Raw genomic sequence first — 66,811 nt, 5'->3', positions numbered from 1 at the left:
AGAGTGATTATCAGACCTTACGCTTGTGCAGTGGGCCCTGGGCTCCTCCTGGTACAGGACAACGCCCGACCTCATGAGGCCAGAGTGTTTAGGCAGTTCCTGGATGACGAAGGCATTGATGCCATTGACTGGCCCTCATCTTCCCCTGACCTAAATCCAATTGAGCACCTATGGGATGTTATGTATCGTTGCATCTGACGTTGCCACATACTGCCACAGACTGTCCAGGAGCTCACTGATGCTCTGATCCAGGTCTGGTAGGAGATTCCCCAGGACACCATCCACCGACTCATCAGGAGCATGTCCAGACGTTGTCGGGAGTGCATACAGCCACGCTGTATATAAACACCTCAGTTAGTTAAAGTGAGTTGTGTGTTTGGTTTTTCTGGTATAGGACAGACTGGGACCTCAGAGTGATCTGTGATATATACATTAAATGAACTGGACAGAGACTCAGCTGTCTGACTGCAGAAAGGAACAGTGAGTTTCTGATGCTGTTAAAAGTTTTACTGTCTCAAGGAAGAAGTGTGTTCTGCTGCATAAGAAAATCAAACTTCGATATAATAAAGATTCAGTCAGAAACATGATGACATTGAATGTAATGATTTGTTTAATAAAAGGTAAAAGCAGAGTGTCTGTGACCACAACAGATAAGCAGGCCTGTTGAATAAACTGTTGATGACCCGGACAGAGGTCCAGTTATTTAGTTCTGTGGAAATTATATTTGTGATTTATTAAAGTTTGCATCAGAGAAACTTTCATAAATAGGTTTGAGCATGTTCACAGTTCATTTTTGATCTTCTGATGAACTAACAGGTGAACTGAAGTCAAAGTAAATTCGGTGATGTTGCTTCACTGATGTGGTAAAAGACTACAGAGCTTCCCAGGTGCATGCTGGGAGGATTTCTCTACCAACAACAGAATTCCTTCCTGTCATTTCATTATAAATAAATTAGAATGTTAATCATTATTCCTGCAGATTTAAAGACTTTTAAACTGTTTAAAATATAAACAAATAATTTACAGGAGTCTTGAATATCTCTGATTGATTTTTGAGTCTCTGATTAGTCATGTGATCAGCTGATAGGTGTCTGTGAGCAGGAGGAAGTCACTGAGTTTCTGTTCTGTTCCATTAGTTAACTGTGAGAAAACAGCTCCTCCTGCTGGTCACAGAGACTCATTACACATCCACGTCATAAACTCGTTTCAGAAAGTACAGCGAGGAGTTACTGCTGTTTCTGTGTGAATTTGTTCAGTAAAACCAGAACTTGTGAGCTCAGGTTCAGGTCATATGACCTTCTCTCACTCTGATTTAAACATGTGTCAGCCTCTGACCTCATAGCAGCACTGAGGACTGATTTATTCATGTTTTCTAATTATTTATAAATTATTGCAAACAACAGAGAGGTTGTCTGACCTCTGAATGAAACTTTCCCACTGATAAAGCAAAGCAGGCGGACTAATTAATTATCAGTTTAATTATCAGATCATCCATGTCTTTACTGTTCAGAGGACCTGAGCTGAGACCCTGATCCTGTTCTCTCTCGTGTCAAGACTATCTCTCCACCCTACATATTCCATATGTATGGGGACTGACCCCACGGGAGCAGCTGACCTGGATACTCTTTAAGACACATCATGGAGTGATTAGCAATACGTGGTTATATAAGCACCATGTATCAGTATGGTCCACTTACCTTGTGAGTAGGAGAGCTGGTCTACAGGCCCCTTTCTGGATTGCTGCATTGTCTGGCAAACACAGGCTGGTGAAAGCGTGGTAGCTTGTTGCACCGGGTTTTTCTGGTATGCTGCTTGCTTGCCATTTCCCATGTGAGATCTGACCTGGTCAGAGGAATCGGCGGGCGCACTTTTCAGCCGATCGCCCTTACACCGTGGCTGAAGGGTGGCTCGTGTGTATTGGTGGCGGCGCCATCTAACGCTCACAGCCATTGTTCCTCTTCTGACCTCGGACGCCACGAGCAAACATACTTAAGCCACGTGTGTTTTCAAGAAGTAAACAAGGGAAAAGCGAGGTCACGGGCACGCCTCCATGTTCCGTTCCGTGTTAGAGTGTCAGATGTATGAGGGGTAAATAGTGCTACCGGTGGCACACATAAGCATTCACATACATTCAAACTTATAGAGGCAAACCTGGTAGCCCACACCTATCTGGGTTGTAGGATAAAAATGCCAATGGAGGATGGTCACGATCAATGTGTTCATTGCTTAGGGCTGGACCATGCCCGCATGGCCAGCCAGAACCCAGCATCCTGCATGAACTATTTTATTCTGCCAGCTAGAGTGAGGGAGGCTAGGGCTCTAGTTTTCGCTCACAAGTGTCCTGTCTCATTCATTGAGCAGCTGCAGCAGGTGAAGCAGCCAAGAGTGGTGCTTTGGAATGACCAAGTGGGGGTGAAGCCTCAATTGGTCAATATCCTGGGTGCGGCTATCGGGGAAGGGTTGGCAATGCCCTCCCCTGTGTCAGCACCATTTACTATACAGCACCCTCCTCTGCCCATGTGAGGCAGCGGGAACTTGATCTAGTGTGTTCCACATCTGATGCATCGCATTAAAGGGAGATTGACATCATGGGGAGTCAGAGGTTGAAGACCTCCCCCCTGGTCAGATGTGTGTGGAGAGAAGGCAGGTAGAGGAGGCACAGAGGCATCCACTTCTCCTCTATTGCCAACTCATTACTTTGGCCGCTCAAGCATTGGGAATTGGCTGTGGACCACTACCTCCCGTGGATAAGGCCTTAGGGGCCTTGGTTTCCCCCACCAAATCTGTCTTGGGGAAGCCAAGTTGCCCCAGCAGCAACACGAAAATGATGGATGCCAAGCTTGCCAGAGTGCATGGATCTATAGCAATCCAGGGACAGCTAGTTAATATAAGGGCTAATTTGGCCTTGCATCAGCGCCAGCTGGCACAACAGTTGGAGGAGGAAGGTTCTTACCTGGTTGCTGAGGTACAGCAGGTGTCCTCACTCCTGGCTTAGCTAATGAAAGAGCAGGCGGTAGCAACGGGCAGGACCATGGCCTCCCTCTGGATGGTGAGGCATCATCTCTGGCTGTCTCAATCACAGCTGCAGGGGTAAGGCCCTGCCTGTTTGCTTAGTATGCCTGCCGTTGTGCTAGGGAGATGTCAGGAATGCTCCAACAGTGCCGTGAACATCAGGTCCCGACAGATCCACGGCCTGGGCCACCCCAGCTGGACTCTGTGGCTTCAGGTGACCTACGGGTCCGTTTGAGGCCAACTGGCGTGTTAGAGCTAAACGTGATCAGCGGAGGGGGCAGGGCCATGGCCAGGGATGCCCCAAAGCCCCCCCCCCAGTCCTGATAGCTCTGGGAACCTGGCCTCCCCTTGCTGCCTCTCAGGACAGCTCCTGTGCTGGGAGACACTTGGGGTGGATCCCTGGGTAGTTTCTACCATGACTCAGGGTTATCGCTTGCAGTTTCTGCATCCACCCCCACTGATGAGGTCAGCCACCTTTTCCGTAGTGGCAGACCCTCAGTGCAGGAGGGTTGTGCCTGCAGAGATTGACACTCTCTTGGCGAAGAAGGCCATCAGAGAGGTGACACAGGACAATCTGCAGGCTGGGTTCTATTCCCGTTATTTTTCATTCCCAAAGAAGATGGGAGGCTGAGACCAATATTGGATTTGAGAGGGCTCAACAAGTTTTTGAGACCCCTACGATGCAAGATGTAGACTGTACCGAGGGTCTGACAGGCTATCCTCCAAGGCGACTGGTTTGCCACGATCGACCTACAGGATGCATATTTTCAGATCCCAATATCGGAGGGATACAGATGCTACCTCAGGTTTGCCATCGAAGGCAAACCTGAGGTAGCATCTGTATCCCTCCTGCACTGAGGGTCTGCCACTACGGAAAAGGTGGCTGACCTCATCAGTGGGGGTGGATGCAGAAACTGCAAGCGATAACCCTGAGTCATGGTAGAAACTACCCAGGGATCCACCCCAAGTGTCTCCCAGCACAGGAGCTGTCCTGAGAGGCAGCAAGGGGAGGCCAGGTTCCCAGAGCTATCAGGACTGGGGGGGGGGCTTTGGGGCATCCCTGGCCATGGCCCTGCCCCCTCCGCTGATCACGTTTAGCTCTAACACGCCAGTTGGCCTCAAACGGACCCGTAGGTCACCTGAAGCCACAGAGTCCAGCTGGGGTGGCCCAGGCCGTGGATCTGTCGGGACCTGATGTTCACGGCACTGTTGGAGCATTCCTGACATCTCCCTAGCACAACGGCAGGCATACTAAGCAAACAGGCAGGGCCTTACCCCTGCAGCTGTGATTGAGACAGCCAGAGATGATGCCTCACCATCCAGAGGGAGGCCATGGTCCTGCCCGTTGCTACCGCCTGCTCTTTCATTAGCTAAGCCAGGAGTGAGGACACCTGCTGTACCTCAGCAACCAGGTAAGAACCTTCCTCCTCCAACTGTTGTGCCAGCTGGCGCTGATGCAAGGCCAAATTAGCCCTTATATTAACTAGCTGTCCCTGGATTGCTATAGATCCATGCACTCTGGCAAGCTTGGCATCCATCATTTTCGTGTTGCTGCTGGGGCAACTTGGCTTCCCCAAGACAGATTTGGTGGGGGAAACCAAGGCCCCTAAGGCCTTATCCACGGGAGGTAGTGGTCCACAGCCAATTCCCAATGCTTGAGCGGCCAAAGTAATGAGTTGGCAATAGAGGAGAAGTGGATGCCTCTGTGCCTCCTCTACCTGCCTTCTCTCCACACACATCTGACCAGGGGGGAGGTCTTCAACCTCTGACTCCCCATGATGTCAATCTCCCTTTAATGCGATGCATCAGATGAGTTCTGTGTCCTCCCATTCGGGATATCACTGGCCCCTTGCACATTCACAAGGTGCATGGATGCAGGTCTTCGCATCCTCAAGTACCTGGATGACTGGCTGGTGTGTGCTCACTTGGAGGAGCACTGTCACAACAACGTGGCCTGGCTCCTGCAGCACTTAGAGTACCTGGGCCTGCTCCTCAAGGAGGAAAAGCAGGCTCCAGCCCTCACAGACTATGGAATTCCTGGGCATGTGTTTGGATGCCAAAGCAGGAACTCTAACTCCTGGAAGACACGCCGCCCTCAGAGCTTGCTTTTTGCAGTTCCGTTTGGGAGTGAAGGTAACTTGGAGGTTATGCCTCCGCCTTCTGAGGTTGATGGCAGCCACGGTCCACATTCTGCCCCTAGCTCTCCTGAACATGCGCCCAGTGCAGCACTGCTTCCTGCGCCCTGGACTTGGCCCACAGAGGGATGCAAGCCACAGTATGGGTGACACACAGACTCCATGTAGCTATCTGGTGGTGGGAGCAGCTAGCCAACTTGGCACGGGGCAATGCACTAGAGCCAGTGTTGTGTCGCCAGGTGGTGTCATCCGACGCCTCTATAGTAGGCTGGGGAGCTGTCCACGAGGGCAGAGGCATCAGCGGCGGGTAGCACGGATCCTGGCACAGCACGTCAATCTTCTGGAGCTACAGGCTATCTACTAGCTTTTCTGCACTTCCAGCCAGAACTGAGGGATCGCCACGTGCTGGTGAGGACCGACAGTACAGTGGCAGCAGCCTATGTAAACAGACAGGGGGGTCTGGGCTCCCCTTGCCTTTGCAGATTGGCTCAGACAATATGGGAGTGGTCATACTCACATTTTGACTGTTTATATAACTCACCTGTTTACATTTTATTAAGGCTTAAAGTTATGGACAATTGAGGGCGTGGTTTCTTTGAGTGACAGGTGGATGAATGTATTCTTGCCACAAACCCACATGAACCGAAGTCTCTACTCCCCACACACCCCTTGACCATTTTTGGAATAGCTGGGAGTTAGGGATGGAGTCAGACACTGCCAAGATGGTGACGGTGGGGCAGCTCACTCTGAGTTTCAAAACCACTCTTCAGAAACCTGTGGGTGACGTCACAGAGGCCATCTTTATTTAATGTATAGGATTAAGACCAGGTCAATTAAAAAAAAAAGTCAACAGGACACGGTCAGGCCCATGAAAAATGATTGAAACACTGAGAAGCATCTGCTGCTAATCAAGCTAGCTTCACAGACCTGCTGCCACCACAAGAGTACAGTAAATTACATGATGGTTGCCAACAGGCATCAGATCCTTTATGGGACAGAACACTGTTCTGAGATCAGATGTAAGGAGAGAGATCACTTCACTTATGTGTCACTTTGACTATTTGTAGCTTTAACTGGCAGGAGATTCCATTCAGCATGCTCCAAGTTAGGAAAGCTGACCGGCAGCACCCGGAAGAGTGTCAGAGTTCAGTGCTGCTGTGCACAGGGACACCACAAAAAACGTGTTTTAGACACTTTAAAAAATGCCAACAGAAACAATCCAATATCTATTTAAATAAACACTTCATATAGAATATTTTCAGTGATTTATCTTCCCATGAAAACAGCAATTTCCTTTCACACTACATTTTTCAATGGCTGAATTACCATATTACTCAGCTGACCTGCGGCTGCGGTGTAATACAGTGCACTCAGTAGGCGCATGCATATGTTCCTACCATCCGTATGCAAACCTATGCCCATGGTCTGTCGTGATTTTATCTAAAGAATAAGTAAAAGTTAGTTGTTGTTATAAGTTTTTTGTTTTCTTTAGTTTGATGAACCTCTATAGTGTAGAGATGTCTTTACTGATTGACATGTGTTATTATCTGAGGTTGTGCTGAATCTGTAACATTTGATGAAACAAAGAAATAAAAAACTGAATAGTCTTGATGTAGGTAACAGAAATCTGAAGTTTTTATTCATAAACAGAGAGATACAGTGGTGGTCTGGTGGCCTGGTGGCCTGATGGTCTGGGTCTGTCCTTTCACCTTTGACCTCAACAATGAACTACAGTAAATTAATGTGGTCTCTGACCTGAGACTCAGACTCTTTAAAAACATACTGATCATGAGAATCCAGAGCCAGAAACTTTAAACGGAGTCTGTCCACATCACGTTGCCGACTGGAGCAGGTTTTACTCTGAGAGTGGGACATCAGGTCCTCTCCAGTCCTGTCAGACAGGCTGTTGTGGCACAGTGAAATCTTCAGGAATCAGGAGACCAGCTCCTGATCCTGCAGGACCTGAATGTCCTCACTTTGTCCTCAGTGACTGAGACCTTCAACTGAATCTATTCTACATCTGCAGGCCTGTGACGTCCCCTCAGACCAACTGGACTGGATTAGACTGGACTCTGCTGCTCCATCGTCTCTTCTTCATGTCATTTTTTTAACAGCAAGCCAAAGTAGATTCAGTGTTCACATGTAGACAAACTCCACAGCTACACGCTAACATTGGCCTAAATGCAGGACGCTCAAATCTCCTCCATCTGTGTCTCTTCATCATTGTCCTTCTCTTTGTCCTAGTCCTGGTCTACCTCTCAGCATTGATCTTGTAGCGCAGGATAAAGTAAGCGATGAGCCTCAGAGAGAAGAAGAAGATGGCGAGCACAATGAAGTCCAGGTAGAGTTTTGCATCCAGCATGTCCAGCTCCTTCAGGATGGCCTCGGATTTCTGGAAGTGACATGTGTCGTCTTCGTCACAGTGAAGATCCTCTCGATCCAGACCATAGATGGACAAGATGACACCCTCGAAACCATATCTGAACCACAACCAGAGGCAGGAGGAAACACTGTTAGAGTGAGGTCACCAATGTTTAGACAGGTGTCAGGTGTCAATGAAAAAATACAGCTGCAGTGTTTTAACAGAACAGCACCCCCACCTGACATAGGAGATGTAGGACATCCACTGCAGGTACCAGGGGATGGTGTCGAAGCTGACGAAGAACCCGGAGAACAGCAGGACCGGGATCGCTGTGACCGGTCCCACAAATGTCGCCACCTGCAGACAGAACAGACACACCTGAGTGAGGTCAGCAAGTAAGCACACCTGTCTGTGAGGTCTGACAGGTGAGCTCAGACAAAGGTGACCTGCAGCGAAGTGGAAGCGGCTCCGATCAGCAGACCAAGACTCTGAGCCACTAGAGAGGTCAGGACCCCCAGAGACAGGAAGAGGAAGAAACGTCCGGCGTCCGGAGGCTGAGCCGTCATCCAGTACACAATACTGCAGTAGACCACCGGGAAGACCACCTGTACGGCAGAGGACACAGGACAAGTCTGTCATACACCTAGGCTTCATGTCTGTAAACTCAAATGTTCAGGTTCTGGTTCAGGAGGTGCAGGAGGAGGAGGGGGGGAGGAGGAGGAGGGAGGAGGGAGGAGGGAGGAATAGCAGAGGAGTGACAGGAGGAGGAGGGAGAGGAGGAGGAGGAGGAACAAGAGGAGAAGGAGGGAGGAGGAGGAGGGAGAGGAGGGAGAAACAGCAGTGGAGTGACAGGAGAAGGAGGAGGAGGAGGAAGGAGAGGATGGAGGAGCAGCAGAGAAGTGACAGGAGGAGGGAGGAGGGAGAGAGGAGGAACAAGAGGAGAAGAAGGAGGAGGAGGAGGAGGGAGGAGGGTGGAACAGCAGAGGAGTGACAGGAGGAGGAGGGAGAGGAGGGAGGAGGAGGGAGAGGAGGGAGGAACAGCAGAGGAGTGACAGGAGGAGGAGGAGGAGGAGGAGGAAGGAGAGGATGGAGGAGCAGCAGAGAAGTGACAGGAGGAGGGAGAGGAGGGAGGAGGGAGAGGAGGTGGAACAAGAGGAGAAGAAGGAGGAGGAGGAGGAGGGAGGAACAGCAGGGGAGTGACAGGAGGAGGAGGAGGAACAAGAGGAGAAGGAGGGAGGAGGAGGAGGGAGAGGAGGGAGGAACAGCAGAGGAGTGACAGGAGGAGGAACAAGAGAAGAAGGAGGAAGAGGAGGAGCAGGAGGAGGAGACCATAGACCAGCTGCTCTGTGAGGATCACCTGAAAGGGGACGTCAGCCATGGTTTTGGCCAGGTAGTACGCCTTCAGGCTGTACCAGTAGTTCAGGTGTTCCCTCAGGAAAACTCCCATCTCCAGGGGAACTGAAACACACACACACACACACACACACACACACACACACACACACCCCAACACACACACACACACACACACACACACACACACACAGGTGTCAGGTGATGGGATGTAACAGGTCTGACCAAAGTGACTTTAGTGTCCAGTGTTTGTTCATAGATTAGATGTGGATGAGTTTCCTGCAGCTGTTCCAGATGTTTAATGACACTGTTGGTTGTGTTGGTGCAGAGACTCACATGTGAGCACAGTGGGCATCAGTGCAGCAAACATGAGGAACAACATGGAGAAGAACAGGAACCCTGAGTTACTCAGAACCTTCTTGGCCTCGTTTCCAATTCCCAGGTAGAGCAGACCAATCAGAACGCCGATTCCAATGTGAGACGAGATCCTCAGGTGGGTCAGCACCTACTCAACCAATGACAACATTTCTTACTACAGCTGTTTTTCCTGCGGTGGCTGTAACTGTCCACCGGGTGTTGCTGTGTGCTCTCACCGAGTCTCTGAGGATGCTGAGGAAGGTTCTCCTGAACAGGATGGAGAACTGGGTCATGCAGCTGGCTGAGAAGCTGTGACAACCTTCAGATGACGAGGACTCCTGAGAGGGAGGGAAACACAGAGTCAAGTCTTCATGAAGTGTTCTATGAAACTGGGACATGAAGAACAGATGTAGTAGATACAGACAGATGTTTAAGCTTTCAGAAAAATACTATACCTTACATTTTGTTGAACCTAAACAGAGTGATGCAGATAGAAGCCTCTATCAGAGTGTGGGTCATTTTATATTGATAGGAAGCAGATCAGGGTCGGGGGCCAGGGGTTGAGGATTTAGGGAGTGAGTACCAGGCACTGGGCAAGGCAGTGAGTTAGAGGCTTGTCCAGACCCAATATACAGATATACAGATATATAGATATACATAAATATACTGCTCAAAAAAATTAAGGTAACACTTACATCACGTCAGACCTTGATGAACGAATTATTCAAGTTGAAAATCTTTACTGATGTACATTGTATAATCAACCCACTGAGGACTGGATTCACAATCACACCCAAAATCAAAGTACAAAATTGAAATCACAGGCTGAGCCAACCTGCGTGAATTTCATCACAGCAACTCATAATGTGACTCAGTAGTGTATGGCCACGCATGCCAGCACTCCCGACAACGTCTGGTTATGCTCTTGATGAGTCGGCAGATGGTGTCCTGGGGGATTTCCTCCCAGACCTGGATCAGGGCATCAGTGAGCTCCTGGACTGTCTGTGGCAGTACTTGGTGGTGTCAGATGTTCTTGAGACTGTGCTGGGAGACACAGCAAACCTTCTTGCGACTGCACATATGGATGTGCCATCCTGGAGGAGCTGGACTACCTGTGCAACCTGATTGGGCTGCAGGTACCGCCTCATGCTACCAGTAGTGACAAGGACACTAGCAAAACACAAAACTACAGCAATTGTCTGTGGCCACCACATGCAAAACCATTCCATTTTTGGGGGCTGTCGTGCTTTTGCCTCTCCATTGCACCTGTTGTCACTTTCATTTGCACCAAAGCAGGTGAAACTGATTCACAATCACTTGTGCTTCCTAAATGGACAGATTGATATCCCTGAAGTTTAACTTACTTGGTGTTATACAGTGATGATTAAGTGTTCCCTTAATTTTTTTTGAGCAGTGTATATACATATATACATATATACATATATACAGATATACAGATACAGATTCAAATAGATGTTCTGGACTAAATTGATAAAATAAAACAGAATAAAATCAAATAGACAGAAATGAAAAATATGTCAAAGATCACATTCGTCTGCAGTGGTCTGATCCACTCAGAGATCATACAGGCAGACATGTCTCAGTATGAACAGTACAGGAAAATCTCAGTGTATATTACATGCTTCATCACATGCTGCTACATGCTACATGCTACATACAGTTACAGCCCCACAGTGGAGGATTTGAAAATAATCCGGGAACCATCCTCATCATCTACAGCTGATTTCATCACATTAAACTGTAGCTACAGCAGCAACATTTCTCGCAGCTTTTATTTTGGTAGGAACTCTGTCACTAGTGTAAAATGTTGGGGTGGGCTTGTTTCTCACTTCCTCTGTGCGCTGCCACAGGAACAGGTGGTGGTTTGTGTCTCCGTTCAACTCCGTCTGATAGTCCTTCTCACACTTCCTGTCCTGAATGGCCTTCACCAATCTGACCGTCTGGTCGCCGTACTCTCCAGACGCCAACTCCATCACTGTGGAAGAGGAGCAGCAGTGAGTCGCAGAACCTCAGGGATGACCAGCTTCAGTTAGTCTGGGTCTTACCGAAGTCAGCAGGGTTGTGGTAGGTGGGGCAGTTGAGTCCGAGGTCTCTCAGGTAGGGAACCAGACTGGAGACCCTCCCTCTGTAGATACACTGACCCTGACTCAGGACGTACAGCTGCAACACACACACACACACACGCACGCACGCACACACACACACACACACTGTCACATCCATTGTTGGCCAGAACAGATCCAGTTCTGCTGATCCAGCTCTGCTCCTTGTCTGTAATGTGGTGTAGTGAGGGGACTGTGCAGTGTGTGTGTTGTGTCGTATTGTGTTGTGTGTGTTGTATTGTGTTGTGCTGTGTTGTGTTGTGTTGTGTTGTGTTGTGTTGTGTTGTGTTGTGTTGTGTTGTGTGTGTTGTGTTGTGTGTGTTGTGTCGTGTCATGTGTCATGTGTGTTGTGTCATGTCGTGTTGTGTCATATTGTATTGTGTCGTGTTGTGTCGTGTTGTGTTCTGTCGTGTGTGTCCTGTTGTGTGTGTTGTGTTGTGTTATGTGTGTTATGTTGTGTCATGTCGTGTGTTGTGTTGTGTCATGTTGTGTGTGTTGTGTCGTGTCGTGTGTCATGTGTGTTGTGTCGTGTCGTGTTGTGTTGTGTTGTGTTGCGTCGTGCGTGTTGTGTTATGTTGTGTCATGTCATGTCGTGTTGTGTTGTGTCATATTGTATTGTGTTTAGTTGTGTCGTGTCGTGTCGTGTTTTGTTCTGTCGTGTGTGTTTTGTCGTGTTGTGTGTGTTGTGTTGTGTCATGTCGTGTGTTGTGTCATGTTGTGTGTGTTGTGTCGTGTGTTGTGTCATGTGTGTGTTGTGTCGTGTTGTGTGTGTTTTGTCGTGTTGTGTGTGTTGTGTTGTGTCGTGTTGTGTGGTTTGTGTTGTGTGTGTTGTGTTGTGTTATGTGTGTCGTGTTGTGTCGAGTGTTGTGTTGTGTTGTGTCATGTTGTGCGTGTTGTGTTGTGTTTTGTTGTGTCGTGTCATGTGTTGTGTGTTGTGTTGTGTCCTGTTGTGTGTGTTGTGTCCTGTTGTGCTGTGTGTGTTGTGTGGTGTGTTGTGTCGTGTTGTGTCGCGTGTTGTGTTGTGTTGTGTCGAGTGTTGTGTTGTGTTGTGTCGAGTGTTGTGTTGTGTTGTGTCGAGTGTTGTGTTGTGTTGTGTCGAGTGTTGTGTTGTGTTGTGTCGAGTGTTGTGTTGTGTTGTGTCGAGTGTTGTGTTGTGTTGTGTCGAGTGTTGTGTTGTGTTGTGTCGAGTGTTGTGTTGTGTTGTGTCGAGTGTTGTGTTGTGTTGTGTCGAGTGTTGTGTTGTGTTGTGTCGAGTGTTGTGTTGTGTTGTGTCGAGTGTTGTGTTGTGTTGTGTCGAGTGTTGTGTTGTGTTGTGTCTTGTTGTGCTGTGTGTGTTGTGTTGTTTTGTGTCGTGTTATGTGCGTTGTGTTGTGTTGTGTCATGTTGTGCTGTGTGTGTTGTGTTGTGTCTTGTTGTGCTGTGTGTGTTGTGTTGTTTTGTGTCGTTTTATGTGCGTTGTGTTGTGTTGTGTCATGTTGTGTTATGTCGTGTTGTGTTGTGTCGTGTTGTGTTGTGTGTGTTGTGTTGTTTTGTGTCGTGTTGTGTTGTGTGTGTTGTGTTGTGTCCTGTTGTGTGTGTTGTGTTCTGTTGTGTGTGTCGTGTTGTGTCGTGTTGTGTCGTGTGTTGTGTGTTGTGTTGTGTCATGTTGTGCGTGTTGTGTTGTATCCTGTTGTGTGTGTTGTGTTGTGTCGTGTTGTGTCGTGTCGTGTGTTGTGTGTTGTGTTGTGTTGTGTCATGTTGTGCGTATTGTGTTGTGTCTTGTTGTGCTGTGTGTGTTGCGTTGTGTGTGTTGTGTCGTGTCGTGTATTGTGTCTTGTTATGCTGTGTGTGTTGTGTTGTGTCGTGTTGTGTTGTGTGTGTTGTGTTGTTTTGTGTCGTGTTGTGTGCGTTGTGTTGTGTCATGTTGTGTTGTGTCTTGTGTAGTGTTGTGTTATGTTGTGTCGTGCTGTGTCGTGTTGTGTGCGTTGTGTCGTGTTGTGTCGTGTCTTGTTGTGTGTGTTGTGTTGTGTTGTGTTGTGTTGTGTTGTGTTGTGTTGTGTTGTGTTGTGTTGTGTTTTGGTGTTTGTGTTGTGTTGTTTGTGTTGTGTTGTGTTGTGTTGTGTTTTGTTGTGTGTGTTGTGTTGTGTTGTGTTGTGTTGTGTTGTGTTGTGTGTGTTGTGTTGTGTTGTGTGTGTTGTGTCGTGCTGTTGTGTTGAGACCGTTCACCTTGTCGAACAGTTCGAACAGTTTGGCGCTCGGCTGGTGGATGGTGCAGATGACAGTTCGTCCTCCCTGAGCCAGAGCTTTCAACAGAGACACCACCTGGAAACAGGACGAGCTGTCCAAACCGCTGTGACATGCAGACACAGAGAGACAAAGAGAGAGAGAGACAAAAAGGCAGACAGAAAGACAGAAACATAGAGAGACAGAGAGAACAAAGAGACAGAAAGAAAGAAGCATAGAGAGACACAGAGACAAATAGACAGACATAGACACAGGAGGACAGTCAGTTTCTCAGTCGTGTAGTTGTTTTCAGTTTTTCTGACACAGGTCTTTGTGTCTTTGAAATTGACAGTACAGAACCAGGACCTGTGACCTGTAAACACCTGGTCCTGGTTCCTGATTAATCACCTCTCTGCAGGTGTGTCACCTCAGGTTAAGTGGTAGTTAAACGAAGTGTCTGACTTCAGTGATGGAGCAGGTGACTCAGGTGAATCCAGCTCAGAGTTCAGAGAGGTGGGAACCAAAGTCCCTGTAAGAGTCTGAGAGACTGAGGGATCAGGACTACTCAAGATCCATGTCAACATCACATCCTGGCTAAGATCAGAACCACTAATATGTAGGTAAACACCCTGGTTGTTCTGGTCTGAGCCTCTGCCTTGGTCTGCAGTAACCTCAGTCTTAGGTGACAACACCCACTCAGACAGGAGAACCATGTCTGACCTCAGACCAGAAGTCGGTCCAGGTCCAGGACCTGTTTTATGTGAGGACAGGTAAAGAGCTCCAACCTCAGGGACAATTTTATAATCTGTACAACACACAACGTCCTCTGTCCTCACACCCTTGATTCAGACCAGGAAAACACAAAACCCTGTCTGTCCTCCACCCCATCCACCCAGAGGACTCTGTCCTGGTCCAGCATAACCCGGTTTCCTCTGAAGGTGGTGAAAGTCATTAAATCCAGTATCTTCTGCACCAGCTAGTTCCAGCTCTTCACTGATCCTCGATCATGTTAAAACAGTCAAACCCAAACACTACCTCACGCACTTGTTCCAGAGCTCTCAACTATATCACATGGTCTTCATCATGAGGATGGAGGTTGCTCAGTTTTCATTGAATGTTAAAACAAACTTTTTTCTTAGCTTATGAAGACCATTTCATACGGCTGAAAGCACAGGAACACACTTGTGCTGGAGCTGAAAGTTTTGTCAAACTGCTTGCGTCCCAGCTCTTATGTCTGCATCATGCCATTAAATGAAAATATTCTTAATGTTGTCCCCAAACTTCAGCATGATATAACCGCTGTTTACTACATTATATCCCACTGCAGAGTCAGCCTGGTTTAGCACTGCCCAGGGGCCCCCAGCAGAGTTAGGGTTGTCTAATTTAGACTAACTGTTTTCCACAACATAAAAAGAAAAACAAGACTGAAACTATATAAAAGGAAACATTAGAAACCACAAACTGAACAAAAAGTACAAAACAAGAAAAAAAAAAACTGAAAAACTGAAAATACAAAGACAGTAATGAGACAGTGATATCACTGACCAACACTAGACACCAAGGTCTTTAGTTATTGTTGAATCAAATAATTAAATTTTGTCTAAAACGAATTAATATTTGTGTCAGGAGACTAAATCTAGATCAGAATCAGGCCCCAAACTGAACCTGTCCTCAACCCTCTAAAGTCCCTGACCCAGCTGTAATTCTGGTTCTGACCTGGTGGGCTCGTCGAAGAACATGACCGGTGGATTGTTGACGAGCTCCAGAGCAATGGCCAGTCTCTTCCTCTGACCCCCCGACAGGTGAGACGTCCTGGTTTTAGCACAGTCCAGTAAACCCAGAGCCATCAGAATCTCCCGGACCTGAACACACACACAGACCATGGACCATAGACCAGACCTGCTGTTAAACCTCTGTGATCACTAACATGACCAGGAATTATCCAGGGGTGGAACTCACCATCTCTCTGCGAGCCTCCACCTTCTCCTGCAACTTCAGGTTGGCTGAGACCTGCAGATACAAGAGGACGTCTCACTGTAGCATCTGAAACCCACCACACTAATAAAGGACTAGATCACAGAGACCAGACTCCAGTGTCCTCTGTGGTAAAACACTGAACCAGGACATACAACACTAGACACTGCTACACTACAGCAAATGGAGTGGGTGTTGGAGGCAGCATGAGTCTGAGCAGAGATGGTACAAACTGAACCAGCAAAATTTTTACACTGGACTCTGCAATTCTCACCTCTGATTGGCTGGATGTGGATCAATGTTTAGTAACCACACAGTACAACCAGAGTTCTCTGACTCTGTGAATGAATGTGTCAGTATTAAACTGTAAAGACAGCAGCAGTGAGGGAGAGCCGATGAGCCCAGAGCAGATTATCTGTGTAACCACCAACAACAACCCAAACAAAGATAAACATTGTCTCCATGACAACCACAGAAGTTTAATTTTAAATGTGTTTGATGTGTACATGAATCTGAAGTGAGTTACTTTTCAGTAACTGAATCAGTGGAGAAACAGATTCTCTGTCCTCATGTATGAACACAGGAGGTTGAATTTCAGCAGCTCTGACTGGTGGTGAGTTGATGTATATGATTGGAGCACAAACATGTTTTCTGAGGGTCACCATCATCATCATCATCATCATCATTTGTACCATCATTGCCTCCTGCACAGTGAGGTGCGGCAGCAGCATGTCATCCTGCATGATGTAACAGGAAACCTTCCTGAAGGAGCGCAGGTCTCTGGGCTGGCTGTTGATCAGGATCTCCCCCTTCATCCCGGTCTCCCTGTTCAGGAAAAGGAACACGCTGATACAGGACTAGACTGCAGATACTGTACAGTACTGGACAACAAATACAGGACTACACCACTGATATAGACTGAACTACAGATAAAGGACTAGACTGCACATACAGGACTGGACAACAAATACAGGACTGGATCACTGATACAGGACTGGACTACAGATGCAGGACTATAGCGCACATACAGGACTGGACAACAGATACAGGACTGGATCACTGATACAGGACTGGACTACAGATGCAGGACTATAGCGCACATACAGGACTGGACAACAGATATGGGACTGAACCACTGATACAGGACTGGACTACAGATACAGGACTAGACTGCACATACAGGACTGGATGACAGATACAGGACAAGACCACTGATACAGGACTGGACTACAGATACAGGGCTAGACCACTGATACAGGACCAGACCTCTGATACAGGACTAGACCACAGATACAGGACTAGACCATTGATACAGGACCAAACCACTGATACAGGACCGGACTATAGATACATGACTAGACCACTGATACAGGACTGGACTATAGATACAGGACTAGACCACTGATACAGAACCGGACTATAGACACAGGACTAGACCACTGATACAGGACCAGACCACTGATACAGGACTGGACTATACATACAGAACTAGACCACTAATACAGGACCAGACCACTGACACAGGACTAGACCACTGATACAGGACTGGACTATACATACAGGACTAGACCACTAATACAGGACCAGACCACTGACACAGGACTAGACCACTGATACAGGACTGGACTATACATACAGGACTAGACCACTGATACAGGACTAGACTACATATACAGGATCAGATCACTGATACAGGACTGGACTACAGATAAAGGGCCAGACCTCTGATACAGGACCATACCACTGATACAGGACTAGACTACAGATACAGGACCAGACCACTGGTACAGAACTAGACTGCAGATACAGGACCAGACCACTGATACAGCACCAGACCACTGATACAGGACCAGACCACTGATACAGGACCAGACCACTGATACAGGACCAGACCACAGATACAGGACTAGACCACTGATACAGGACCAGACAACAGATACAGGACCAGACCACTGATACAGGACTGGACTATAGATACAGGACTGGACTATAGATACAGGACTACACCACTGATACAGGACCGGACTATTGATACAGGACTACACCACTGATACAGGACCGGACTATTGATACAGGACTAGACCACTGATACAGGACTAGACCACTGATACAAGACCAGACTGCTGTTAGACTGGTCACTGATACAGAATACTGTATTGTGTATCAGTTATTAGTGGTACAGTATCTGGTTTGTCCCTCAATGCTATACCAGTCCTGTTCCAGCTGTTGACTCTGTGAAGACGCCATGTCTGACATGTTGGTCCATCATCTGTTCATTTTCCGGAGCATTCTACCTTTTTCACGTGTAGTTTTAGTTTTTCTTAGAATGTGACGACGAGGCAGCAGAGAGCTCTGAGACAAACATGATTCTGGGCTATAGAGGTCATCCCGATCTGACTCCAGCACAGAAACTCAACCATGAAGACTGAAGAGCAGTGCATCCATCAGTTTAGTTTACTTATGAGGTGTGGAGCAGCAGTGATACAAATCCTTTTCGAACGATGTCATCCTCTCACATTTTCTACACAATATTCAAAATGAATAAAGCAGATGAAACCAACATTCTCACACTTCATGCTCCAGTCTATTTAGCATGAGGCTTCAGAGATGAGACTTTAGCAAGCTGCTACCACTAAGAGATCTCACCTGTACCCAGCCAGGATATTCATGAGGGTGGACTTTCCGGCTCCTGAGGGCCCCATGATGGCCACCAGGTCCCCACTGGTGAATTTCCCAGAGATCCCTTTGAGCAGAGTTTTGTAACCTGAGACAGAACAGAAACAATCAGTGAGCAGGTTCCCAGCCAGGCTGAGAACAGCTCTTTGTCCACAGTTCCATGAGTCAGGTTTCACATCAGTTTGGAGGTTTTTCTCTCAGTCTGGTTTCATTTTAATCTGCTCACATTCACACAGACTCTCACTGATGTGCTGACAAAGCTCAGGTCACATGTGATCACATACGTCAGGTTCGGAATGTGGCAGGGTCGGTTACAAGTCTTCAGGTTTATTTAATAATAGTTGTCCTGCATTTTTCTAAGCTTTCTGCTCTTTGCTTTTCTATGGTATATTGTGACTTGCAGTTGGCATGAATATGATGTATTGCATGTGTTTGGATGTTTTGATTTGTTGCTACTCGTCTGCACAAAGTCTGAACAAATGATAAGAAATGAATACTGTTTTGAAGAGGATTCATAGTGGTGAGTACATATGCACCAACCAAAGGAAAATGCTACAGACCCATCTTCCTTTGTTGGTTAAAGATACAAATAACACTTTTGTTGTGCAGGACCTTGTTCTACTGGACTGCTGCACTGTCACTGTTGACCTGCCTCATCCAGGTCATTCCCTATATATAGATAGAGGAGGAGTACTCTTCATATTTATCTTGTTTAATCTTGTTTTCTACCTCTGGTCTCTGACTGTTACCAAGCATCATTTCATTCTTTGCATAAAATGACAAGTGAAGTGTCTTATAATGATAATTAATATCATTTATATTCAGCGGATGATTGGTTTTCAATTATTAAATGAGTTGATCCACAGAAAATTTATTGGCAACTATTCTGGGAACTGAATATTCATTTTAGTCATTGCTTTTGCCTCTAATATTCTGGTGTCAGTTTCTCCAGTGTCTCAGCTGTTTTTCTGTTTTTCAAACCAAACCACACCTGTCAGACAGGTGAGAGACAGACTGAAAAGTATATCTGTCACTCCTGCAGAAAGAATCTAATAATCTTGACAATGTCATTACTTTATTAATAATATTAATTATACAAATTGGGTTACCATGGAAATCAAATAGGAAGAGGAGGATGATAAGGATAACCTGCAGTAACCACTGCAGTGTTTATCTGCTGATGGAGCCTAAACTTTCTTTAATGAGATTATCAGATTTTATCTGACTGAGTAGGATTTAATCCTCTCTGACCGACAGTAACCTCCACTGCATTGACAGATCAGACTCCATACTACAACATTATATATTGTACTGGACTGATACACGCTCTCCTTCAACTATACACAATGTAGTGCACTGCAATATTACACACTGTACTGATATAATGCACATTACTATAGTAATACTCACTGCACTAAAGTAATACACACTGCACCACAGTGAAGCACATTGTACTATAGTGATACAAACTGTGTGATAGTTATACACATTGCACTGTAGTGATACACACTGTACTGCAGTAATATACACTGTCCTGTGGTAGAGGCTGAAACTGCAGATTGTAATGAAAGAATAAAAGACTGATTATTTTGCTGGAGAACCTCAGATATTTAAGATATTTAAGAGAAAATAATAGACATTGCACTACCATAATAAACACTGTACTGCAATAATAAACACTGCACTGCAATAATACACACTGTACTGCCATAATAAACACTGTAGTGCAATAATACACACTGTACTGCAGTAATACACACTGTACTGCTATAATACACACAGTACTGGAGTGAAAAACACTCCACTGCTGTAATACACATTGTACTGTAGTAATTCACACTGCACTGCAGTAATACACAATACTACAGTATTGCACACTGTCCTGCAAAAATATACATTGTAATACAATGATACACACTGTACTGTAGTAATACACACTGTAATATAATGATACACACTGTCCTGCAGTAATACACACTGCACCATAGTAGAGGCTGCAGGAAACTGCAGATTGTAATAAAAGAATAAAAACCTCAGATATTTAAGATTATGTGTCTTTGTTTTTCCAGGATGTTGTAATAACCATACAGTATTCAGAGGACACATGTAGTATTTAGGCTACTGGGTCAGAGTAGCCTAAAGGAAACTGACCAGAGTACTGTGATAAATTGTTGACCAGTTGACACTGGTCTGTAAATTGCTGATCATTATGTAATCTGGGACTAATTGTACAGAAATGGAGACTGATTGTTTAGTTATCTATTTACTAGTTATAGGTTTACTAAGGAATTTCTATTTAAATCCTGCAAGTACTTATTCTTTACTCATGTATTATTGAAAACTATGTATTCCATATACAGCATGCTGAGTTAAATACTGTCTGAGGTTAAATGACATGCTCAGCTGACCCACTCTGAGCTCTCAGACTCTCTCTCTGACTGAACTCTGTGTTCTCCTGATAATTAGTACTTACTTCTTTGCTGGAAACATAACCTAAATATGGACCTAAAGTCACTTCATAACAGGTGGTGTATGGGGACATACTTAGACCAGGAGAGTATTGTTTTGTGTAGTGAAGTGAAGTGAAGTTAGCAGTGTTCTGGAAGCTGGTTATAAGTAATTCTAACATCACAATGACAATCAGCAACAAACTGTATGATCACTTTGACCTGCTGGCCTCTCACAATAACAACATGACTGTTTTTGATTAGATGTGCGTCGTGGGATCTGCTCCTCCCTCAGTGTTGACTGTCAGGCAAACATTCACCAGTGATCAGGAACATTCAATGAACTAAAGTGTGATGATGATGAGAAGAAGCAGCTCTGTTTTATAACGACTCAGAATCAGATTAGAGACAATGAACTGCAGTAACCTCATTAACACGCTCACCAACCTTCAGTCGCTCAGATAGAGCTGAACTTGAGAAATACCCAAGATGCATCAGGACCAAAAACCTGTACGTCACTTTACATCATATGGTAATTTGACCGTAATTTTCTCAGTGTTTCAGATTTCAGTATTCTCAGGTGTTACGTGGCAAAAGCAGCAGGTCTGAACACAGTTCACCTCAACAACATGATCAGGAGTCTCCCTTACACCTTAGCAGGTGTGGTGTGGATTGTTCTCAGTGAAACTCTTGTTTTCTAATCCCTGTAAGAACAAAGAGTTAAACTGCTGCTCCAGAAGAAATCTGATCTGTTAAAGACCCTGACAGCGTCTCATTACAGACTCAAGACAACAAAACAGCAGCTCAGAGAGACCAACAACAGACAAACGACAGACCAGTGACAGACCAGCAACAGACCAACAACAGGTCAACAACACGACAACAACAGACCAACAACAGCTCAACAATAAGCCAACAACAGACCAACTACAGGGCAACAACAGGACAATAGCAGGTCTACGACAGACCAACAGGCCAACAATACACCAAGAACAGGCCAACAACAGGTCAACATCAGGACAACAACAAGAGAACAACAGACCAACAACAGGTCAACACCCTAACCACAATACATCAACAACAGGTCAACAACAGGCCAACAACAGGCCAACAACAGGCCAACAACACACAACAACACACCAACAACAGGCCAACAACAGGCCAACAACACACAACAACACACCAACAACAGGCCAACTACTATTTGATGCAGCATCACTGTTTCCCCTTGATACTCCTGAGGTTTCTCTCATTTTTCCTCATGTAAAACAAACCTGTGGTTTTGAGCAGATCACATTGTGATATTTTAATCCGACTGTAGACTGTACAGACTGCAGGCTGCTCTGAGCTCTATGACTCTTTTTAAACTGGTTCTATAAAACAGCAGATCTCAGATCAGATTTCAGATCTGAACTTTTTGTTCCAGCAGCTTCTGTTCTTAAGTCTTTTCTTTCTTTTGTCTTGAAAAACTGAAACATGATACAAGCTTTTCTGTCCACATTCACTGAACGTTTCACTTCCTCATAATAAGGCAAAAAGCTCTCAAATATTAGTCTGTTTGTTTGTGTCTGTTTGTTTGTTATATCATCTTCTAATTCATGGCAATAATCTCTGAACATTTTCATATCAATCAATATAATACTGCAACCTGTGTAAAATACTACTGCAGTAATACTACAACATGTATTATGATACTGCAGGAATATATATTTAGAGCTTTGACAACACAACACAAATTTCTGACCTGTGAGAAATGTGACCAATCATCAGTCAGATCAATGATTGATCAAGTGATTAATCACACTCTCAAACTCACATCAAACAACACCTGATGTGACAGACACTGGGCCTGTATCTGCCAGTGTCTGCCCGGCTGCCCGTGTGTATTTAGACTGACAGGGCGTCTGGTGCCTCAGTGAAGCATCATCAGTGGCAGCTGCTGGTGTTTCTGTTGTCGTCTTCATGTTGGTATTTTATTTTCTCAGTGGTGAGTAACAGAGCTGCTTCTAATCTGACCTGAAGCTATTTACAGCAGGAGACCCTGACTGAGATTAACAGATTACAGCCTGATAATCCACACACACACACACACACACACACACACACACACACACACACACACACAGCATCCAAAATCAGACTCAGGTAATAATAAAGTGTTGCTTGCTATGCCTGTTTTCATGTGTGAAGTCATCACATGTGGTTTCCTACAAGGGATCAAGTGTGTTTTTCTTAATAAAGGTTAACTGGTTACCTTCAGACTGTTCTTATCTAAACCGACCAGTGTGTTGCTGGTGGTTCAGGTTAGAGAGACCTGGTTAAAAGGTTCTGCCTCCATCAGGTGAGCAGTGTGACTGAGGAGTGTGAGTGAAACACTGTCAGGTTTATCCAGGTGGACTCTGTGTAAGACAGAAGAGCTGCAGGTGGAAGGTTAACACTGTCTTTAACACAGCCTGCTGACTGACAGTAACCTGAAGCCAGTTTAACCTGCAGGAGTGTGACGAATGAAAACCACTTCACAGGCTCTCCAGTTTTCTTACTGCAGGAATGAACCAGTTGCTGATGTTGATGATGAGCTCAGGCAGACAGAAAGTGATTCACACACTGATGTGGGTTTTACACTGGTTCACTATTTTTCATGTTTGTTTCATGTGCTCAAAAAATCTTGATCTCCAGGTTTTCGATTGTTCACACACGGGGGAGGAAGGTGGGGGTTGGGGGGGCATATTATTATATTATAGGTTAACAGACGGTTGTTCTATTTATTCAATGAATTTGGCTACACTGTGATCCAGGTAGCAAAATGAATCCGACCCAGACTTGGGCCACATACTTGTTTTCTTCCAGCCCAGTATATTCCACAGCCTGAATCTGGCCCATGTATAGCATGAGTCATGCTACACATGGGCCAGATTCAGGCAATTCTGGCACACATACAGAAAATCATCTGGCTGTCAGTCAATAACTGCTTGAATCCAGATTTGGAAGTGTAAGGGCCAGACTGAGGCCAAGGACCTGGGATAGGTTGGGCCAGAAGTTTGATTTTGCAAATTGAACTGGCCTCAGGATTTTTAATTGTTCTAAATGATAAATGATTGATCAGCCTGAGAACATCAATGTGTCGCTGCCTCTGTTGACTCTGTGACATGTCACCTGATGTTTAAACAAACTGGTGTGTGTCTGTTTCTGATGTGGATGATTTCATGAACATCTCATTGACCGACCAAACTCACAATGACAATAATAACATAATAACAATAATCCTACAGTGATGTATCAATGTGTGATGTCAGTGTGTTACTGATGCTGCTTCACTGTGATGTAGCTGAACACACTATGAACAGATGTGACGTCCAGCTGAGGACCACAGGATTCAACTGTTGGGCTGCTCCTTTAAAATCTAGATTCTGTATCAGATGTGGTTCAGTACCTTTCTTCCTCCACCAGGGGCCCTCTCTGACTGAGTAGGAGACGTCTTTGAACTCGATGTTGACCGCCGGTCTCCGAGGTAACGAGGAGAACCTCTGGGCCTCCGTCAGGTTGTTGTCCACCTTCTTCAGGTGTCCCTGCAGCAGTGGCGTCTGCTGGCTGCCCACCGGCCGCTTACTGACCACCTCGTCCATACAAACGCACACCGTCCGGGGGTCCAACATCAGGTCTGGTGGCCCGTTCGTGTTCTGAGGGTCAGATCAGAGACTGAGGTGAGAGTCTGAACTTTAATGTTCACCTGACAAACCAGGAGCCTGAACAGACCAGGTCTCAGTGACCAGGGTTCTCCACACCACCACAGTTTCCTCTGGTTTCTGGACTCATGTAGTTTCATCAGACCCAATATTGACTTGTTTACATTCACAGACTCACCTAACAACACTGTACAAATACAGAGGTAGACCTGTATCAATCTCTGCCTCAGACTGAGGTGTCAAGCTTCAACGATCAGTCCTTTCATTGATTATTTAATCAGTTCATCAATTCGTTCACAGGATATTAATCAGCAGCTATGTGTTAGTCTCACAGAGATTCCTAACCCTCCATCAACACCAGCTGACTTTAACCTACATGTTGTTTCACTAATCATTAAATCGAACCAGAGACATGAAGATCTGAGGTGAGCTGCTCCACGTCTGTTTGTGGGAAACAGACTCTACCTCACAGGTTCCATGCGGAGAACATGGAACACGCTCAGTGCTCATGATTTATAGTTAGAGGACTGACACATGCACAGGTTACACAGGTTGTACAGGTTATACAGGTTGTACAGGTTATACAGGTTGTACAGGTTGTACAGGTTGTACAGGGTGTACAGGGTGTACAGGGTGTACAGGTTGCAGTCTTTGTAATGAGATGTGTACATGTGTGTGCTCAGCCTGCTCTGCTGTTCAGAGGACTCTGCTGGCGTGGAGCGTCAGCAGATGCAGAGCAGTGATGTGGTCAGATTAGCTGTCAGCTGCCTCTCTGTTGTTGTGTATGTGGGACAGCCTGCTCCATATGGGACACTAATCTGCAGGACAGAGTACAGCTTAGCCAGCAGGCTGAAAGACAGCCTGGCCGACCATTATCATCATCACCATCATCATCACCATCGGCATTAACAACCACAACACTGATACACACATCAACTGATCACCTGCATCACTGTTACAACCTGAATACACACATGGAGACATGTTGTCCACTGTGTCTGTTCCAATTCTGTTATATGTCTGTGGTGTGTGTCTGCTGTGGTTCAGGTGGTAGAGCAGGTTGTCCACTGATCACAGGGTCCGATTCCTAGTTCCTGTGTGAGGCTCTTTGAGGAGGTTGAAAAGACCAGAAAAGCTGCATAAACCATCTGTTTAATGTGTCCACTGTTTGTCTTACATGTCTCCATTATATATCTCTATAATGTGGCCCTATGTCTCCAGTATATGTCGACTGTGTTCTCTAATGTTTCTACTGCATCTCCGTTTAATCTCCATCATGTCTGAACTGTCTCCACTACATGTTCAGTACGTCTCCACTGTGACTAAACTTTCTCCATTTTACATTTACTATGTGTCAACTATTTGTCCACTTTATTACCAATATAACTCCAGTATGTCTCTCAACAATTTGTCCACTGTGTCCTAGATGTCTAAACTGTGTCACAGCTCAATATCTGAAATCTCACAATTGCCTTCAGTCTGAGCAACATTAGACGCCATGTGTCTCCAGTCTGTTCACTCTGATGTATCTAGTCTGAGTCCAGTCTGAGTCCAGTCAGTCCTCAGTACTCACCATGATGATGGAGTTGGTGACGGTGGGGTTGTGGACAGACCAGGCGGCCATCAGACAGGCCATGGCCAAGAGACAGCAACACTCCCACACTATGCCTCCCTCACGCACATCTAATCACGTCTCACCCACACACACCAGCCCTGATTGCTGGCCCCGCCCCTGTCACTGACCCCCACCCCCACAGAAACAGACTCCGCTGTCTGTGGAGAAGAAAAAAGCTGTACTTCAACTTGAGTCAGTTTGAAATGAGTCTCTGCTTGCTTGGTTGGTGAATGTGAGAGGGAAAGTTACAGCTGCTGTGTCTCATTCCTGTTTATTAAAGAATAATTAAAGAATGAATGAGGTTAAATTAACTTAATTACAGGAGACTAATCTGCTGTTCTGCCATTAGATCCATGTTTCGGTTCTGATACCAAAACTATCAACATCTTACAGATATAAACCTATTTTACTAAAAAACTATGTTGAGAATGCAGACAGTTATTAATTACTTTAGGTCCACAGTTTTGTTCTGGTCTCCTGCTGATTCAGAAGACTTTAAAACCAGGACTTGAAGACAGGTTGTGGATGTGAATGAACCTGACATTTTTACTGAGCCGTGAAGCAGTTGATCATTTCAGTTTATCTTTGTATCATCTTTTATAACCAGACTGAGCACTAAATATAATTCACCGACACCATCAGGTCTCTGTAGGACAGCAGCTTTAACATGTTTGTGTCTTATGAATACGATGAGTCCTTCCTCTCAGAGCCTCTCCTAACTGTTTCAATGTATGACCTGGTTTACTGTTGGTTTTTGCACTGTGACTGACCATCCATGAGTACAGTCATGCTACCAGTGCTCCCCCTGCTGGCTGACCGGTGGTACTACAGTCATAGTCACAGACAAACGAGTGGTCGTCGTCGTGTTTCAGTAACAATCTCCATCTTTAATGTTTTCACGGACAGTTACAGAGAATAAAGCTCTGACAAAAACAATGATACAAAACATTCAAAATAAAAATTTGGTCGACATTCAGTCCACTTTCTGTTGTAAGGCATCAACATACGAATACTAACCCACTGTCGTCTGAAGCATTAGCATCACCACAGGCCTGTTAGCCTCAGTGATAAATGCTAATGATGCTAATTAGCATCTGTCACTGTCAGTAAAGATGTTCGACACTGAGACAAAAATAAAAACTAAGGAGAAGCTCAGAACTGTGACGCCATGGAACAAAAATGTCTAGTTTTATTTCCGTTTCTTTTTTTTTTATTTGCCTGGATCTGCAGAATCCCAACTGTCATGAGCTGACGTCACAGCTCCTGATCGTTTTTTTTTTAGTGATTCCTTGCGCTGCTGGTTTGTCTTCCACTTTTACAGGTGTTTTTGCTCCCTTAGGTCACCCTCACATGGCCCCGCCCACCAGTGACATGTCGCATTGTGACTGATGACAAACAAGAAGTCTGACTCATATTATATTATACTTGTTATTATTAAAATGAAGCCTAAAGAGCTGTGTGTTAGAATGAGTCACAGTATGAGGCAGGATGGAGCTGAGCCTGAGTCTGTAGATCAAACTGTTGTGGAGCTGAAATGTTATTTTAACTTACACAGAAATACTGACAATAAGCTTAACATCTGCTGACTGATTAAACCGTTCAACTCTGAAGAAAAACAAGTGTTAACACTCATAAATTGTCAAACTGTTAAAAACTGTTCATCCCATCAGATGCTGAATATTCCTAAATGTTTAAACTGCAAAAAGACAAAAGCTCTAATGAGAAAGTGGTGATGATCTGAAGGACAAATGGAATCATTACATGACGAGTTCAGACGCTGTGAAAGGTCACAAGTCTCACTCAGACATGTCCATCAGATCAACAGATGTTAATATTTCTAATTTCCTGCTGTGATCAAACCGTCTTATGATTGTGACTGACAGAAAACTGTTCTGAGAAAGAGGAAAAGCTCTGATGTGACCACAGACATCATGTTGAGCTATTCAATTTCCCTCCTCTCAAGGCTGTTCACTGGTTTCAGGTCTATGAAAATCTGAACCCTGCAGAGACAGAATCCATCACACAGAGATGCTGCAGTGTCAAACAGCACGTTAAAATCCTGCAGACCACATAACTACAGCGTCCTGGTCTGAGTCCTGACAGCTCATTTCATCTCTGCACTGTCAGCATCTTATAAAAAGACAAAGACTGTTTTAATCTCATCAGCTTCATGTCACAGTTGTAAACTGCTGAAAAACTTAAACATTTAATGAACAAAATACTAAAGAGAGCAGCACCTGAATTTCACTGTTTCATACTGACGTGTTGTGTAATACCATATGTCACCAGCAGATGTCTCCATTTGACATTATTTATTTAACTGATTATTTGCTTGATGAACTGATTATCTTTGTCAAAGCAACATTATCATAATGAAGTGATGCATTCACTGACACACTGACATCGGAGAGATACACTGATGTTCTGTTCACAGCTCATCAAATCAGATGCTGTGGAATCAATCAGGATGTTCAGGTGGACGACAGAGAGATGGACACTGACGTGCTACTCTCAAACAGTGTTCACACTTTTAAATCGAATTTATCCAATTAAAAACACGGATGTTGTTCATTCAGAAGAATCACATGTCTGATGATTTGGTGAATTTATTGATTAGCTGATTACTTCCATCAGGACATGAGGCTGCAGCTGTTTCCTGTTTGAACTCATGTATAAACACTTTAAACACATAAGGTTATTTCATAATGTCATAAACCAAACCCAGACAACACGTGGCCTCACATCAACATATTCATAACACTAAATAAAATGAAAATGTGGGAATTTTGAGCAAACTGAAGAAGCTGGTGTGATGGATCGTCTCTGTGCAGGTTGGTCCTCACAGAAATGAATTGAAAGCAGTGAACTGGGTGAGAGGAGGGAAACACTATGATCTTCCATCAGTATCAAACTGTGGTTGTGGTCTGATGGACTGCTTCCTGTCTTATTTGGTCTTCTTGTCTGTTGCCAGTGTGTCGTGGAGTTTGGAAACACACTTTTCAAACTGGTCCATCACCAGCGTCCCGTTCTCGTCGAAGAAAGTCGACACAGACTTGGTGAACTCTGCTTCCCTCCAGTTCTTTGACTTCCCGTCAGTGAAGGAAACTCTAAGCGTGTACTGGTCATCAAACCTGAAAACAGAGACACTGTCAGCACTGAACATCAGCTCCACGAGTCAGCACCCAGAGCTCACTGTTCTCCACAGACTAAAGGAGACTAGACGAATAATTCATTCTCATGTCTGCAACTACACACAAACACATTTCTGACTGAACACAGACGTAAACTAAAAAGACAAAATAAGAAAAGGCTGCTGAGTTCATGTCTTTTGTTTTATGGAGAAGTGGAGCAAAAAGTTTGAAATAAAACCTGTGACAACACATTCAGTGAGTGTGGTGATTGTTTAACCTCAGTGATCAGTCAAAGTAGTCTGATTAATTCATTTGAATAACGTGATAAATGTCTGACATCATCTTATTACAAGCAGCACAAAAGACAACAGCAACTCCGTCTGCTGTACTGTGACATGCACATGAACACATGCTGTAGGTAACAGGATGTCATGACTCCAGGTGGTCAACTGGTTCTCCTGCTGCAGGTAACAGGACTTTTGTATTTACTGATCTGAGATTTGTTTGTGTTTGACTGATCGATGATCTGTGTCTCTACCTCTGATATCAGGCTGATGTCAAACTATCAGATGCATCAGTGTCTGTTCTGTACTGATACTACTATTAAGGGATCAATTCAGAAATTCTTTGATGCTTGGCAGCCATTCTCAACTCACTTTGAAACTGTAAATGCAGATAAAATTAGTTTTTAGTCTGTAATATGTGAATGTATGGATAGGAAGGGGGAAGGGAGGGGAAAAAAGAAAGAAATGACTGTATAGTCAATGTATATATGTTCTTTTTCTTCCAACACATTAATAAAAAGACCTGATCAAAAAGTCTGTAGATTGGTCACCAGGTGTTTTCTGAAAAAGTCTCTAAAGCTTCTGAAAAGTCAGTAAATCTAGAGACAAAGGAGCTGAGTTTTCAACATTGCTTGTTCGTGGCAAATCATTTTAAAAAAAGCAACGAGCAATGAGGGATCTCCAACACTAGCCGACCAATAGCGTAACTTCATCACTCATCAGTCAGCGACATTCATGCTTATAGAACTGGTCTCAGTGTTGTGGTCCAGACAAGAAATCATAAAAATGTTTCTTTCTTTCCAACCAATAAACTGAACTTACTGCAGTCAAATAGAAGTTGACACATACAGTAAATATTGTTTTATGACTGAACTCTACTGCTGGAGAGCCACACACATAGAGGAAGACAACAGATGATGTAAATATAAACTGAAGGTGTAACGACCATCAGACTGGACAAGGTGATTTTTCACTGATAAACTACTACAAAGTCTAACATCCTGTAACAGTGAAATAAAAGGCAGATTACGTATGAGTGTGAAATAAACAATGAGAGTTACAATAAAGAGTAGGATGACTGAAGGGAGAGACCGACCGTTTGAGGGAAGAGGAGAGCTGCCAGATGTGGTCTGGATCCATCCCAGCTGGATCTCTCTGCAGGGCCACCAGGAAGATGTTCTTCTCTTTGTATGAGGTGTACAGAGTAAGGATGCCCATCATGATGAAGTATGTGATGGAGGACGAGTTAGGGAACAAACCAGCGCACACGCAAAATACAGTGAACCTCTGACTGACCTGGTTTTCAGATTACTCTGTGACCCTTTAAGCTTCACGCTCATCATCTCCGCTTCATCCTCAGTCTCTGAGATCTTTGTTGTGAGGCCTGGTTCACATCAGCTGATGTTTCTCTAAATGTCTGAGTGTTGTTTATAAGTCAAAGTGCCTCTAACTTACAACCTCCAATCTGGTTTCACTGACTGACTCCAGGTCTGATAACTCCTGACTCCATTTAGCTTCTGTTCTCACACTGTTTCAGATACACTGTTAATACTTGAACAACACAATGATGTGTGTTATTAGTTAAAGCCGATTGTGTTTGTTCATTATTGTAACTTAGATGAAGATCTGATCAGATTTTAGGACTAATTAAAAAGGGTTCACTTGTACAACCATCCTGCCAGTCCTGCAGTCTGATTCTGGGTTTTGGTTTAGTTCTGCTATAACTGACTAACAGCTCTGCTACAACCAGGTGAACTCAGGTGAACTTCCTGCGCAGCTGAAGGATATGAGATGACACAGCAGGCGAGGACCGGTCTGGACTCGGGGAACGGGTGCAGGTAGTCCCAGACCAGAGCCAACATGGCAAACAGACAGGAAACAGTACAGATCAACAGTCGACCGTCCACCAGCTGGAAGTTCTCCACATACCCGTACTTCTCCAACAGCACCTGCAGGGGGCGCAGTAGCAGGACAACAGAGTTAGAAACAGCTGCTGGTTGGTTCAGACTAAAGTCCGGATACATGGAGCACGAGGGTCTGTTCATTTGTCTACAGGTCAAAGCCAAACTGAACAACCAGAAGCCAGATGCACAAAACTCTGTAGATTCATGACTAGAACTATATGAACACACAAAACCAGAAATAGTAATACACATTCTTTTTGTCACAATGATAAAGCCATGCGTTTGCATGGTTCAGCTTTAGAAATCTCACTCATTGAGAAATTGGGTGTACATGAACGAGCCTCATTTCCACTTCCACAATTAGCCATAAATTGATGAAGACACTCCCTTAATTAATCAGTTTGTATAAAAAACAGTCTGTGCCACAAGTGATCAGACACAGAGAAGAAAGATGAGGAAGAAGAACAAAAGGAATCAGACAGAATATTATTCAACACCTGTTTTACTCTGAACTTAATTTATTGTGACTAGAATCATCTTAATGAGGCTGGAGGCTCTAACACTGTGATTAGTTAATATTCAAATAGTATCAAACAGTTACAGAATGACCCACAATAAATAATAAGGACATTAGACGATGCTGAAGGAAACATTGAGCACAAACACAATTACTTCTGTTTATGAATTGTAAATTTGTTATTGGTGTGTAAACAGGAGAACTTATACTGATGATAATGAAAGAAGCTCCATGAAGTTGGCTATTTAATTTTATGTTAAATTACATGTCTCTACTTATTTTGTATTTTCTCATTAACTTGGATCACTTTGGAAAACATGTGTCCACATGGTCAAAGGAATGAGTGAGGTGACACATTCTGTGTTTACAAAGACCAGTTCATGTGCGGGAAACAGTGCACACATGGTTTTTGTGTGTATGCCAGTGTTGTGCCAGTTCACACTTAAAAAGTTCAATTCATACAGATGAAAATGAACTAGTTCACGTTCATTTGTTCAATTTTTTTTTTTTTTTTAAATAGGCAGCTATTTTTTTTCAATAGAATCTCCTTCTACCCATCCATCACCAGCCCCAAAACACTGCCACTCCCAAACTAAATTAATTATTGTACACCACTGAAGAATCAGATATAAGATACATTTAGAATCTGTATATAAATATTATCCAATTTCGAATAAGGATAAAACCTTTTTAGCAGCGTCATCCAGAGAGTTCTTCACAGCTGCTCCGTCCCATTTATCGATCTTCACTGGCTTCTCATCAATCCTCCACTGAAACACACACACAATCAATACCTAATTATTAGCAATTTCAGCTTGTTTTCTAATCAATGTATTAACAGGCTTACTGACGTTTCAGCACTTTTAAAAAAAAATCTGCCCAAAGCTCTTTGTGACTTTGCTTTCAAAGGTGTTAAGAAATTCAGATTAATGTAAATGTTTTCACATACTGGTCTACATCACCAACATGAAAAGGACAACACATTTGGAAATACATACCGTTCTAAAAAACATGATAATTCTTGGTATAGCTTTAGATCATTTCTTAATGGTCCAACATTAAGAGCATACCTCAAGAATCTAAAATATCCTTAACATCAGGTCTGACTTTAATCTGCCAGATGAAGCAAATCCACATCTCTGGGCTCAAGATTACACCAGGATACTGTCACATTACCAGGGTCTTTCCTGGCCGAAAATTAGGCGGGGGTGTTACTAAGTACTCGCGGGGGGGGGGCCGGGCTTGGACCTATCGATGCGGGGCGCGTAGACCACCGGGCTCTCGCGCGAGTAAGACGCGCGGCGGGGGGCCACAGCGCGGCTGGGAACTGGGCCCACCTTCCACTTGTGGTTGAGGACTAGGCCTACTTTCGGTCCTGACAAATTAACCGTATCTCGTCAGTAATATGAATTAACTTTTTTTCCCCACACATTAGAAGAACGAATGATGTCTGCGCTCAAATCAGGTCGCCGCCTCCTTCCGCAGGCAGAAACTCTAGCGCGTTCGTCTTTGGCAATTTCGGATGGCTCTGCCTGATGCACGGATTACGATACAGCGCCACTACATTGCCTTAGTGGCGTACAGCCGCAATTGCATTTGCAAACGTCAAATCCACGAGTACCGAGAAAACAAGTAGGCCTAGTAAAATTTTGTCGGGAGGCGGAGGCGGCACGAAATTTGACGGAGGCGGCCGCCTCGCAATTCTCTATGCAGGAAAAACCCTGATTACACTGTGTGAATGTTTTATCCAAATAGTTCATATAGCTCCTGAGACTTCTTACAGTCCGACGAAGATACTGACCACAGGGGTAATCAGTACTGATCGATTATCAGTGTGCGGCACCACCACTGACCTGACATTTATTACAGTATCCTTGAACCAGGCAGTAACATCAGCTGTGTCACTGGTCATAAAGACTCTCAGTTCAAACTGATGCAGTCTGCTTTAGCTGATAGAAAACTAATTACACCACACAACCTTCGCCACAGTAAATCTCTGATAAACAGTTTCAGTACAAACTGAACATCATCACCGTCACAAAGACAGGTCAGAACTTTACAGTGTTCAGTTACTCCAACAGTTCTGAGGTTCTGAGCTGTTACAGCATCAGAAACAGAAGGAGGGCTCTTTCACCGGATGCGATCAAAGGTCTACAGATTTGTTCTTGGAGATGAGAGATGTGTGGAAAAGTCTCACAATAAAACAGAAGGAATCAGAGCTCTCAGTGAACGACTTCTGCCTCATTTATTTACATAAAGTTCAAACATACGTCGGTTTCCTGCACGAACATGTGTTCACAGACCACGTAGTTATGATCTCAAACTGAGGCCGGTTAGTTGACCCGATGCCTCGTTGATCTGACACATTGTTCTGTAGCCAAACACTGACTCTGTGTGATTTAACAGCTACATAAAATTATATTGCATGTCGAGCAGCAGCCTGTGTGTAACAGCTGGAAACAGGAAACTGAAGGAACCGCTGCAGTTTAAATACGAAGTGACTCATTTATACAGCACAAACAGAACGACATGCTACTTCTTTATCAACTGTTTTCGACTGTTTTATTTCAATCTTTATTCAAAATAATTTTATTTTAGCCTGTTAGCATTAGCTTAGCTCGGTAACAGCAACCCCAATGCAAAGACTGAGAGCACCGTGTCCACAGAGACCTGACCCTCTACTTCTACAGTTTAAACTCTTTTAGAAAATATAAACCTGGGTTTTTATTTTACGCTGACTCCGACAATAAAACTTTAATCCTCACTTTCTCCAGCAGCCCACTCTTTCCGTTCCTCGCAGCAGCCATCTTCTTTTCCGCTACAAACACGGCACCTGTGACCTGGACGCATCTGATTGGCTCTCAGCAAGATTTGAACGACAGGCAACGTCCGACAGCTTTGACAGCGTCCGCGTGCCCGATGCGCGTTCTTCCTGTTTCTCACGTATTACCAATAAATAAATAAATGAAGACGTAGGCATCAGTACATTTTAGAACACAAAGTAAGCAATACATAAGTATATATACTATATGTATATATATATATTATATATATATATATTTAATAATATATATATAATTATAATGTATATGCTTTATATATATTTTTTTGTTTTTTTTTTTTTCAAACAAGGACTAATTGAATCTTCTTGTTGAACTATATTGAATCTAAATGTCTGACTCGTTCGTCGAAATCAAAGATTGCTCAAGTTGATCCCAGACCAGCTTCATGTGGTTCAGGTCTGAAACCTGTGCTGGTCTTTTATTGTTGTGGCTGTAGGATATAGCCCTGACCAACCAGTTCCTGGTCTGTCTCCCCCCACTCTACATTACACTGCATGATTATGGCTGTGCCCTGGGATGGTCACAATAAAAGTCCACTTTAAAATGTGCATTTAAACTAAATAAATAAATAAAATGACATTTTTAAAAGACATTTATCAGGTAATGAACTATGTGACTTCAGCTACAGATGTTCCTTTTTTGGGAGAGGTGGGGTGGAGGAGCATAAGGACTGACAGGAAGTGGATCACGCTGTCGTACACACACATCCAGATTATCTCAGACCTGAGGTTTGTACTACGAAGCAGGATTTGAGGTTATCGAGGTAACTTCAGGTTTAACTGGGTTTTCAGTCCTACGACGGTGGTTCAATTGTTACCGCAGTAAATCACCATGGTAACTTACGCTGAATTCCTATCCTGCTCCAGCGCAGGTTAATTTGGAGGATCAGATCAAAACCTGTCAACAGCCAAACTACTGACCAATCAGATACCTGGAAAAACGGAGTCATCATTCCTACAGTATCCTGACAGGGACAAAAGAGTTTACAATAAAGTTATCAATATAAACGAGCAATAGATATAAAATCTAAAAAATCAGTGGATTAGTTTTCCTGTTTGAGTCTTTCCATGTGTCCTCTCTGGTTTAGAAATTATATTTAGGCATGTAAATAAATTTATTTTATTCTAGTCACGTGATCATGTTTACGTATCACTTTGTTGAATATTACAATTGTTATGTTTCTCCACTCATATATACAGGTTTCTACTTGAATTTGTCTGTGACACTCGCACACACAGAGATGTTACAGAGGACAGGACACAGTTTTCTCAGGTCTTTTACTTTTTCTTGTTTCCCAGCAGTCGCAGCTCTCTTCCTCTTCTCACGTATCACTTTGTTGAATATTACTTTTGGACGTTGCTGTAACCGAACTTACCTGGAAGTATGAGCGTTTCTTCTCATATCATATTAAGAACTTCATTCATGGTTCAGACGATGTTGCTTATAATTAACAACTCCGCCTCTTTCACAGGAACGCGCTCGTAACTGGACAGGTAAACCCAGGGTTAACTGAGCCAGCTGATAACCAGCTTCGTAGTACAGGTTGTCCAGGAGGAACAATGTTAGGTTCAGTCGGGGTCAGCCCTATGTCCCCACATTTCTAAGAATGTTTTGAAAATTAGGCCCTATTTTCCCACAGTCTTATATGTTCCCATAAGCCCATGTCCACACTAACCCGGGTAATATTTATCCGGTTAGCCCTTCCGTCCACATTAGAACGGTGAATTCCGAAACTGAAAACGATGCTTTACAAAAACGATCGCTGAGGTGGATAAATGTAAAGACGCCGTGGAACGTGGATGCAAAGCGTTCTGAAAACGATTAGTGTGGATGGAGATCGTTTTCATTGTGAATGTGCATTTTTATATTTCCCCGGGTTAATGTGGACAAGGCCTAAGATTTTTCTCAAAAGGAAACCCTATGGTCCCATATTTCTTAACATAGGGCTGTGGGAACATAGACACGCTCCCGTTCAGTCAAGCTAGATAACTAAAAGTTATCCTGGGTATATTGAACTTGCTTTGTAGTATAGCCCTCTGCTCAGTGGGTCACATGTCTCGTAACGACACAGGTCATGATACAACTGGGATGCTCGAAGGTTCAACGAAGCTGCAACATGAGGTGATGGAGGCAGATGAATCAATAAGCCTCAGGAGCTTGTCATGGCATATCTTGGTATCTGTGTGATGGTGACTTTCCTGTTTGTGAAAAGTCTTAGATCTTTTATTTCAACTCTGGGAAAATAGGAGTAAAAATAAAAGTGTTATATTTATATTTTTGTACAGTATAAATGCAGATGTCACTTTAGTCTGTTCCTATGGCAACACCAGCCAGCTGATCATCCATTACTGTAGCTCCTGATCTGTGACCTCTTTCAGAGTGACTTAGATCTTTTCCTCGATACAAAATCAGAATCAACTGGATCTGATTAGCATCTTTATACCTGCCCAGTTCACCTGTGTCGAAAGCATGTGCATTTGTTATGTTTCTCCACTCATATATACAGGTTTCTACTTGAATTTGTCTGTGACACTCGCACACACAGAGATGTTACAGAGGACAGGACACAGTTTTCTCAGGTCTTTTACTTTTTCTTGTTTCCCAGCAGTCGCAGCTCTCTTCCTCTTCTCATACAAAACTACTGAATCACTAATATAAACTATTAACATTGTCCATCAGACAGTCTCTGGTCATTTGGCACTCAGCATTAAACCACCCCCACCCCCACCTGAACAATCTGCTGTCAGACTGCATTAAATGAAGGATGAAAGCTTTAGTACAACCTTATAAAATGTGCATATCAGTGTTGTAGAGAGTAAAGCTTGTGTGGCATCAGTAAAAAAAAAAGCCCTTCAGCTCCGTCACAAATACGGCACAGTCTGAACAGAGACTCTCTAACACCTCACACTCTCTAAGTGATTCAAAATAAAACTGTGTTCACTCACTCAGAAACATGTGGCAGCTGAGAGGAAATAAACTGGGACAAATCATTTAAGAAACCCACGACTCAACTGATGATTATATCACTGACAGAAACTATCAGTTCATGGCTGCCTGAAGGAGAGAAATGAATCCAAACCCTGGAAAATCCTCACCAGGAATGTGAAGAAATAATGATCTGCAGGTGACAGGTACAAGCCGTATTCACATTACAGTGTAACAACAGTGAAGGATATTCACTGGTGGAATGCAGCTCATCACATTTAGATACATAGAATTTACAGATACTAATTTTTATATTGTATGCCATTTAATGCATCTACTTCCCTAATAAATCTAAAATCTTGAAGAAGGCTGGCGTCAGAACTCATAATAAAATAATGCTTTCCTATTGTTTCTTTAATGAAGTAAAAATGGACACAACACAGGAGGAGTTCCTGCACTGACATATCTACTGAGTTATACATTATAAATTGACCAATGCTTCTGTTGTCAAACACTAAACAAACAGCTTCACCTCTTTATTAACTCTTTTTTATTCAAAATAAATTAACTTTAGCCTATTAGCATTAGCACATCTCACTAGAATGCAATTTTCGGTGTAGCCGCTTTTATTCTATTTTTACAGCACAAATTTTTGGTTGCTGTTTGGTGACTGTTTGGTGTCTAAATGAGAGTCACAAATCTTTAGTAAATAATCCCCAATATTAGAGCTACAACAATTAGTCACTTAATTGATTGACAATAAAATAACCAGAAACTATTTAGACAATTAATTAAGTCATTTATACAAAAAATCCTGCTGTTTACAGCCTCTCAGATCCATTTGCTGTACATTTAATATTTTGGGGTTTTTGATGCTGGTTGGACAACAAGAGATTTTATGGACAGGATGATTTAATTTCAGCCCTACTCTTTTTTTTTTACTTTATTGATAAACCTAGGTAGCAGTTCAGGTAATAACCACAAACTCTGGTTTAGTTGCATCTGATGGTCTTGGTACCTGATTTGAGCTAATGTTAGCGTCAAGGCTCTTAATCCAGGAGGTACTAATCCAGAACCTTTCAGGTTAAAATCAATGATAAAATGTACTGAGACTCTCCATCAAACAAATAATGTGAATATGGCTTGTGTCTTTACACCCTGACACTGATCCCTCCGTCTCTTGTACTCTTTCAGCTGTGTTCTTTAATCATGACCCTTAAAACCAACAGCACTCATCCAGTCACATGACCATTCTCTCCTGGAGAGTAACGAGGCAAACAACAGTCTCCTGATCCAGAGTGTTCAGGTCTATTGTGGTGTTCGGGTAGTACTCCCTTCAGATAAATTCAGTTTACTTCTCCTACAGTTGGGTCTACACTCAAGTACCCATGAGCCTCAGCGGTCTTGGAGAAACCTCCATCCACAGCTTTAAAATTTTGGGGGTCGATACCCAGAGAACAAAGAAAGGTCTGACAAATGTTCAGACTGGAAGACCGGCAGAGATGGACCAGTAGCCGTACTGGGAGGAGTTTATGTATCTGATGATTTTTATAGCAGAAATGTTCCATCATCCTTGGTTCCTCAGGTGTTGATTTATGCAGAAACATGAATCCCAGGTGAAAAAGGTTCACGTTGGAAGCAGGAAAAGGCCTCGTCAGTTATCAGACAACGTTTAAAATCACCACACTATGGGAACCATACCAGGTCCATGTTTAGAACCTAACTGTCCGGCTGGTTCTGTTTCCTCCTACAGTCCAAACACATGAAGATCAGTTGAACTTTCAACTCCTCACAGGAATCAACACATATGGTATAAATGTATCTGCAGTGTCCAGGAGCTGTGATGAACCTGTCAGTAATAAAAATAAAGCACATGATGACATCAGAATTTCTGGACACATTTTGAGGATAAAACTGATTCTTCATCTAAAATCCTTTAAGATGAGGTCTACGAGGTGAACTATCACCTGAGCGACAGCCTCAGGTTCACTATGCGTCAATTATCTGCAGGTAATCTGAGGAATTTTTATGAGAAACGGCATGACTGAGGTACATGACCAGCGAAAAAACCCATCCCGCTTAATGCTTCACGTAATGTTGTGTCAAAATCTAAATGATGATCAGAAAAATAATCAAAGTATTTTAATAATTTTTAATTTTTAAGAATTTTTTCAGTCATTTAGCTCTTTTCTGCTACAGGAACCTGAATCTTGATATCTGTCATTAAAAAGGCGACAGGGAGACGATCATGTCATGTTGATGTTCTGTTGGGTACGAAGTCAGATGTTCAACTGTTTAATTATCATTTAATGTTGTTGTTATCAGCCATGTGTGTCCTCACAACTCACATCTATACACCAGTTATTGCTGCAACAACTATTTTGTTAAAATGAATATTCAAATAATAAATAAATCAAACGTCCCCCTGTAGCTCAACTGACTGTTTCTTCAGTCTGATCAACAAACAGATTGATGGGTGGATGTAAAACTGATCAGTGTGTGGTTTGGTTGGACTGTTGAGATGTTTCTGAGTTCACTTTGCTCCTTTAGATCCTGTCGCTCTTTAAATAAAAACTGCCTCGCCTTTATCTCAGGAGCTCAGTTTTTGGTGATTTGCTGGTGAGAAGACGACGTCTGGAAGAAATGTACAGGAATGATTGAACCTTATCCTCAGCTGCTCCTGAAATAATGTCTGCTGCTGCTGAGACGGCGGTCTTGTAAAAACATTCATACTGTTCATGTCACCTTCACCTTTTGGCACTTTGCATATATGAACCTCTTCCTCTCCGCCTTTGTGCTGAGTCATTCGATGACTCCTCTCTAGTGCTTCTTGTTGATTCGTCGGGATCTCCTCAGGCCACATCTCCTGCGGTTCTGATTGGACATCCAGGACCGCAGGAAGTACTTATCGGGGCTCCTCCTGCAGTTGACAGTCTGGTTCTCCAGGTCAAACTGTCTCTGCAGCTTCAGGGCGAGCACCCGGTCCTGACGCTCCTGCTGGATCTGATGGATGTACCGCTCGTCGAAGGCCTCCTGGCCTCCTGACCGGCTTCTCTTCAGGTCAGAATCCCGATCTGAGTCCAGGTGTTTGGTCTTCTGCTTCCTCTTCTTGCCCCTCCTTGAGGTAGACTGGTTGGGGATGCTACTGTCAGACTCCTTCCTGGGACTCTGTGAGTCCTTTGGCACCAATTTACACGACTGGAAACCAGAGTTCTTAGTGTACGGGGAGAATGATTGTTTTCGACTAAACAACACTCCTCCGCTGCAGGATTCAGGAGCAGCAACCGGCGACTCAAAGTCTAAACTTGCTCTGAAAGTCGCCTCGCCGCTGTACCGGATCGCAGGGACTCGGATCTTTACCGACTGTTTCTGGAAGGCGTCCGTGTCTCCAGCTGGAGGATCGAACAGCAGCCTCCTCTTGTTGATGGACATCACTCCATCTCCTGCAGCAGACTGATAAGTCTTTGTGGCCTCCTCCCCCACGACAGTCTTGTGATGGAGTTCCATGACTGGGCTCGTCAGCGTGGCCTTGGAGTTCACTTTGAGGCTCTGGCGATCCAGCTCAATCTGCTTCCATTTCTGCAGCACAGCAGGACTGGCCTCGTAGGTGGTAGCCTTCTGCAGGCCACGGGTCAGATTCCGGGGCGTGGACTTGACGATGGTGGGCTCCATCAGACGGCCGTCCGGTAGTCGTTTGGGCGGGGTACACGGCGAGCAGACGATGGGTTTGAAGTGGTTGAGCTCCTCTGAGATACTGTCGTTGCTCTCGGGGCTGATGGAGCGCTCGGGGCGGGGCGGAGGGAGGACCACGGGCATCAGTGACGACGATGATGTGACCACAGCCCGCCAGGTGAGCCTCCGATCAGGAGCGGTGATCGGAGCTGAGACCGAGCGACTGTTCTCAGAGGAGAGGAGGATTCCTGCTGTGTAGCTGTGACTGATACCAACCTGACAGAGAGTGACAGAAACTGTTTAAAACACAAGAACAGAGAGAGAGGAGCTTCTCAGGTGTTCAGACAGAACACAGTACCTGGATCTGAACTTCCCAAGAAGACTAGATATAAATCTTTTCTCTTTCTTTTTTGGGGGGTGAATGTTGTTGATGCAATCACATACAAGGCAATGGAGAGATTAATATAGATGAACTTGGCAGAAACAGGTATCACCTGCATATCAGTCTTCCGGGTGCAACAATCACATATTGAATCATTAGACACGATTATAAAAGGCTTTTAAACCTTTAAAACTTTGACAAAGCAGTGGGCTTTGACTTCTTTAACTTTCTTTTTGTCGATTTTGACATTGTGATTGCCTTCTGATGCATGGACTACGCTGTTTGGGGCGAATAAAGTGTACACTGTGTGAATAAGATCAGGTGAAAGTTTGCCGTCTGTCTGAACACCTTTGGACAGGTGACAGGGGCAGAGACGTGAATACAGAATAAAGAACATTAGGGGTGTGAACTTGGGTCCAAAAATGATTCTGTACATGTAGAACCATGTTGGTTTTGGTGTCATACCCGGTCCATCATGGCCGGCTGAGTGGTGACCTTCCGTTTCCCTCCACTGTCCTCAACTGGGTCAGTGCAGCTTTGACTCCTCTGAGAACCACTGAAGAAGAGGAACACAGGTCACAGCAATGAGACGACTGTTTCTACAGCAGCCTGTTAAAGCCTCAACATCGGAATGGAAAATGTTTGACTTTAGCGGCCCCCAGTGTTCGTATCAAAACAGACAGATGTCCAGCTGCTGATGCACATGCTTGTTGCGGGTGTTTGATTGACTGATAATAGTAAAATATTGATTTAAAACAATGATGATGAAGCAATTTCTCTCACCCAGTGACAGACGATGAGTTTTTGGTTTTCCTGATGAAGGCGGAGATGTTTCTGATTCTTCTGCTGATCGGCTCCTCGTTCTCTGAGTCTGACAGAACTCCCTGAGAAAAACAGTGATTTTAATAAAACACCTGAGTCAATGCAGAAGAGTGACGGACACACTGAGCTGGACGTTAAATATGCAGACTGCACAGTACATGATGGAACTATCAGACTCACAATCTCTTCATCACGTCGCACTGATTCGTCTTTACAGATCAGAGTGTTCCTTCTCCTGAGCTCCTCTCTGTCCTCAGACAACAACAGCTGAAACACAACAGTCAGAAACAAAAGTACAGTTTTATAGACTAAATGGACCAAACATCATCACAAATTCATCCTGTTCCTACATGAACACAACCAGATAAAAACATTGAAGCTGGTTGTTGTTGTCCAGGCTCTTTTTTTAAAAAGAGAAGTCAACCTCTCAGTAGTTGTTATATCGAGTAATGGTCCATTTAGTCCACATTTATTAAAACACGGTAAAACATACAGTTATTTATATAAACAGTGTTTTAATTAACACGGCACCAATTTGTGCAAATACACTTTGAACTTGTTATATGAGCTATAACTTAAGTCAAGGCTGTGGTGATATAAAAAATATACTTTTTCAAGATGAAATTTTGACTTAAGAAAAATGAATTGTTAAGCTTTACAACTAAATAAAAGCTAAAGCCAGCCCAGATGTTTCATAATACAACACAGAATGAAGGTTAACAGCTGTTTCACTATCACACCTGTGGCTAAGTACTGAAGTATAACAGTAGGGACAAAGTAATTTACCAAGTGCATTATTATTATTATTATTGTTCTATACTGACAGAAATTAGATTATCAATTTATAATCATGAATAATCACATTCTGTCAGTATAGAACAATAATGCTTTATAAACAGAATTGATGGATGGATGGATGGATGGATGGATGATTAATTTGATGTTTACATAAATTATGTCAGAGTTGTGGAAACTGGTGCAGAGATTTTAGTTTTTAAGAAAACCACAAGCATAAACATGATATTACAACATTAGTTTACAGCAGGCTCCAGGAATATTGAAGACCTTTGTAAAAGACATTTATTATCTTCTAAGACTTTTATTGAGGAAACTGAGACCTAGATTTTTTCAGAGTAATCTGTCAATCCAATGCTTCCTCTGCTATGAAGCTAATAACCTGTGGTTTGTAGTTCAGTGTTGTTCAGGGATTATCTGCTCCTTTAACTATCTCTCTGACTCACCTTGTGTTTTCCACTCTGCCCTGATGAAATCTCTGCAGACTTTGGGATGAGAGCAGGAGAGATGAAGAACTCTGAAGAGACAGAACAGAGGAACCACATCATGACACAATATGAGATAAGAACATGACAACATCAGACTGACACTGACCAGAGATGATCACAAACACACACCACAAGCTTCATTTTGAAAGCTACACAATAAAAAATCACTTTAAATTAAAATGCTTCTAAAATAGAAAATACATGCTAAAAATTCATTTTAAACAATCTATCTTAAAATGTGATTATTTAAATGATCACCGGAACAAATTAATTTAAATGAACCCTGAAGAATATAAATCTTTTTATTGCATTGCACTAAAGAAGTTAAACTATCTGATCAGAGAATAATCCACCAAAATTACTGATCACATTTAAAAAAAAACCAAATAGCTGAGAAATAACACTGGCGAAGAAATAATAAAGACAAAACTGTCAAAATAAGGTTGAAACTTTGATAATTTAAGTAGATATTTTCATTTTTAATTAATCTGCCTGTAATTCTCTTGAGTAAATGATTGATTTTTTAGCTATAAAATGTCAGAAAATAGCTTGAAATGCACATTATATTTTATCAGAGCCAAACATTACTCATTCAACTGTTTTATCCAACCAACAGTACAACACCTGAAATATTCAGCTCTGTCAGATGAGACACAGAGAGGCATCAAATCCTCACAAGGAAGGAAGTGGAACCAGCTGATATCCGAGACAATTTTACTAAAAAAACAAATTAACTGATTATTCAATTGACAGAGTGGTTTCAGATAAATTTTCTGTTGATGTTGTTTTGGTTTTCAGCTGATTGATTCATTGATTTAATCGCTGCAGTTCAATAGAAGACGATATTTCATGTTTCATGTCCTGAGCCCACACTTATGTTGACTCTGTATAGTTCTCACAGTACAGGGGAAACAACAGGGTGTTTCTAATATTTTGTCCACCACCTTCACAAACACTGAGGTGTCAGAATATTAGAGGCACTTCTCAGTATAATACTGTCCAACACAATACCACCAATGAATATGAGTTCAGTAGTAAACATTAGTTAACATGTCTGACAGTGCCAACAAAGCACTGAAATGAGCAATATAAACTTAAAGGTAGAACTAATGAAGGAACTGTTGTATTAGACTGAATCAAACCTCACTGACTATGAGAGCAAGCATAAACTGTGCTATTATAAACAGGAAACCTAACAGTGCTTCATTCATGGATTTCAGGGAAAATAATCTTGAGTATTTTTTCTTTGCTGATTGAGTTTCAAAAACAGAATAAAAACACTGGATTAAACAATGACAAAGAAGATTTTATCAGACCTGAACACAGTGTTCATTTTAATATAAATATCTGAAGTGACAGAAAGTAATGGTAATAATAATAGTGATGAAGGAGACAGAGATAACCAGATACTGACACTGTAGTAAACCAGCTCCTCCTACAGCTGTACAAGTCTGGACAAGTCCACCAACACCAGACCTAATTACAAATCTAATCAAACACTATAAAACAAGTCTTTTTCTAATTGCTGTCTGCAGATTTAAAATATTTCTATGAATGAAACAGATTAAAATCATTCTTGTCATTGTTTACGGGAGCCTCAGGTCTAGTTACCTGATCATCTCATTGATCTCTGACTGAGTTCACCGGAGGTCAGTGTCTGCTTCGGGCAGATTCATACAAAACTCCTTAAGAATAAATAATATTTCACTTCTGCCTTTAAAGTGTTTAAGAATAAAACTCGTATTAACAGCAGTACACAAACTCAGTCATGTTATTCTGTGAGACCTGAATCAGGGTCACTTTTACAGTCAGACATTAATGAACTCTTCAGGCCTCCTGCAGATTAAACTAAACTTGTGATGAAGTTACATCGAAAGCTGTTAAACTTAGGTTGTTTCGATGTTTTTCTAGCGTTTGATTTGTAAAACAAACACCAAGCGGCGGGGCTGATACAGCGGAACGTGAGTTGTAGTTTGCACGGTAAACACACCAACCTCTCCGGCTGTCGCAGTCCCTCCTTCCCGCCCTACTGCTACTGCTCTCGGGGTCACTCCTCCTACGGACCCGCTCCTCGCTGCCGGAGTGTTTCCAAGCCAGGCAGAGCGGACAGGCCGGGTGTCCGCAGGGCGGACTGCCACCGGTCTGAGCCTCCACGCATGCCGCGCACTTGGTCACTTCATCCTCTGGCGGGCTGGACCCAGACCCTGACCCGGACCCGCACCGTGCTCCGAGGCCGGAACCGGATCGGGACCTGCCGGCAACGGCGCTGGCCAGTCTGCCAAGCCGTTCGGCGGACCCTGCGGTCGCCATCTTCCCTGTTGAGTCTTCTCTCTCCGGTCCGCTCTCAAAGCAAACCCCGCCCTGCCGCCGCCGGAACAGCACGAGCACAGAGTGGACGCGCGTGCAGCCCGCCAACCTAGGAGCTGGAACACGGCGCGAGCCTGCTCTGGGTTAAACTTCAAAATAAAATTACAGATATATTGGTTTATCTTATTATCATATCTTATGACAAATACAATGCAATTTAAAATTCTTGAATACATAGACTGAACATAAAGATCAAGTATTATCTCAGGAAAAAATACGTTCGTTATTATAGGCTCCCTAAATGAGGTAAGATTTTCACAACAAACTATTGAAGAAGCAGTAGTAGATTTTAAACGGTTTCATACTTGTTAAAACATAGGTTTAAATGCCCTGATGTTATTTACTCATTTATTGGCTAATAATTCCCCGACCAAGAACCTAACAAATTCATCAATTTCGTCACAACTCGTCTTTTTTAACATGCATCCATAACATGCATAATTTTCAGTTTTCACTTCCTCTCAGGAAGATAAACACTTAAAAAAAAAAAACCTACACAACCATTATTTTGTACCTATAATGGTTTTACATTTTTATGTATGAGATTATAAATATAAACTCATGTTTTTAGGAACTGTTTTTTTCTGCATGTAAGCTACAGTATAACCAAATGAAAGAAAAAGAAAAACTCCATTGAATACATAGTCATGAAATTTAATTTAAATAAATAACCCTTAAAAATCACATCAGTTAAAATATAATACGAAACAAAGTGTCAGGTAACAATGTGGTTAAGGGGACTACTTAAAATAAATTATCATTCAGGAATAAAATAAACAATTGAAGTTTTATTGTGAAAGGTTTTATTTTTTGACCGGCGCAACCCGGAAATAGACACCGATTTGACCGTGGAAGGAGAAGGTAATAACAATAATGGTAGCGCACTGTTTCTGAGAGGCGAACTGTGAAGTAAAAGAGGTAAATAAAGTCGGAAATGAAACTGATTTAAACTGGTTTTAAACGAATTTGACGGATTTATGTTGAAACTTTGGTGCCACTAAAGCAGTTGTGTTAAATCTGTGTCATTGAGGTTAAACTGCTGCAGTTCAATGTCAGTTTTTTTCTTTTCCATAGAAGGTACACTGTATACTAATTTATATCAATTTACATTTACATTTACTCTGTGGTGAAAACCAAACAGGACATATATATGAAACTGATTTATCCTTAGCATCCTCTACAACTTTGTCAATTTACCCTAATGATTTAATGAAGGCATTTTTAAGGGATTTGAAGGGAATAATTCATGAATAGATTTGGAATATACTAATTTACTACCAGTATTTAGGTGTTTTTAATGAAGTATCTGCAAGACATACAGCAGTTGTTAAGGAGTAAAACTCTATTAAAGTTGACCAAATAACATGAAAACCCTCACTTCTTTGATCAGTTTTTCAGTTAGTCAAGTTGTGTTTTCTTTTAACCCCTTAATATAATTTTATACACATCACAATCCATTGATTTAACCCCAAATCTTTGGTGAATCCAGCTGAAGAAATTAAATCCATTTTCAGTTACAAATAAAGGGATATCTGTGATGCTGCTTTGTAAATTATAAGGTTTTTAAACAACCTTGGAGAGAAACCCTTAATGTATAATAAACCATTAATTACCTCAATTTTTTTTTTTTGAAGCTCTGATTATGCAACATACTTAAAAATCTAAAGGTCTTTTTATGGCACAAATTAAGGGGTATCTGTAATTTTATATTGTAAAGTTTATAGGATTTTACCCCTTAAAAAAAACTTTTAGCAATCTCTTCAAATATTCCAGTCCATGAATGTGTCGATTAATTTGTCCTATATCTCATAAACCTGTTAAATATCTAAGGATCCCTTAAAATAATTCAGAACCCTAATGAAACGTAAACTAAACTAGAAACACCAAAGAAAAGCAGTAAGATTAAGGTAGTTGTTGAGACTTGTTGTGGACAGGGACCAGCTGCCCAAACTTTAGACTTCTAACATTACGTTAACTCCTGATAAGTCAACACAAAACTTCCTGAGGACAATAAAAACATGTTAACACACCTGATTTAACTGTGTGTTATTGTCAGGGCATTGTTCAATGGTTCCTGATCTGGTTCCAGTCCTAGATGCAGGGTGTCAGGCCAGTGGTGGAGGTGGTCCGTCTTGGCCTGGTCACCTATCAGGAGGCTCTGCGGCTGCAACAGGTCTACGTGAACAGGCACCAGTCTGGTCCAGCTCATGCTCTGCTGCTGTGTCAGCACCCACCAGTCTACACAACCGGGATCCGGCACAAACCCTACCCCACCCCCATGCTAGACCGACTCTGCCTGCTTGGGGCCGACATCCATCGAACCAACCGAGGAGGACTCATCACATTCCATGGGCCAGGACAGCTGGTCTGCTACCCGGTCCTGAACCTGGGCAGCTTCAAGAAGGTCTGAGCTGATTTCTTTTTGAAGTTTTAGATAGTTTAATGTAACTAGACGTATTTTTAATCTTTGTTCTGTTCTCTCAGAGTGTTCGTTGGTACGTCTGCAAGCTGGAGAAAACCATCATCTCGGTCTGCAGCAGGTTTGGTATAGAAGCGTCCACATCACCTCACACTGGAGTTTGGGTCGGAGACAACAAAATCTGTGCCATTGGTATGACAACACAACTGTATTCCTCTCTAGCTCCTCTCAGACCTGCACGATTGTCAGTTGACCTCAAACATTTCTGCTTCATCACAAGTCTCAACTGAAATTAACTGAAAACAATTCCCTGTGGGGATCATTAAAGATATTCTGACTCTGAATGAATAATCTGAAGTCAGATTAACAGAGAGACACCAACAGCACAAACTGCAGAGTGAGTCTGACCTGTAAAATCACTATAATTCATGTAATATTTCAACCTTAATCTCATATGTACAAAGAAAAGAAACTCAGTTTATTAACCTGCGAAACACTGAAGAGACCATTTGAAGTTGTTGAACCTCGGATCGAGACAAGTACAGGATTCTTTGTCATCAGTCACGTGACTCTCAGAAAACTGATTCAAGCAATGATACGAAGCTGAAACTGTGGAAACTGTCGTATGTACTCAACACAAGCTTTGGAGCCTCTGCATCATATGTAACTTCACTAGTATGAACGTTGTTTCCTTGTGATTTTCAGGGATCCACTGTGGACGATACATCACGTCTCATGGTCTGGCTCTGAACTGTAACACTGACATGTCGTGGTTCAGCCACATCGTACCGTGTGGCATTGAAGGTAAAGGAGTGACGTCGCTGAGTGCTGAGCTGCAGAGAGACATAAGCGTGGAGGAAACCATCCCTCACCTCCTGGACGCCTTCAGAGAGCATTTCAGCTGTCAGCTGACTGATGGACAAACACCTGAAACTGAGAAGGACAACAGAGGATCATCAGCGTAGAAACTGACCTGAAGGACTTCCTATAATTGATATGATAAACTGGTTGTTGTAATATTTTCATCAGTTTAATATCTGTGTCTTCAGCACAGAAAGATGTCAAGAGTGTGTATTACAAAGAATTTGCACCTTGACATGTCCTTAATTTTCCATTTAATGTTCTGATTCAGGGTTGGCTTTGTAACTTGGCAAATATTGCAGTGCTGAGTCCATATTTAGAGTTGATTGATTATTGAATAATTATTGGGTGCTAATAAATGGCTTTTGATGAGTTCTTTGCATTCATTTAATTGGTTTTTAAGGAGTAAATAGTTGTTGAATTTTCACCTTAATAAAAAAGACTAAGGCTGTTTAATATAAAATGGATGAAAATGAAGGGGCTTTTGTGTCATTTAAAAGTTAATATTTTTTACCCCTTAAAACACCCCTCAGTTGTACTGTTAAACTCAAAATAAAAATACTTTACAGTCCATTTATAATATCATAACCACCCCCTTAAATTTCCTCTAAATTGTCTTAATTTAAAGTTAAGGGAGTTTAACAGTAAAGAGAACAAATAACTGGAAGTGATACCTCTCCTTACATGTGATATCAGAACAGCTGTGTGTCTCAAAGGATCTGATGCCTGTGTCATTAACATGTAATTTACTGCCCACCTGTGGCAGGCCATTGACTCTGGAAGCTAGCTAGTTTGACCCAAAGTATGTTCCTGAACAGCTGTTGCTTCATTTTCTGACATCTTCATGGGCGTGACTGTGTCCTGTTGATAAAGGTTGGGCTTGTCAGAAAGGGGAGCAACTTTTCTTGAATGTTTGCACATTGTGGATAATCCTGGGACCTTTGACAGGTGACTAGCTAAAGCTAGCTACAGACAAGAGGGGGTGGCTGGTTCTTCAGCTTGGCTCACCTATCTGTTAAAGTCACAAATCACTATTACACATGACACAGTTTTTATATTCCACTGTATTAATGACATTATGAATCAACATAGCTGCTTTCATGCTCTCATTCTTCTTTATGCATCAGAACAAGCTGTAAAGAAAACATCTGATATTATCATTTTATAAAGTAGTTGTGTTTAGAGAGTGACGTGGTCATCCCATTCACAGTGTTGGTAATAACTTTTGGGGTTCCTCAGTGTTCTATTCTTGCTCCTTTATATTTTCAGTTTACATGATGATCCATGAACCATCAGAGCTGTTGGATGAACCTGTCTGGGAGTCCCAAGAGGAAAAAGTTGCTGTTGTACACTGTTACTTACAAGTCCCCATGCATTCCAGATGGCATCTTCATTATACACAACCAGGTTTTTTAAGTCAGTTTGTCTGTGCCTTCTATCAAACTCAGCTGTAACTAAGAAGAGGCACCATGTGAGCACAATGTAGACTAAGATAAGAAAACATTCAAAACTACTCCAGATCAGACTTTACGATCAAAAAGGTCATATAAATGATATGATTGTCACATAAGAATTACTTTGTATTTTCAGTAGTTGGCGCTGTGAATATAGTGTAATATTAGTATGCAGATGTCTTCAGTGTCAGACTGTCATCAAACGTGTAAAATTTGGGGAAGATTGGGCAAAGTATCACAGACTTATAACCACTTCCTATATTTCCATTATGTGGCACTATGAGTATTACTAAATATGAGCATGTAGATGTGTTCAAGGTGGGAGTCTCATCAAACCTATAAAGTTTTGGTTTGTTTGGACAATGGATGCTGGAGTTATAGCAACTTCCTGTTTCATGCCGAAGGATCGAAATTCGCTGTGCTGCCACAGGCAGGCCCCATGAAAAGTCAAAAGCTCTGCACTGTAGAATTGCACTGGTATGAAGATGACAATAAAGCAACCATGATCTTGGAATTAGACAATACCTCATGGACATAAAGCCACTTCCTGTTTCATATTTGACATGCCGCCAGAGCGACGCCTTTAAGTGAAAACTCAAAACTGACATCCATGAAGCATCAGCATATTCAACAAATTATTTTCTGACCGTTTTTTTGAGGGCCAGGTCAATTGTCTAGGAATAATAAATGAAAAAGTAAATCATAATACCACATATTGCCTAGAGGTGGTGCTATAAATACTACTAAATATGGACATATAGGTGTGTTCAGGGCAGGACTCTTATCACATATTAATATTATGGGGCCATTTGGACAATGCGTGCTGGAGTTATAGCGAGTTGAATTTTCATGGCGAAGGACCGAAATTCGCCATGCCACCACGGGCAGGCTGTTCCATGAAAAGTCACAGTTTTAACTACAGTGCAATCAAATCGTTGATCATGATTGGATCAACCTACTATGAGCAGTATATCAAAATGTAGAATATGACACTTCCTGTTTCCACAAGGGGGCACTATGGGTATCACTGAATATGAGCATATGAGTGTGTTCAGGGCGGGACTCTTATGACACAGAAAGTTTGAGGCAGCTTGGACAACTTATGCTGGAATGAGAGGGAGTTAATTTTTCATGGCGAAGGATCGAAATTCTTTACGCCATCAGGGGCGGGTCCTACAGCGAAAACTCAAAAGCTTCGCTATATAACATCACAAAGGTCTTATGATGAGGCTGACCACAGATTATGTTGATCTGATGAATTCCCTAGGAGGAGTTCGTTAAAGTACGTGACCCCAAATCGCAAAAACGGCGGAAAAATTGCAAATTGAATTCAAATGGCTGACTTCCTGTTTGGTTGAGGGTATGGGCGCAAGAGGCTTTTTTGTAAGTCTTGGCATGATACATGTGCCAACCGACTTTCGTGCATGTAGGTTAAACCAAGGGTATAGGAAAGGCCTTCTTGAAATTTTCTAGGTGGCGCTGTTGAGCCATTTTGCCACGCCTATGTGTAAGACCCATACCAGATGTAAATTTTCACCAGGCCTGACGCGTGTGTAAAGTTTCATGACTTCATTACTTTTGAATATGGGAAAGGCTGCAAAAAGGCGATTTACTTCATGGAAGGAAAATAATCAGAAGAATAAAATGCGCAATTTCAATAGAGTCCTTGCACCCTTTGGTGCTCGGGCCCTAATAATAAAACTGTCTTATTCTTGTTTTAAGGATTCTTTCAAAATAAACGATAGAGGCTTTTGTTGTAATAACAGACCGGAAGTTGAGTGTTGCCTCTTGAGAACTTGGCTGCAGTGTTCATGACGTTTACTGGTGAATATTCCTGTCGTGTCTACGAACTTTACAGAGGAATATTTACAGGAATATTCTGGGCAGTTAGCGGGCTGATATCGATATTGTCAGCAGTGTAACAGAACGTGTAGCTTCGGTGAGTGAAGTAAAAGGCTGACACGCAGAGTTACGGAGTTCACCCCCGGCAACCATAACAAAGAGGAGGCGTGTGTCTATCCACTCCAGGAGCCGGGACCCGCTATCAGCGGGGAGCTAACACTGTGTAACGGTCAGCTGGCTGTTTGCTACTTCTTGCGACAGTCAAATGGCCCTGCTACCGTTCATCGAGTGTTAGCTGGCCTGGCACAGTCTGTGAGCATGGGAGACGATAACGGAATTAACGGGGACCTGAACGCCAACCTGAGGTGCCAGAGTACCGGCGACCCACAGCTGGACAACGCGGTGCACCAGTGGCTAACATGGGATAAAGTGAGTGTCTATCCGCCTGTCAGCTAGGAAGTACTGGGGAAGCCAGCGTAAACCCGGTCTGTCCTGCTGTGCGTGCATGGCTGTGCGGAGGGAACGTCACACCAGACTTCCCTGAGAAATCTGGCATTTTATGTTGACATCGCATTTTGGCGAACACGTGTGGTAAAATTGATGTAAGATACTGTATTTAATATATAATCACGATCGTCTCGTAAAATCGGTATATAAATAGCCTAATGTAAGTAATAATTATTTAGTAAAGCAGCGTCATTTTGCATAGAAGTGAAACTTTGTGAGCAGTTTAACGATGCTCCAGCTGCGTTGAAGGCGCGTGGGAATAGCTGGCGCAGCAACTACAAAACATAACATTTAATGTAAATAACGGCATATATATTGGTGCCGTATGCCGTATTTACCACCAGAAACAGCCATTTCAGGACATATATCAAGTCATGCTTCTTATTGCCGTTAATTGTGTCGACATGCAAGGAAATCTAAAATTACGAGGTATTACATGGGAGATCTGAAAACGACACACCCGCATCTGTGGGTTGTTTTCAGATGAGAGTCTCACCGGGGTTAGAGAGTGTATGTTGCCCGCAGTGCGGCTCTGCAGGCCAGCTGGCAGTCAGGAACACCGGCGGCTCTGGGTCGTTATGGAGATTAGCTTTATGGGTTATCAAGCAGCATGACACAGCTCATTCACTCTGTTTGGCACAAGTGATCAGAAAAGGCCTGTACAGGTGGTGAAACCTCTGTTAAAATGATGAGCCAGCCGTTAATCATCTGGATACCACAGACTGAACCAGCTGGTTCAGATCCACTACCATCCACCTGCTGCATCTGACTCCACCTCCCACATGTCCATGTTCACTCTGCTGTGGATGCGTTTCAAATATGAGCCTTTTAATAGCTCTTTAAAGCAACACAAGGTAAATTTAATTATAGACTGATATTCATACATGAAGCAGCTTCATGGAAGGGAAGAGAAACTTTAAAAGAAAATATTGACATAATTAAAACATTTTATTTTTTTAATTTAACATAATCAGACAGTCCTGATACATAAATGAATGTAATGACATGAAAATAGCAGGATTTTAATTCTGCTGTGACACACTGAAGCCAATGTCAGGTAAACCAGTAAGCAGGTCATTACAGCAGTCTAACGGACTGAAGGTAATGAAGGTATTTGTTAGTTGTTCCAGGTCAGCTGAGGCTTTCTTTAATTTTCCTGGGTGGGACAAAGAGAACGTATCTGTGTGAACATTCAGATGTTTGGTTTCTAGTCTTCCTCAGTTATGCAGATGACACACACATTTATACCAGGTGACCAGGTGCACTGAACAAACCAGTGACTGCAGAAATCAAAGCTTCCTCCACTTAAACAAAAATGAAACTGAAATAACTGTTTTAAGATTAAGATTGAAAGTCAGTGTTCAGCTTCAGACATTAACTACCACAAACCAGGTCAGAGATCTGCCTGTAGTCCTGGACTCACACTAACATTCAGTTGCCTGAAGAATATATGAAGAACTAAAGGAATTAGCTCATAGTGGTATTTAGAAAAACCTGTTCATGTATTTATCTGAAGTAGGCTTGACTACTGTTGCGCTGTCTTTACTTGTCTCAGGTCAGACACCTGCAGCTGATTCAGAGTCCTCATTTAGACCACATAAGTCCAGTTTGCAAGTGTTTACATTGGCTTCATGTTTGTCAAAGAATGAATGATTAAAACACTCATGAATGGTTTATTTCTGATCTACTGCTTTATTCTCAACAGTCCAGACCTCCCAGGTGGTCTGGACAATGTCTGCGTATTTATTACCAGAGTCCAAAGTAAACTTTGAGTAGCAACTGAGTTTTTAGCTCCGAAATCAGGACTGAAGACTTTGGGAACATTTATTCATGTCTCTCACTGCAGCTGTTCTGTCATTTTTATTCTACTTTTTAATTCGTCTTATTCTATTTTAGCTCATTTCCATCTTTCTTTAACCTGCCTCATGTCTCTTGTCTTAATACCTGTTCTGTCCTATGTAAGGCCCTTTGAACTGTCTCTTTGTGGATGTGCCTTCACTGCTGCAGTAGAGTCCTTCCTCTTACTATCACATCCAGGGTGCCGCTTGTAAATCCAAGCTCTAAATTAAGGCTGCAACTAACTATTGTTTTCATTATTGATTAATCCACTCATCACTGTGATCGGATGTCATTATCCAGATAACAGACCACAGGTTCATATCAGGTGGAGATTTAGCCTGCTGCAGTCGTCATGACAAAAGAAACACAAAGAGATGTCAGTTGCCACCTGGTGGCGCTGATGCATCAGTTCAGTGTTTCCAGTGTTAATTAATGATATGAAAACGTGAGGATTGTACAGAAAATGTTGAGAGTTTTTCCTCTATTAATTTATTTATATATTTATACACACATGCCCACTCTGATTTCAGAGGTGTGTGTTTTTAAAGGTCATGGCTGCCATGAATGTTGATGACCTCCACTGTAAATGTCAGCCGCCTGGAAAAGGCAGCACACTCAGACACACACCAGGCTGAGTGAGTTATTCACTGTTATCCTTTACACTGTGATCTCTTCATGTAATCATGATCTCCAGAGTCATGTAGAAACATGCTGCTTCACAGTTTTCTGGTCTGATTCAATAATCAATTAGTTTTGACCAAGTTTTTGACCAAAGTCTGTCAATCAGATGTGAAACACTGACAACACATGTTATTTTAGGTTCATAAGATCTGGACGTTGGATTCAGTGATATAATTAAAACCTTTACAAGATCTCAACTTTGCAACATTAGATATGTCCACTGTGTGTTGGCCAATTAGCACTTATTATTTAGAGTTTTCTTCACCACAAACAGCATTCAATGTTCCAGTATGTTTTCAGCATTTTCATCTGTTTCACTCAGTGTCTTAAATTTAGAACATTTTTATCATTTTTATTGTATTTCTGTTGTTGATACTAATTTAATTACCTGTGAAGTTTACTTACTAAAATTTACAAGATGATTTTTCATCTGTAAAATGTCCCAGAACATGTATTAGCTACACTTGGCCCTCTCCCCTTATTTAGCATTCATAATGAGTATAGAAATATACTGAAGTAAATAACTGTAGATAATGAACGTTGAACAGGTTATAATGTAGTTGTGATCAGATCTCAGTGTTTATTAATGTCCTTTGTTCTTTAAGAGCTGGAACTCTTCTTGTAAACAGATAGTAACCAATAATATATTAAAGCACAGCAGAATAATAAAAAATATGTAGTGCAAATATTGAACATTGATAAACACTTCAACTTGTTTTTATAACGGATGTATACTCTGGTATAAACCAATTATTACATTTTTATATACTGATCATTCAGATCAATAGGGGGGACTTTACAAGTGTGACACTCTGTGTCAGTCTCCAGCCTGCTGTTATTCTGTGATTTCTTCCCATTGGTTCCCTTTGAAGATGTAAATCTTTTATCAAAGTCACTAAATCATTAGAGAGGGTGCAGGATCAACTTTGACTTCTCAATAGATTTTCTTCTATCCTGACATTGTAATTAATCATAGGGTGTGATGCAGACAAGGCAGCAGGCGAAGGCGGGGACCTTGGCATACTTTCTCCCAGTGTTGCAGACTGGTCGGAGGGACATGGAACGTCACCTCTCTGGTGGGGAAGGAGCCTCAGCTGGTGTGGGAGATGGAGTGGTACCAACTAGATGTAGTTGGGTTCACCCAGATGCATAGCATGGGCACTGGAACCAAACTCCGGAGGAGGGGCTGGACTCTCCTTTTCCAGAGTTCCCCAGGGTGACAGCCCCCAGGTGTGTGTGGGGATACTCACAAGCCCCTGGTTGAGCATCGCTGTGTTGGAGTTCTCCCCATTAGAGGGTCACCTCTATGTGGCTGCAGGTCACTGAGGGGAAGGCTCTGACTGTTGTGTGTGCTTCTGCACCAAACAACAGCTCAGAATATTAGGCCTTCTTCGAGTCTCTGCGTGGGGTCCTGGAAAGGGTTCCGCCTGGGGACTCTATAATTCTGCTGGGGAACATCTACACTCATTTGGGTAACAACGGAGAAACCTGGAGGGGCATGATTGAGAGGAACCGAACATGTGTGGTGCTTTGTTAATGCTTTGTTCGAGGCAACTGGTAGGAGCTGTGGCATCAGGGTCATTGGTGCCTGTTGAGGTTGCAACGTAAGAACCCACCGGTGGACACCAGAGGTGAGGGAAGCTGTCAAGCTGAAGGAGGCCTTTCGGGCTTGGTTGGCCCAGGGGTCCCCAGAAGCAGCAAATAGGTACCCCGGCAGCCAGAAGGGCTGCAGCTTCAGCCGTCACAGAAGCAAAAACTCAGGTGTGGCAGGATTCAAGGAGGCTGTGGAGGAGGACTTTCATTTGTCCACTAGAAAGTTCTGGCAAACCATTCAGCGACTCAGGAAGGAGAAGCACAGCTTGACTCAGGTTGCGACCCGGACTGGAGATGCCATTGGGCGATGAAAAGAACACCTTGCTCTTGAACCCGGTTAACATGTCCTCCATGGAGGGGGAAGCCTCACCCATAGCCCTGGCAGAGGTCGTTCCAGTAGTCAAGAAGCTCCTCAGTGGCAAAGCGCCTGGTGTGGATGAGATTTGCACTGAGATGATGAAGGCTTGGGACATTGTTGGGCTGTCATGGCTGACACACCTCTTCAGTGCTGCATGGAGTGCGGGGGCAGTACCTGTGGAGTGACAGATCGGGATGGTGGTTCCCATTTTTAAAAAAGGGGACCGGAGGGTGTGCTCCAATTATCAAGGTATAACATTGCTCAGCCTCCCTGGGAAAGTTTTGTCCAGGTTGTTGGAAAGGAGGCTCCGTCTGATTGTCAAACTTCAGCTAAAGGAGGAGCAATGCAGATTCTGTGGAACAGTGGACCAGCTCTTTACCTTTGCGATAGCGCTGAGGGGGGCATGGGAGTTTGGCCAGCCAGTTTTCATGTGTTTTGACTTGTAGAAGGTTTATGACTGTGTCCCCCAGGGGGCTCTGTGGGGGGTACTGTGGGATTATGGGGTACCAGGCGCATTCTTACAAGCCATTCTGCCCTTGTATAACCAAAGGGAGAGCTGGGTCTGTATCCCTGACACAAAGTCAAACACGTTTTCAATGAGTATTGGACTCCTCCAAGGTTGTCCCTGTTTATTCCCTGATCCTGTCCCTGATATTCATGGACAGGATCTCAAGGCACAGTCAAGGTCAGGAGTGTGTCCGCTTTGAGAACCTCAGAATTGCTTCTTGGCTTTCACAGATATGGTGGTGTTGGCTTTATCAGAACGTGACCTCCAGTGCTCACTGGGACAGTTTGCAGCCAAGTGTGAAGTGGCCGGGACACCTCCAAGTCTGAGGCCATGGTTTTCAGCTGAGAAATGGGGGACTGCTCCCTCCAGGTTGGTGGTGAGTTGGTGCCCCATGTGAAGGAGTTCAAGTATCTCGGGGTCTTGCTCACAAGTGAGGGTAAGATGGAGCGGGAGATTGATAGATGGATCAGTGCATCATGTTGTACCAGACCCTTGTGGTGTAGAGAGAGCTGAGCTAGAAGGCAAAACTCTCAATTTAACAGTTGATCTTTGTTCCAACCCTCACCTATGCTAAGGAACTCTGGGTAGTGACCAAAAGAATGAGATTGCAGATTCAAGTGGATGAAATGGGATTCCTCCATAGGGTGTCTGGGCTCAGCATTGGAGACAGGAGGAGCTCGGACAGAGAAGCTTGGACATCTGGAGGGACATCTGCTATGCTTGCTGCTCCTTCAAGTTGAAAGGAGCCAGTTGAGGTGGTTTGGGCATCTGATTAGGATGCCACCTGGGTGCCTTCCTTTGGAGGTTCTCTGGGCACGTCCAATTAGGAGAAGACCCCAGGGTAGACCCAGAACTCACTGGAGGCATTACATATCCCATTTGGCGTGGGAACACCTCAGGATCCCCCAGGAGGAGCTGGAAAGTGTTCCTGGAAAAAGTGATGTCTGGAATACCCTGCTTAGCCTGCTGCCACCGTGACCTGACCCCAGATAAGCATAAGAAAATGGAGGGATGGATGTGATTAATCATGTCAGTCATGTCATGGTTGGAAATTTCAAAGCATTAAATTTAAATATTTTGAGAAAAAAGTTGTAATGTCATGTTTTGAGGATCATGGTACAGTTACAGTCACAAGTACACAATGTCTCCAGGTTTTCATCCACTGGCTCCAAACACCAGCATGTGTCAGAACTGAGTGTGTTGAGTATGAGGTTCAGAGGAACCAGTTTGATTAGGTTCTGATGGACTTCTTCTCCTGTGGTGTAGAACCGGCGGACTCGGGCTCAGGTGGAGTCTCTGGTGGCAGTGGGTCGATTGGATGATCTGCGGTCGATACTCTGCAGCAGGATGAGATTTGGTACAGCTGGACTCAGAGCACCAATGGGAGCTGGATTCAACCGCATCAACGACCTCACCATCATCCAGTCCACACAGGTCAGACATAAAGTCCGACTTAAAATGACTAAATGTTTCTGGGTTTTTCATGGCCAACTAATGTTATATATTTGACATCAAGTATGACATGAGTTAACAAGGGAGCCATAAATTAAAGACTGATGTCTAACATGTTGTCTCTCTCTCCTCAGGGCCTGTTCTCCTATCTGTCCAGGTACTTTGCAGACTTCAAAAGCAGAGGAGTAGTTGTTGGTTTTGACACCAGAGGGCAGGAGGAGAGCGGCTGCAACAGTCAGAGGTCAGTGTCTGAATCCTAAAGAGCAGAGCATTTCATATTCAAATTTATAAAAGACTTGAGTAAAAACAGGACGGAGAGATGAACAGAGACTGCCTCCCGAGTCTGCTGTGTCCTGACAAAGAGTTAGAGTTAACATCATGTAGAACTCTAACTCTAAAGATGTAAATATCACTACACCAGTCGATTACTTCGTCAAGGTAAAGATTAACTCTGTGTTAACAGACTGTGTTTACAGCCCCCAGAATTTGTGATTTGTGGGTGTCAGTGGGTGAGGACATGAGGACATTCCCATGTTTATGTTTCAGGTTGGCGAAGTTGACGGCTGCTGTGATTCTCAGCAGACACGTTCCTGTTCACCTGTTCTCCACGTTCGTCCCCACACCATACGTGGTGAGCAAACTCTCCATCATCATCTCTCTGACTGGGTCTTACACACACCTATCATCACCACATCCTCAGCTGTGTGTCAGTATGACATCTCCTTTGTGTTTTTTTTTTTTTCAGCCGTATGCTGTAAAAAAGCTCAGAGCAGCAGCTGGAGTGATGATCACTGCTTCACATAATCCTAAAGAAGACAATGGATACAAGGTCAGAGACCAGCACAGGTCTGACTGCATGTTAAACACTGCACAGGAAACAACCAGAGAAGATAGGTAATGGTATGGTAGATGGGAGATGACAGTAGAGGTTACTCTTTTACAGCTACAGTTGACATATCTGTTACAGGAGGTTAATTGTGCTCAGTCTTACACCTGAGATCCAGCTCCACACAGGTCACCCTGTTCTCTGTGGATGGAGACCCTGTCTGTATCTGGACATGTTCCATCAGTAGCATCTTACAGTTTATATATCGTCACAATGTTCAAACAGCCTGCAGTCACTTCATCACCAACTGAGAAAAAGATTTCAGACATTTTCATGAATGAACTTTAGGACTAAAGCAAACTTGTTTTTACTACCAGGTTGTGTTTTGCTCAAGGTCAGTTTTTTCTTGTTTTGTTGTGCATGTGTGTGAATCTAGAAATCCCTCCTCATGCTCTACATCTCTGCCTCCCTCTGCAGGTGTACTGGTGTAATGGCGCTCAGATATCCTCACCTCATGACAAGGAGATCCTGAGGAGCATTGAGGAGCAGCTGGAGCCGTGGAGCGCCTCCTGCTGGGAGGAGGAGCTGGTGGAGAGCAGCTCCTTAAGGACCGACCCCCTGACCCAGATCAACAGCTGCTACATGGACGAACTCACCTCCCTCTGCTTCCACAGGTAAGAGCAGGCCGGGTTCACCTCTGCAGCCAATCCCCAGTCCTTTGGAACTAGTCTGGAACTAGTCCCTGGACCTCTGGAAGTCCCTGGTTCTGGTGTTCACCCTCCCCTAGTTTACTCACATCGACACTGTCTCTCTGCAGCTCACATCCAGGTCCAGATTCAGGTGCTGGATTCTGGTGCTGGTCTACACAGCAGTGAAGGAAAATGGACATCTTTGCCTCAGGCTGAAAACCATATTTTCTCCCGTGTGTCTCAGGGACCTGAACAGCAGCTGTCCATTGAAGTTTGTCCACTCGTCTTTCCACGGTGTGGGACATGTCTTCGTACAGCAGGCCTTCCAAACCTTCGGCTTTGTTCCACCGATCCCCGTTCCCGAGCAGAAAGACCCCGACCCCAACTTCTCTTCAGTCCGCTGCCCAAACCCGGAGGAGGGAGAGTCTGTTCTGGTGAGAAACAGATCCCAGTTCTTCAAGTGATTTTTCAGATCCATTAGATCTAGTTTTCTTCTCTTCTTCTTCTGTGTTACAGGAGCTTTCTCTGCTCCTTGCAGAGAGGGAAAATGCTTGCATCGTTCTGGCAACGGATCCTGATGCTGACCGTTTGGCTGTTGCAGAGAAGTCTGATGGGTAACTGTGATGTTTGCTCAAACACACTTCAGTCCAGAACCTGTCAGAGTTCAAAGCTAAAAGTAAACTAGAACGCTACAGGTGTATTTACCTGTGGTTGCCAGTTACAGGTGTATTTACCTGTAGCTCCCTGTGTTTCAGGTGTGGTTGGAAGGTGTTCACAGGTAACGAGCTGGCGGCTCTGCTGGGTTGGTGGATGTTCTTTAACTGGAGAGAGAACCACCCAGATCCAGCAGACACTCAGAAGGTTTACATGTTGGCCACCACAGTGTCCTCCAAAATCCTGCAAGCTTTCGCTCGTATCGAGGGGTTCCACTTTGAGGTGAGACAGTTCAGTCACATGTGGAAATATCTCATCAATGAACATTGATAATACTGGTACAAGGAGGAGGAGGAGGATGGTGATCTCCTGTCTCTGTGCTGAACAGGAAACTCTTCCAGGGTTTAAGTGGATTGGAAACAGGATGCACGAACTCACCAAAACAGGAAACACAGTCATTTTTTCCTTTGAGGAGTCGATTGGTAACTGAGCCTGTTTTTTTGTTTTTTTTGTTGTTGTCATCAGTAAGTAAAACATCAGAGACAACAGACAGAGTGACACTGTTCTCTCTGTGACATCAGGGTTCCTGTGCGGCAGCATGGTCCCAGACAAAGATGGTGTGAGCTCGGCGGCAGTCGTGGCTGAAATGGCCACTTACCTCCACAACAAGAACCTGAGCCTGAACCAGCAGCTGCACAACATCTACCAGACGTACGCTGCTCGATGTCAACATTTACATTTCATAGTTCTAGTCCTACAGGTTTAAAAATGTCCTGGTGCATGTAGTCACATTAAAGTATTGGTGCACTTGCATCCTCAGTATATTTAAATATACTGTAAATTTTGGTTATACTGCACCTATAATTAATGTTAATATTGTGGTAAAACCATGACAGTTTCCTGTAACTCTGCAGTTTTCTTATTGATTCTAACTGAGTCTGGATTTGATTCAGTCCGATTTAAATTTAATTTAAATTTAATTTTAAAGTCAAATTCTGGTTCAGTCTGTAGAATAAGAGAATGACATCAACATTGTTGGATCATTTAACATTTAACAGCAGAGGTTTAAGGTGTTTGTTCATATTGTATGTAAAGGCCAGAGTCAGTGAGGGATCATCTGAGACTGACACAGTCCAGGTAGAAAGGTGGTCTAGATCCTCGAGCAGGTTTCAGGGGCCTAGAAATAGTTTCAGGAATCCTTCCTTGTTTGTTGTGATGATGATTGAACTCTGAGAAGTTTTCGTCTCTGTTGATGCTTTCTGTCCCCAGGTATGGTTATCATGTGTCAAAAACCTCCTACGTCATCTGTAACGACCCGCCCACCATCAAGAAGATCTTCGGCCGAATCAGGAACTTTGGCGGTGAGGGTTCATACCCGGAGACATGCGGGGGCGTCCAGATCATCCACATCAGAGATGTAACCACGGGATATGACAGCAGCCAGGCTGACCTCAGATCGGTGAGACATGAACAGAGAACAGTGTGAAGTGTCTCCACTGATGTGCTTCCTGTGACATCATGTGTCTGTGTGTGTTTCCTGTGAAGGTCCTCCCAGTGTCAAAGAGCAGTCAGATGATCACCTTCACGCTGCAGAACGGCATGGTGGCCACGCTGAGAACCAGCGGCACCGAACCAAAGATCAAGTATTACACTGAGTTCTGCGCTGCACCGGGGAAAAGGTCAGCTAACTCTCAAACACTGTTTACTGCCCACCTCATCCTCAGTCTGCTCTGTAACTATAGTCTCAACTCAACTCAAATTGTAGTCCTAGGCTTTGGTCAAAAACTTTTTTTCTCATGAAGGTTCAAACTGAGTGAAGTGAGCTGACGTATCTGAGCAGCAGCCATGATAAGAGCTGAGGAAAGGAGCTTCAAGGCTTCCTGTCTTATCTCCTTTAGCAGAGGAAACACTGGACTTTCCTTTACCAAAGGAAAGGAGAAATACCTTCCCATAATTCCTTGCTGCAGCAGCATTTAAAGTGATGCACCATCGTAGTTTCACCACGACGGACCCACACACATGTAGAAACAACAGAGCAGCTGTTTTATATTTGTGACACGATCCAGAACTGATGGAACTCCTTGTCTGATTGACTGACTCTTTAAATCCAGTCAGGAGTCATCATGAAGAATAAGCAGATTGAATTTATAGTTAACAGTATCATCATCATAACAAAATACAATATTCTATACATAAATGTTGTTTCACTAAATCCCCTGCCATTGTGTTAAGCACTAAAAATGAATTTTCTCTACTTTTCTCTACTATACTCTTCTCTTTACAAATGTAAAAAGTGCAGGAAACTATAAACTTATGTCTGAATTTTATTTATTCTGATCTCTTGCTCAGCTCCCTATCTCTATTTAATTATTATTTTAATGGTTCAACTTTCTCTGTTGTATTTTCCTTTCATGTCATCTTATTTCAACATTTCAATCCTGTTTGTTTTGTTTTCCGTAGTTAGGAAAGGAGAATTAATCGTCCAGATGTTATCAATAAAGTAAACAGAAGATTAGTTTAAGTGCAGTCAGAATCTTTTCCAAAGTCCTTATGAATTCTCCTTCACATCCTTCCCTCATATCATGATGTTTTCCATCGAGGTCGTGCCATCTAGCAGCCAAACCTACTAATGGCAGCAGCGCCGCTGGCACATAGTCGAACAGACCGGTTGCCACATTAATTACCGCACTCACCGACGTTACGTGGCAACTCCAAACAAGACATGACAGAAATAACATTAACCAAACACTAGATAACCTGAACTCAGTGAGGTCAACTCTGAAAAAGTCTGCTGAGGTGAAACCACAATCATTTGTCGTTTTAAATGTTCCTGCATTAAGGAATTATGGGAAGGTATTTCTCCTTTCCCTTGGTAAAGGAAGGTCCAGTGTTTCCTCTGCTAAAGGAGATAAGATAGGAAGCATTGAACCTCCTTTCCTCAGCTCTTATCATGGCTTCTGCTCAGATTCGTCAGCTCACTCAGTTTGAACCTTCATGAGAAAAGAGTTTTTCGACTGCATTCTCTGACTGTGTCCAATTCAACCAGAGCGACCCTCTACCTGAGAAGGTGAAACTGTTCAGTTTCACAACAGGAAAACAAACATCAGACAAAATTTAACATTGTCTTATTTCCCATGAGTATTGTGAGTCCTTATGTCTAGTCCAGAGGCCTGCACTACAAAGCAAGTTCAACATACCCAGGATAACTTAGTTATCTGGGTTAACTGAACCTAACATTGTCCCTCCTGGACAACCTGTACTACGAAGCTGGTTGCCAACTGGCTCAGTTAACCCTGGGTTTACCTGGCCGAGGTACCTGTTACGAGCGCGTTCCTGTGAAAGAGGCGGAGTTTTTAATTATAAGCAACAACGTCTGAACCATGAATGAAGTTCTTAATATATGAGAAGAAACGCTGATACTTCCAGGTAAGTTCGGTTATAACCACGTTCACAAGTGATATTCAACAAGGTGAAATGAAAATATGATCACATGACTGGAATAAAAAATAGTATTTCCATGTCTAAATATAATTTCTATTAAAGAAAACTTACGAACGTGATGCAGAGAAAACATCTAAAGTTAATGTCAGACTTTCTGCTGCAGAGAGGAGAGAAAGAAAAAAGGAGAGAAGTAGTTGATGTCTGATGAGTCAGCCCGTATGAAATGTTCATTTATAATCATGGAAATAATTTTTGTTTTGATCTGATCCTCTAAATTAACCTGCGCTAGAGCGGGTTAGGAGTTCAGGATCAGTTACAATGGTGATTTACCCCGGTAACAAGTGAACCACGACTTAGGACTGAGAGCAGTTTTTAATGATGACATCATGATAATGAAATGATTGATCACCGTGGCTCTGTCCTCATCCTGCTCATCAAACGATAAATGACATGATGGCATTGTGGGCATGGCCTCTGTGACATCATCACTCTGTGTTGCAGTGATGTATCCAGTCTGGAGGAGGAGCTCAGGAAGGTGACGGCCGCTCTGGTCGACGAGTTCCTGGAGCCTGAGAAAAACCACCTGATTCGTCGCTTCATTTAACCCTGCTTCCTTGTACCTTGTCCCTCCTGTGTTGTCATATCCTCTTTGTAGACAAATCGGAGCAGCAACTGCTTCATTCTGTGTCAGTTAGGTTCGTGTCGGACTGAAGACGTTTGATGTTGGAGACTGAAAAATCAATATATTAGAAAAAAGAAAATGTATTCATTTCAATTGATTATTAATTATTTTTGTCATTAATATTACAAACCAGGGTTTTCAGTTTTAACAAGAAACTTTTGTTATTTTAAAATTTATCTTGTAACGTCAAGAAGTATTCTGTTATTTATTCAAAATAAACATTGTTATACAATAATAAGTTGGTTTGTTGTACAGAGATAGTTATTCTGATTTTGTGTAACAACAATAATATTTACTGATACAACAACACGAGGTGATGTCGTAACAAAAGTTATACAGACAATAATTTGGTTTGCTAGAAAAATAAACTTAAAACCATTTCATGATATAAGAAACAGACCATATATTTTTTCTTCATGTTTTTTAAAATATTTTTCCCTGTTATTCCAGATTCAGACTTGAGTAAAAATCTTGATTGTTTTTCTGGATGTTGGTTCATAGAAAAGTGAGTTAGTTTTTCCAAAAAAAAGATTTTTCTTTCCTTCAGTGTGCTCATTGAAGTTGAACTGAAGAAATAACCAAAAAATAAAATAAGATCCAACAAACAAACTGAGAACCAAACAGTTTGTAACACAGAAAAGGTGAATATCAAGCGTGAATCATATTCATGAATATTTATATTCATAAAACCTCGTCTCACAGCAACTGAACTGATTCTAAACTGATCTAAAATCTCAACAAGATTTTATTGAAATATTAGAATTTATCCAATGAGTTCTCGGACCTCTGATTTCAGCCCAACATCAGCCGCACAGCAAGAGAGTCTGCAGTTCTCTGATTGGATGATTCTACAGCAGTGCACACTGGGAGTTGTAGTTGACATCGCTCTAAAGTTGTTACCAAAACTTAGTCATTGAGGTTATTACTGAAACAGAG

The 66,811-nt window shown here is 43.1% G+C and overlaps 5 protein-coding genes across 7 annotated transcripts in view; 2 read left to right on the top strand and 3 right to left on the bottom strand.

Moving 5' to 3' along the window:
• Window positions 1-6,783: 6,783 nt before the first annotated feature.
• Window positions 6,784-25,987, bottom strand: LOC111216870 (ATP-binding cassette sub-family G member 1-like). The gene is made up of 15 exons (XM_022738506.1): window positions 25,898-25,987; window positions 24,072-24,318; window positions 18,165-18,282; window positions 16,211-16,343; window positions 15,504-15,554; window positions 15,261-15,406; window positions 13,548-13,671; window positions 11,286-11,400; window positions 11,070-11,215; window positions 9,456-9,557; window positions 9,199-9,367; window positions 8,867-8,967; window positions 7,956-8,114; window positions 7,748-7,866; window positions 6,784-7,627 (listed from the first exon to the last, which is right to left on the bottom strand). The coding sequence occupies exons 1-15, from the start codon at window positions 25,958-25,960 to the stop codon at window positions 7,399-7,401; spliced, it is 2,022 nt and encodes a 673-aa protein (XP_022594227.1). The 5' UTR covers window positions 25,961-25,987; the 3' UTR covers window positions 6,784-7,398.
• An 815-nt stretch (window positions 25,988-26,802) lies between these two features.
• spcs2 (signal peptidase complex subunit 2) lies at window positions 26,803-34,636 on the bottom strand. The gene is made up of 5 exons (XM_022738559.1): window positions 34,541-34,636; window positions 32,462-32,545; window positions 31,143-31,303; window positions 30,451-30,585; window positions 26,803-29,070 (listed from the first exon to the last, which is right to left on the bottom strand). The coding sequence occupies exons 1-5, from the start codon at window positions 34,580-34,582 to the stop codon at window positions 28,884-28,886; spliced, it is 609 nt and encodes a 202-aa protein (XP_022594280.1). The 5' UTR covers window positions 34,583-34,636; the 3' UTR covers window positions 26,803-28,883.
• Window positions 34,637-37,197: 2,561 nt separating this feature from the next.
• On the bottom strand, window positions 37,198-46,082 carry rnf169 (ring finger protein 169). 2 transcript variants are annotated; one of them, XR_002664934.1, is made up of 7 exons: window positions 45,697-46,082; window positions 43,661-43,731; window positions 42,600-42,686; window positions 42,381-42,481; window positions 42,063-42,153; window positions 40,295-41,491; window positions 37,198-39,392 (listed from the first exon to the last, which is right to left on the bottom strand). XR_002664934.1 is itself a non-coding variant. In XM_022738458.1 (6 exons), the coding sequence occupies exons 1-6, from the start codon at window positions 46,010-46,012 to the stop codon at window positions 40,364-40,366; spliced, it is 1,794 nt and encodes a 597-aa protein (XP_022594179.1). In that variant the 5' UTR covers window positions 46,013-46,082; the 3' UTR covers window positions 37,198-40,363. The 2 variants fall into 2 exon arrangements, 1 of the variants encoding a protein (XP_022594179.1); XM_022738458.1 differs by having other exon boundaries at window positions 37,198-41,491.
• An 836-nt stretch (window positions 46,083-46,918) lies between these two features.
• Window positions 46,919-49,721, top strand: lipt2 (lipoyl(octanoyl) transferase 2). 2 transcript variants are annotated; one of them, XM_022738474.1, is made up of 4 exons: window positions 46,919-46,987; window positions 48,126-48,473; window positions 48,554-48,680; window positions 49,194-49,721. In XM_022738474.1, the coding sequence occupies exons 2-4, from the start codon at window positions 48,165-48,167 to the stop codon at window positions 49,451-49,453; spliced, it is 696 nt and encodes a 231-aa protein (XP_022594195.1). In that variant the 5' UTR covers window positions 46,919-46,987; window positions 48,126-48,164; the 3' UTR covers window positions 49,454-49,721. The 2 variants fall into 2 exon arrangements, with proteins under 2 accessions (XP_022594195.1, XP_022594196.1); XM_022738475.1 differs by having other exon boundaries at window positions 46,920-46,987; window positions 48,159-48,473.
• Window positions 49,722-52,613: 2,892 nt separating this feature from the next.
• pgm2l1 (phosphoglucomutase 2 like 1) overlaps window positions 52,614-66,811 on the top strand; it is a 14,761-nt gene continuing 563 nt past the window's right edge. The window contains exons 1-14 of the mRNA XM_022738453.1: window positions 52,614-53,074; window positions 59,398-59,565; window positions 59,718-59,824; window positions 60,130-60,214; window positions 60,329-60,412; window positions 60,887-61,083; window positions 61,343-61,532; window positions 61,615-61,712; window positions 61,854-62,034; window positions 62,141-62,234; window positions 62,334-62,463; window positions 63,022-63,211; window positions 63,298-63,431; window positions 65,695-66,811. The exon at window positions 65,695-66,811 is cut by the window's right edge and continues 563 nt beyond it. Of these exons, the coding sequence (XP_022594174.1) occupies window positions 52,964-53,074; window positions 59,398-59,565; window positions 59,718-59,824; window positions 60,130-60,214; window positions 60,329-60,412; window positions 60,887-61,083; window positions 61,343-61,532; window positions 61,615-61,712; window positions 61,854-62,034; window positions 62,141-62,234; window positions 62,334-62,463; window positions 63,022-63,211; window positions 63,298-63,431; window positions 65,695-65,797 (1,872 nt within the window). The 5' untranslated portion in view covers window positions 52,614-52,963 and the 3' untranslated portion in view covers window positions 65,798-66,811. The remainder of the gene's footprint in view (window positions 53,075-59,397; window positions 59,566-59,717; window positions 59,825-60,129; window positions 60,215-60,328; window positions 60,413-60,886; window positions 61,084-61,342; window positions 61,533-61,614; window positions 61,713-61,853; window positions 62,035-62,140; window positions 62,235-62,333; window positions 62,464-63,021; window positions 63,212-63,297; window positions 63,432-65,694) is intronic.

This window comes from Seriola dumerili, unplaced genomic scaffold, assembly GCF_002260705.1.
Source record: "Seriola dumerili isolate Sdu_G_001 unplaced genomic scaffold, Sdu_1.0 BDQW01000036.1, whole genome shotgun sequence".
NCBI classification, from domain to species: Eukaryota; Metazoa; Chordata; class Actinopteri; order Carangiformes; family Carangidae; genus Seriola; species Seriola dumerili.
The sequence above is the reverse complement of the archived record's forward strand: the minus strand, read 5'-3'. Positions and strand labels throughout refer to the sequence as shown.

Coding starts and splice junctions, on each gene's coding strand:
- rnf169 (XM_022738458.1), bottom strand. CDS start 46,012: ATGGCGACCGCAGGGTCCGCCGAACGGCTTGGCAGACTGGCCAGCGCC. Junction 43,732..45,696: donor GGACTGCGACAGCCGGAGAG/GTTGGTGTGTTT, acceptor CTGTCTCTTCAG/AGTTCTTCATCTCTCCTGCT. Junction 41,492..42,062: donor AGCCGGCCATGATGGACCGG/GTATGACACCAA, acceptor ACTCTCTGTCAG/GTTGGTATCAGTCACAGCTA.
- spcs2 (XM_022738559.1), bottom strand. CDS start 34,582: ATGGCTGCTGCGAGGAACGGAAAGAGTGGGCTGCTGGAGAAA. Junction 30,586..31,142: donor CTCGCCTGCTGTGTCATCTC/ATATCCTTCAGC, acceptor GTCCTCCATCAC/ATACTTCATCATGATGGGCA. Junction 29,071..30,450: donor CTCTCCTCTTCCCTCAAACG/GTCGGTCTCTCC, acceptor CTCTGTTTTCAG/GTTTGATGACCAGTACACGC.
- LOC111216870 (XM_022738506.1), bottom strand. CDS start 25,960: ATGGCCTGTCTGATGGCCGCCTGGTCTGTCCACAACCCCACCGTCACC. Junction 24,319..25,897: donor TCACCAACTCCATCATCATG/GTGAGTACTGAG, acceptor TCTGACCCTCAG/AACACGAACGGGCCACCAGA. Junction 9,368..9,455: donor TCAGCATCCTCAGAGACTCG/GTGAGAGCACAC, acceptor TTGGTTGAGTAG/GTGCTGACCCACCTGAGGAT.
- lipt2 (XM_022738474.1), top strand. CDS start 48,165: ATGCAGGGTGTCAGGCCAGTGGTGGAGGTGGTCCGTCTTGGCCTGGTC. Junction 48,474..48,553: donor ACCTGGGCAGCTTCAAGAAG/GTCTGAGCTGAT, acceptor CTGTTCTCTCAG/AGTGTTCGTTGGTACGTCTG. Junction 48,681..49,193: donor CAACAAAATCTGTGCCATTG/GTATGACAACAC, acceptor TGTGATTTTCAG/GGATCCACTGTGGACGATAC.